Source organism: Melopsittacus undulatus, chromosome 2, assembly GCF_012275295.1.
Source record: "Melopsittacus undulatus isolate bMelUnd1 chromosome 2, bMelUnd1.mat.Z, whole genome shotgun sequence".
Lineage (NCBI taxonomy): Eukaryota > Metazoa > Chordata > Aves > Psittaciformes > Psittaculidae > Melopsittacus > Melopsittacus undulatus.
In genome coordinates this window covers 89,670,083-89,741,923 of record NC_047528.1, presented here as the reverse complement: position 1 = coordinate 89,741,923, position 71,841 = coordinate 89,670,083, and the positions used below count along the sequence as shown (strand labels likewise).

The window sequence follows — 71,841 nt, the reverse complement described above, 5'->3', positions numbered from 1 at the left end:
CTTGCAGAAATGGTTACTAGGAGGAAGTAGTGTATTCAAATGGACTTTACAAGTATAAATGGAAAACATGGGACTGTATATTTGGAGTCATCCCTACGAATGGGTGCGTGTGCCGAGGTACTCCTTCGTAGGGGTTTAAGGTGTAGCCTTAGCTTTCTCCTTACAACTTGTCTTCATTTTAATAGGAAACCAGAAAGGAACGTAGGTACAAACAAAGTCTTATGGACTCTGCAGGAGTCTAATGGAAAGAAGTAGTGGGCATGAGGGTAAACATGTCCCTAAAGAAGGTCACTGATATGAATATGGGCACCCTTCATACCTGTGAAGTAATCACCATACCAGCATAGGGAAGATTCACATTCAAGTTACGGCCACAAGTCAGACAGGAGGTAGACTGAAATCTTTCTTCCTGTCCATGTGGCAGCTAGTGTTTCCCAACCTGCTGCCCATCTCACTGACTGGTGGTACCTGCTTTCTGGATCTGACTACCTGGCCCAGGGAGCACATGCTGGGGATGCATGAGCCTGGCAGCAGACAGCCCCTTGGCACTTCTGCAGTTCAGTGTGACTGAAGGCTCCAGGTGACACAGCTAAGAGGTACAGAGAGATAGATGGCAGCTGATGGGGGCCTGGAGTGGCTTCAGTGTCATTAAAAGTCTGGATTTGAGTACTTTGGCTCTATAAGACTTGACCTCACTTTTTTTTGTCTTCTTTCTTTCAGCTAATTAAATGAGAGCAGACAGCCTTGTTTTGTGAGGATAAATACAATAAATACAGCATCCAGACCAAGATGGTAAATGTAGATTATCTTTTATAAAAATAAGGAACGGCTAGGTTTTCTAGCAAAAAAAAGGGAGAGTGAAGAAATTTGGCCTCACTTGGGCTAACAATGTGTATGTCACACACACGTGTAACTCCTCTGTGCTGGGGTGTTTGCATTGCATCAGCATGTTTGTAATCTACCAACAAGCACTAACTGCTCAACAAAATGTAAGCCATCAGCTGTCATCTAGAAATATGGTACAAACAGTGTTCTCTCTCAAGCAGACAGGATATTCATCAAGCATTGCTTCCCCCCATATTTTAATCTAAGTCAATGTATGTAAGAATGGGTAAAAATGTGTAGAGATAACCTGCTATAATTTGTCACATGCGTTTACACTGTTGGCGTTGTTCTTTTTGGGTCTACTCCATTTTTCTGCCTTTCCTTCTGTGTTGCTCACTTTCCAGGTCACAGCTAGGAGAACAAATAGCATAGTTAATAATCTCTGAAGCGTAAGAATCAGTAAAACATGCTATCTTAAACTGCAGGTTAGCTATAAAAATAGATGCAAAAATTAATTATAAATATATAATAATATAGAAATATCGCGGGCAGGGAGGCGGAGGGGCAGCTCTGCCCAGCTGGTGTGAAGCCATATCCATGCACTTTGGAGACATAACTATGTTGGGGCACATGTTTTCCTTCTTTCTGTGACTCTGGAGAGCTCCTATAGCCCCTTAGCTAATGATCGATGGAATTAAAAATAGGTGATAAATCCTGCTTCCTGCTTCAACCTGCACAGCCTCTTTCCTCCCCTTTCTTCCCCTTCCTAGTAACACTAATCAGACAAAAAGAGTTCACTGGGGATTTACATTTCTCCACCTTTTCCCTTGCCTTCACACTGCATCCCTTTGCATCTGCATTGGAGATTGCTCCAGAGCTGAACAAAAGGAAGGGTCTTCAGTGGGAAGAATGGGGGTGGTATGTGTATAAATAAAAACACATCAACTGTTTTTCTGTTTTTCCTGGCTTGGTGCTACCTTAGTCTGCCTGACATTCTTAGGGAATTAGCATTAGATTTTAGGAAAGAAAATCCCACCTTTCAACTCAGCAAGTCTCAGATCTTCTGCATGACAAGTCAGTCTCATTTCCCCCTTCTGTGTCTGTGGAACAGGATTTGTGGAAAGAAATCAGACAGATACAGATAGACAGAATATCAGGGATAGGACATGATTGCAGATACACATGCCTACATTTAAGTTACTGGAGTGTAGATGACTTCATGTGAGCTAAACTTCTACATTAGGATAAGATGAATTGCCTCCACAATGCTGTTCATTGTATAGCAGAATCTTAGTCAATAATGTGAACTTAAGACACCTGCATTTGGGGCTAATTCCCTTCTTTTGGCTTTCTGTCCTAATCTGAGTAAAGCTTTCAAAATCCATTTAAAATGACACAGTTTTCATATTTTCTTCTTTTTAAAGGGTAATATCCTGCTTTAGGGTAGCAGGCAGAGATACAGCATTGACTTATTTTGACAATTTCATTTGATATTTGCATTACTGTTAACTATTTCTTTGATTACATTTCTGTAGGTAAGTCAGTAAAATATATTAATCTCAATAAATCTACTGCAGCAGAGTGGGAGTAAAAACAGCAGTTTTTAGCGGTCTATTGCCAAAATGGTGGAGAATTCTGTAGAAAAGACTTCTAGGTCTACAGGGGGTCAAAAGCTGAGCATTATTCAGCAATGCCATTCTTTTGTGAAAAATATTAACACACTCTAGAAGTATAAATGAGAGCATTGCCTGGAAATGGGAAAAGGAATCCTTCCTCCCTGCTTTATAGCTGATAAGGCTGAAAGTTTGCATTTGACATGGCAGGGGGGTTGGAACTAGATGATCTTAAGGTCCTTTCCAATCCTAACTATTCCATGATTCTATGACATCTCATGAACTAATCAAGCACATTTAAAGAAAGCTCAGAGGAAAGTTGTAGGAAAGATCAGTAGCAAAACCTCCCTCCTGGGACTTCCAAAGAAATACCATAGTATTGGCTTAAAGCAGATGAAGTTGAGGACGTGTGTAAAATCTCACATGTCTAGAAGCTGGAAAGTGTAGGAGTTTCAACATCACTTCAGGACTTTGCATGCAGACCAGGTTCATTTTTATTTCTTTGATATGTATACCCTGAAGGCACTCTGAAGACCAAACAGTATTCAATCAATAATTGTTGGTCTGAAAGGACAAAATCTGCATAAATGTTTACAAACCCCAAATGATGTCACCATGCAGGTGAATGGCAGCAGAACAATTATGAGGGCTGCTCACTTCTGAGCTACGCAGTTGTTCCTTAGCAACTGCAGAGACGCTGGACAGCCTTTGAAGCCAGTGCAAATGGCACCATTTGACAAATAACTGAGAAATTATCTCAATACAATATTTCACAGAGGAGATACTGTTAAGTAATTGTCTATTTGTAATTTAAAGATACTACTTTCTGCCTGTGGGTAAATTATTAAGTAAAAATTCCTCAAATTAACAATTATGTTATTTCATTTTGTATTTGTGCTAGTATTAATCACATACCTTTTATATGCTAAGGTATTTGAATTACAGGGAGATAATTTAGTGGCTGCTATTATGTAAGAAAAGGCACACTGAGATGAAGTTTGACATTAAGATAAACTGATCAAGCAACTGCTAAAAACTCAAACACCGGTTGCTTCCCTGGCTTGGCACTGGATCTAAAAGCATAGGCACAGAGGCAAAACAGAGAAAGAAGAAATGTACAGGCTTCATCTAAGAGGCCCAGCTATTTATTAAATCATCTAATCATGACATACCAGCCCAGCTACTGGTGCAAGGAATACCATGGACTAAGCCACAGCGATGCTCAGGGGTCCCAACAGATGACAGAAAGCTGCTCTTTGCCTTTTGCGTGTGTCTGACTTCAACAGAGAGCAGATCACCACAGCTTCTGCAGCACTGCTTCCTGCTCTGCAGAGAGGAATAAACCCCAAGAAACCCAAGTGATGCAAAATGCAATTGCTCATCACCCACTAACTGATACCCAGACCAACCCGAGTAGCAATCAGTCTCTTCAGGGTAACTTCCCTCTAGTTTATGCACTGGGCATGACATGCTGTGGTATAGAATATCCCTTTGGCTACTCGGTCAGGGGTCCTGTCTATGCTCCCTCCCAGCTTCCTGTGCCCTTGCTCACCGGCAGAGCATGAGAGACTGAAAAGTCTTTGACCAGGGTAAGTGCTACACAGATATAACTGAAGCATCGGTGTATTATCAACATCCATCGTTTTCACACCAAGTCTAAAACACAGCACTGTAGCAGCTACTAGGAAGAGAATTAACTCTATCCCAGCCAAACCAGGACACATATCATAGAATCATAGAATCATAGAATAGTTAGGGTTGGAAAGGACCTCAAGATCATCTAGTTCCAACCCCCCTGCCACCAGCAGGGACACCTCACACTAAACCATATCACTCAAGGCTTCATCCAACCTGGTCTTGAACACCGCCAGGGATGGAGCATTCACTACCTCCCTGGGCAACCCATTCCAACACCTTACCATCCTAACAGTAAAGAATTTCTTCCTTATATCCAATCTAAACTTCCCCTGTTTAAGTTTCAACCCGTTACCCCTTGTCCTATCACTACAGTCCCTAATGAAGAGTCCCTCCCCAGCATCCCTGTAGGCCCCCTTCAGATACTGGAAGGCTGCTAGGAGGTCTCCACGCAGCCTTCTCTTCTCCAGGCTGAACAGCTCCAACTTTCTCAGCCTGTCTTCATACAGGAGGTGCTCCAGTCCCCTGATCATCCTCGTGGCCCTCCTCTGGACTTGTTCTAACAGTTCCATGTCCTTCTTATGTCGAGGACACCAGAACTGCACACAGTAGTCCAAGCGAGGTCTCACGAGAGCAGAGTAGAGGGGCAGGATCACCTCCTTCGACCTGCTGGTCATGCTCCTCTTGATGCAGCCCAGAATACGGTTGGCTTTCTGGGCTGTGAGTGCACACTGCTGGCTCATGTTCATTTTCTCATTGACCAACATCCCCAAGTCCTTCTCTGCAGGACTACCATGCATTTCCTTTTTGCTCAACCTTTAGCTGTGCCTAGGATTGCTCCGACCCAGGTGTAGGACCTTGTCATGGTTAAACTTCATGAGGTTGGCATCAGCCCACCTCACAAGCGTGTCAAGGTCCCTCTGAATGGCATTCCTTCCCTCTAGCGTATCAACGGAACCACAGAGTGTCATCAGCAAACTTGCTGAGGGTGCACTCAATTCCATTGTCCATGTCAGCGACAAAGATATTAAACAAGACCGGTCCAAACACTGATCCCTGAGGGACACCACTCGTTACTGGTCTCCAGCTGGACATTGAACCGTTGACCACAACTCTTTGAGTGCAACCATCCAGCCAGTTCTTTATCCACCGAGTGGTCCACCTATCAAACTGATGACACTGTAATTTAGAGACAAGGATGTCATGTGGGACAGTGTCAAATGCTTTGCACAAGTCCAGGTAGATGACGTCAACTGCTCCACCCCTGTCCATTAGTTCTGTAGCCCCGTCATAGAAGGCCACTAAATTGGTCAGGCAGAATTTCCCCCTAGTAAAGCCATGTTGGCTGTCACCAAGCACCTTGTTGTTTTTCATGTGCCCTAGCATTCCTTCCAGGGGAATCTGCTCCCAGATTTTGCCAGGCACAGAGGGCAGACTGACTGATCTGTAATTCCCTGGGTCATCCATTTTCCCCTTCTTGAAAATGAGGGTTATATTTCCCTCTTTCCAGTCATCTGGAACATCACCTGTCTGCCATGATTTTTCAAATATGATGGCCAGTGGCTTTGCAACTTCATTCGCCAGCTCCTTCAGGACCCGTGGATGGATTTAATCAGGGCCCATGGACTTGTGTACATTCAGGTTCTTAAGATGGTCTCGAACCAGATCCTCTCCTACAGTGGGCCCAAGGTCTAAGTTTTCACAGTCCCTGCGTCCACCCTCCAAGTCTTGGGTGCTGCTCTCAGAGCCTTTGCCAGTGAAGACCGAGGCAAAGAAGCCATTCAGAACCTCAGCCTTTTCCAAGTCCTGTGTAGCCAGTTCTCCTGAAAGCTTCTGGAGGGGGCCTACATTGTCCTTAGCCTGTTTTTTACCCGCTACATACCTATAAAATCCCTTCCTATTATCTTTAACATCCCTTGCCAACTTTAGTTCCAATTGGGCCTTAGCTTTCCTAACTAGGTCCCTAACTACCCTGACAACATCCCTGTATTCATCCCAGGCCACCTGTCCTTGCTTCCACCTTTTATAAGCCTCTCTTTTCCTGTGAATTTTTCTCAGCAGCTCCTTATCCATCCAAGGAGGTCTCCTGGCCCTCCTGCTGCACTTCCTTCTAGTCGGGATGCAACACTCCTGAGCTTGTAGTAGGTGATCCTTGAATATTAACCAAGAGTCTTGGGCCCCCTTACACTCAAGGGCTATATCCCATGCAACCTTGCTAAGCAGGTTCCTGAAGAGCCCAAAGTCTGCTCTCTTGAAGTCCAGGGCAGTGAGCTTACTGCACGCTCTTCTCACTGTCCTGAGGACCTCGAATTCAACCATCTCGTGATCACTGCATCCAAGACTTCCTTGGAGAGTCACATTTCCAACGAGCCCTTCCCTGTTGGTGAGCACGAGGTCAAGCAGGGCACCACAAAGTAACTCTAATGTGTATTAGAGGACAAATCAATTCAATTACAAATTTCAGGATTAAAAAGAAGTGCGCAAATCCTGGACTGCAGGAACATGTTGCCTTTGGCAGAGAAATTCTCCTTGAAGAACTCCTCCTGTCCTTTGCTGCTCATTCCCTGGCCACAACATTTGCTGGAAATATCTGTGGCTTTGCTTGAAACAGTGTCTCTGAGATAATTTGGCATAAATCTCTTATGTTCTCTTTTATTTTTTTTTTCCTGAGCTTATTTTTTGCAGCCTAGATAATTCCAGAATGCAAACCTGACACATAAGTAGTTGTACTGGGAGGACCAGCAGTGAAGTGTGGCACTGAGAACCAACATGTTTTGTAACACTGCCCTCGTCTGACTAAAATCTAGTTAACCGACGTCTTAAACTGGAGTGTCCACCTCAGAATTAAATAACTCATGCCCCATGTATTTTAATTCCACAAGCATTGCAGAGAGAGTAGGAGTAGAGGGGAATTGAAGACAGAGGGGCTTGAAACAACTGAGATGGAAGAGGCAGATAGAAGGGCAAGTAACAAGTTTTGTGTGAAAGAAAGGACAACTTTTCAAGGGGAGCAAGGCAAAGGTGGTGGTGTGGAGGAGCAGCAGCTGAATTGAAAGGGAGATGCTTTGAAGGAGACAAAAACTGGAAAAGGATGTGTATACGTAAGAGGGTGGCTGTGAAGCAATGCAAGGGTAGGAAGGGTAAAACAAGAGACTGAAATGTCTCCATCTGTAACAGAGGAATTAAGCTATTGCCCACATCTGGGCTATAACTTCTCAAACAAAGGGGCTACTTACCTATCAATACTGAAAGGTTACAGACAAAATACTTTATCAAGCATTATTGACCCCAGTCTTTAGCTAGAATAAAAAAACCCAACCCAAACTTCTATAACTGACATTTTAAGGACCATTATGTTGCCTGGTTAGTTGCAGTCTGCTATTCTGGGATTATTACTTCTCATTGTCTCTCTAGCTTTGGACAATGCTTCAGTTCATCTGGAAGAAACTGTAGCCCTCCTACTTCAAAAGATTTGCCTGGAAGCAGCAGGGCAGGTTGTGGTGCACCTTAGATCAGTTGCTTGCCGCTGAAAATTCCCACTTGCTCTGATCTTTTTGTGCCAGATAAGTTCCGTTAGCTGGTGTACCAAGAAAGACCTTACACAGGAGCAGTGGGTGTGGAGGGAGCACACACAGGATCTCCACTTGCAAATTTGAACCACCCTAAAAGATATTTTTACTTGCTCCCTACAGCAGAACAAAATTGCCACAAAACAATAACGACTATTCAAGCTTGTGACTTGCCCCAAGCACAGCTAGAAACACTTTCTTCTGCAAAGCCAGACCTTTACAGCTCAATCATGTGAGAAAGTTCCCTGCAGCTGTGATTTTTAAAGGCTTCCCAGGTGGTTTGCATCTCCCTTTCTACACTGGCAGAATCCGTATAAGGTGGAGAGTGAGGAAAGCTTAGGATGTTTATTTTTTTTTTGCAGCTTTTGATTATGTCTGTAGCTGTTTTATGAAAGGCATTGGGCCTTTTGGGTTAATATCTGCAATTACTACATCTTTCCTCTGTCAAGAGAGACCTCTCCTCAGAGAACTAGTTCTTAAGAAAGCAGGTAAAAATGAAGCAGCTTAGGGTTATTGTCTTTTGTGTTTGCTTGATCTTGCTTTCTGCATTTTCAACATGAGTCTGCCTGTGGACACCTTCCTTTTTAAACAGACTGGTAGATGAAAAGGTTAAGTTTTGCTTTAGTAAAAGGAAGTTACTTGTTTTCAGTGATCTGCCTGATGGTGCCTGTTGATAGCTGCAGGAAATGGGGAACTGCAGGTGAAGGAAAGCAGGTGGATTTAGAGCACTCTGGTTTCTTCCTTCAGCATGGAGAGTTAGTTAACACAATGTGAAATATGTGGGCGTGAGGTTGGTGAACTCACCAACTAGGGTAAATCAGAGTTTAAAACAGAAATATTTCATGCAGGTATACTTGAAGTTCAAACTCTGACCAGCTACTTTAATCTCTCTTATGAAGACAGACTGAGAGAATAGGGGATGTTCAGACTGTATGAGAGAAAGCTCTGGGGAGATCTTAAAGCAGCTTCCAGTGCCTAAATGGATCTAAAAGGTATCTGGAGAGGGACTTTTTACAGGCATGCAGTGGTAGGACAAGGGGGGGGGGGGGTAGCTTTAAACTGAAAAAGAGAAGACTTAGGGGATATATAATGAGGAAATTATTCACCATGAGCATGGTAAGACACTCCATTTCCAAGAAATAACTTTCATTTGAATCGTTAGCGCAGGGTGGAAGACAGGAGACTCCTCCCTACCTAATGGCAGCTCGCTAATGCTGTCCGCCTAAGTCTAGTTTTAAGAGGGGTGAGGTGGGGACACCCCTACCGCCGGGCGCCGCCCTGTGAGCTATCGGTTCCTCCCGGCCATCCCCGCCAGCCTTCCCGGGGAGCCGCAGGCTGCCGATCGGCCCTGGCTCACCCCGGCGGGCGATGCAGTCGGCAGAGGGCGCCGCCGGTCCGGGGATGGGTCTGCGGCGGGATGGGAGAGGGAGCAGTGCCTGAGGCGGGACCTGGAGTCTTTGCTGTCTCGCGGGCATGGAGCTGCTGGAACAAGTCCAGAGGAGGGCCATGAGGATGATCAAGGACTGGAGCACCTCCCATATGAGGACAGGATGAGAAAGTTGGGGCTGTTCAGCCTGGAGAAGAGAAGGCTGCATGGAGACCTCATAGCAGCCTTCCAGTATCTGAAGGGGGCCTACAGGGATGCTGGAGAGGGGCTATTCACTAGGGACTGTAGTGACAGGACAAGGGGTAACAGGTTCAAACTTAAACAGGGGAAGTTTAGATTAGATTTAAGGAAGGAGCTCTTTATTCTGGTGAGGCACTGGAATCAACTAAGGAAGTTGTGAATGTTTCATCCCTGGCAGTGTTCAAGGCCAGGTTGGACAAAGCCTTGGGTGACATGGTCTAGTGTGAGGTGTCCCTGCCCATGGCAGGCAGGTTGGAACTTGATGATCTTAAGGTCCTTTCTAACCCAAACCATTCTATGATTCTGTGAAGCAGCTCCTCTATGAGGGTGACCAGGTGAGCAGGGGAGGATGGGTGAGCTTTGCCTTCTCCATAGGGGCTGTTGTGTGTGGCCTGTTCATGGGACAGGTTGGTTTGGGGGTTTCCAGAGCTCATCCCCTGCAGAGTGTGAGGGAGATGTAAAAACGCTGGCCTCCATCCCAGGGGCCCCAGTGCTGCTAGGGTGGTATAGCCATATTCGGGCCACTGGAGCAAATAGTGGTCCAGGCTCTGTATGCAAAGCATCTTTCTTTCACTTTTTCATTTTAAATTGCACAGATTGGAGAAGGTTTAAAAAAAAAAGTTGCATCAAGGATATTGGGAATGTAGATGTTGCATGCTTATTGTGTACCTTTGTCATTACGTGTCTGGCATTCACATATTAGTACCTGACTGGCTAACAGGGAAATTTAATATTGAAACCACACCAGCCTGAATAAAAACAACACCAGTGTTGTAATTGTGCCTTATTCAGGAAGCTCCTGGATGAGAGTTCCTTGGCTGAGCCTCATTTTGAGAGCCTAATTCTGATCTGAACAGTTTAGTGTTTGATCCTTTGGATATTATGCACTGAAACAGTGAACAGCATTGCTGCAGGGGTTCAGGCCTTATGATAGTTTGCAAATATGCCTCTTCAGTAGATCTCATTAAAAAAACACATAAATACAATTCAGAACTCCTTACTGGCCACAATGTCTAGACCAGTGTGTGAATTTACTCTCTCCACCTAGTCCTGTTTGTCCACTTTCTCACATGGGATATCATTCCTGAATTTGAGGCTGTGAACTTCAGGTCCTGTGTGGAAGGGCATGTTTTTATGCTGCTTGTTTAGGTGGTGCCTTATATAATGGTGTCCTTACCTGAAGGTTCCTAGTGCTTTTGGGTCGCAATAAATAAACTCTTTCAAAGAGTCTATCAAGTGAGGTAATCTGAGAGATGCATTTGTGTGAGAGCTTGTGTGGCTGTAACAGAGCAAAGACACATGCAAGGAACTGATGATGTTTAAGCACTTTGCAAGTGAAGACAACTAGCTGTCCAGGAGGAACAGAAAAGCTATTGTGGACCTGAATCTGCCTGTCCTTCTCTGATGCTAGTGCTTCACAAAGCATCCATTTTGTATTTTAAAATGTTATCCAGCTTAACAAAAAGTACATCCTGGGACCAGTCTGAAAACATAATTAAAGAATGTTCAGCTTCCATCTCTCATATAAAGGTCATGTATTTGAATTTCAGTTAAAATCAGCCTCCAGCATTCATGAAGTGTCTGATGTTCTCTTAGTGCTGTGTAAATAATAGCAAAAACAAAACAGAATTAATCTGCAATTAACCCAAGACATTCATAACAGAGATTAGAACAATAAACAAGTTTTATAGTTATCTTTCCTCTGTGTGTATGAGATTATTTAAACTCTTCAGACTAATCAGAATTTGTCAAGTTAATTGGAAATTCAATATTGGTAATCTCACATTCAGAATTGACTTGAGCTTCATCCCCTCCTATTCCCTTGTTATTATTTTTAATTTTCAAGCTTTTTCTTAGCATTTCTGAGGTCTGGATTTTTTTTTAAAGAAACCTGAGATTCCTGCTTAATTGCTTCCCTTTGGGAGTTCAGATTTTAATTAAAAAAAAAAACAAAACAAAACCAAAAAACAACATGGGACAGTTATGATAAAATCATAAGAACTGGCAACACATTTAAAATTTGAAGCCAGGTAAGGAAGCATCGCGAAGGTGAAGAAAACAGCCTGTCAGGAAACTTTTCTGATGATGAAACCCTGTGGGATTACAGATGGCTTGCTGTGGTGCCTGGAGGGTGTAGAGGGGAAATTATAGGTCACCTATACCCACACAGGGAGATGTGAATCTTCAACCATCAGGATTGCCTTGTATTCATGATCTTTACTAGGTTAAGTCTTCCTGCCCCACCCCCCATCAGTTCATAATCTTTCCTTATGATATGTGTTTGAAGTGCATGCACTTCTGGGGCAAGGGTAGTGCCGGCACAGACTTTGCCAAGCAGATGCTTGGGGAGAATCCACAAAGCTCAGGGCAAAAGTTGAGACCCTGACTGTTTCTTATCAGGCTGTATTGTTTAAATGATGATTCATTACTAGCTCAGACAAGGAACTGGGCCAAGGCTTGCTCCCTTTCCCCAGAAGACCCTCATGATGGAGATAGTAAAAGGTCCTCTGTCAGAGATGCTTTAGATAACACTGAACCAAGCTATTGACTACGTGAATCTGAAAAGGAGATAACCCAGAAGATCTCTGGTTTTGCATTGTGGTTTAATTATAGGTGAGCTTTACTGTCACACAGCTGACCGTGTTTCTGGGTGCTGTGAAGAAAACTGGCAATACCTTATTGCTGTGACTCTTGTTTCAGCACAGCAGCACACACCTCCTGAACAGACATGTCTAGTCAAAGAAATAGAATGATGAGAGGTATTAATTCATGCTCTAATGCACTTGTCATACCTCTGCTTTTTGTATTTTGGTTCTGAAATTCATAGCTTTTTATTGTGAATGGGTGGCTGAAAAGTGTCATTCTCCTAGCATGAGCTGTGTGCTTAAAGTAACACCACTCTCTCGGTAAGAAATTAAGAATTGCGGTAACAATGGAGCCTGTATCCTGCTGTTAACAGTACCTAATAATGGAAGATCATTCAGTAAGACAGCACCAAGCATAGTATGGGCAGAAGGGAAATCTTGTTCAGAAAGGCTGATCTATCACCCAAGTGAATGGAAAGTGGGTGATCCTTTAACTCCCCAGAGGAGCAGTGTCCTTATCTCCAACTTGAATTGTAGCCAGGGATATGGCTCTGCTTTTTAGCCATAGTGCTCCAGTGTGCAAGCCAAGGTGGTGGCTCATCCCCTTGCCTCATTCTCTTCCTCACACTCCTTGTATTCAGTATGTGTGTATGTTCTTGTACCTTCCTTATACTCAGCATTTTAAAATGAAGGCAATTTGATTTTGCACATTAAAAAACCTAACAGTACTGTCTTGTACCAGTGGATTATCCTGCATGTTTTTGTGAATTCACCCAGAGAGAGACTAAATAGTGGTCCAGTTACCAGTTTCCCATGGATTTTCATACCAGAAAGAGATCTGGAAATATCCATTGTGAATTCTGTCATTAGAGCTGCTTCTCCATTAATCTTCATGCACTTGTGCATGCACACACGCATGTACACACTGACCTTTTTCAGGCTGGTGCTTGCTTCTTTGGGGAGCTGCTGTGCTTGTCTTGCCATCAGAAAGAGAGGAAGAGAAATGGCCCTCAGCCATAAAATCTCAGTTGTAGGACTAAAGCAGAAGATGGACTGAGATTTCCAAAGTGACACACAGCATTTAACTTTGGCTTTTTAAAAATCTTCTCACACAGCTGCAGTAATGCAAAACAAAAATGCTGAGCTTAGAGAAATCCGAAGGTTAAAAGTGCTTTAGCCTACCAAAAAAAACCCAAAGCACTAGCAACCAAACGGCCAAAGGTCAGATTACATCATAAAATATCTTGTTATTCTTGCTCCAAAGTATAGAAGTCATGAACTGATTTCTAGTGTCCTCTGATTTAAAACTCTGTCAATCTATTTGCAGTCAGTATGTTAGTGATTCAGCAATAAGAGACTTAAGCAAGTATTTATTTGTTTTTCTGTTGACAGGGTAATACTTTAGCCATTAGAAATGGGTAAACATGAAAAGTTCTGCCTGGCTCCAGTTTAAATCATTGATTGTTGTTCTACAGTTTGGAGCTCTACTGGTAGTTTTGAGGCTATGGAGCCCTTCTAACCAATAATGCTGGTGAGCTTACTGTTGCTGATTGCTTCTACTGATGGGTTTAGGTCCGTGAAGCACTTTCAAAATATGGCAGTGAGCCTTTGACCTCAAGCTCCGAGAAATACCAGTCTAAGCAAAGAATGTGGAAAGGTAATGAAACCAAAGCAGTGTGTGGTAGCACAACCAAGCTTAGAAAACATTTGGGGGAAATATATGAGATTTTCTTTTGTGTAGCGTCAGTAACTAAGTTAAAACGCAAATACTTTTTTTTTCTTTTTAAGAAGATTTAATGGTAATAATGGGTTTTAATAAAACGTTCTCTGATAGAAGAAAATTGTTGGGTTTTGGTTTGAGTTTTGTGTGTGGTGTTTGATATTTAAGAAAACACCACTAGGTGTCCTCAGTCAGTAATTTGACCTGAGAAGTTGCAGTTTCTCGTAGGAGAGCTGTAGTCCGAGGCGGGGGAAGCAAGCGTATTGCGGTTTGGAAGCCTGCGAGCATCCTCCTCCACATACCCACAAACAGCCCTGTAAATCGGCTCTGGCCCCGACATCATACATGTCCCAGCTGCAAAGTACTCATCCGTGTCTACGTGCTACAGTGAGATGTCTTTAAATGGAAGAGGGTAAATGTATTCTTCTGAATATGTCTTGACATAGTGTAAATGTGTTGTCTGCTTGCAAGCACATGGATCATGCTTTCCATCTTAGATGCCAGATGAAGGAATAGCTTTGAAGAATCTCATGTTCCTTTGGAGCATAGATAGGCCTGTTATAACCAAGGAACTTGAACAATCAAAGAAGCTCAGTGTTTATAAGCATTAGCTTGAAAATAACAAAGCGTTAAAATCTGAGCAACCAGATTTTACTTGAACTTGCAAGCCTCTTGAGTCAATGGAGGTCATCAGGAAATCAGAGGGCTTTCTTCTGAGTCTTTTGGTACATCTTTTTGCTGTAGAGCTAGGAATACCCCAAGCACTGCTTTCCTGCTACTGTCTCAGATCTCCCTCTTCCCTTTGCTGGAGGACATGGGAGGTCTGGATAACATTCCAAGTGCATCCCTGCTTAAGTGAACCTATTTCATCCTGTTTGTTGCCTTTTGGGTTGTGTTGATAACAGTTCAAAATCTCTGTAGAAAACACAGCTGTTTCAAGTCTTTCAGACAGAAAATTAGCATGTTGACAAGGTTTTAGAATGTCTGAATGCAAGATTTAGCCTTGCTAAATAAAAAATTAAAAGAACAAAGCAAAAAATAAAAACAACCCTCCCCCTCTCCCCCATCCCCAACCCCCAAACATCCCACTGGTGATTTTCTATGTAATTCTAGCAGCCCTTTGCTACTGTTCCTAATGAGTTTCTAAATAATCTTTAAAAGTAACCAAGATCTGGATTAAAGCTCTGTGAGGGGCATGGTGACCTCATGGCAGAACCTGGAATTATGCATCTGTGCTCAGTGTTGTTTCTGGTCTGTTTCACATCAGTGCCAAAGGTTGTTGGATTATATGTTCTAGGAGCGAAGTGTATGGAGGGGGGGGAGGCAATTGAAACACAAACCCAAGCACCTTTAGGTATTTATTCCACTGCTGTGTTTGTTTTTAACATTGAATACTGCTTCTGAAACATTTTAATGTTTTAGTAATATTTTAGTAATCTTTTTAATAAGTCTGAACAGTAATTCTCCATGGGACCTCACATGTTGCTGCTTCAGAATATTGAAACCCTTCTATACTGCTAGAAGAAAATTGCTTCTAATGAGCAGAGACTGTGGTTCAAAATATATATTAGCAAAACCCAGATTATTAAGCCAGTTAAATGCTCATGAGACTTGCAAATTGACAACTTTGGAGGAGAAAGTTCTCCATATAGCCACAGGGCAAATGAAGCAGGGGCAGAAGAAATACAGGCCCTGACAAAGAGCTGTAACATTGGCCCCAGGTTGTCCCATTTCCGGCATGGTTGAATGTTCAGCCTCTCTTCCTGAAGGCTGAGACTGTCGCTCTTTCTCATTGTTTTGAGTCCTTCAGGGCACATCTGTTGCCCTGTAACCTCCTCTGAGTAATTTTTTCCCCTCTTCCTAATGCTGATGTTCTTAATATAACCCTGGAACAATAAACGGCTCTGGCACCTTCATGTGTATCTTGCTTTAAAATGTAAGGTTGGACTTCCCTTGAGTAGTCACATTAATTCACTGAATGAAACCAGCCATTTCATGGGGGCACTGGAGAGGGGAACTTGGCCCTTTCAGCAAGGCAGACCTCCTGTCCTAAAAGGCAGGAGTCAGCATGACTCACTGTAGGTTTTAAGTGGTGTGTTTCATGATCCGATGTTTCTTCCAGTGTATTTCTCATCTCATTCTGATCTTAGTCATAAAGTTTTATGAGTGCTTTTCTTCCTGGCCTTTTTACCCTAGCTCAATGCTGTTAAGCAGCCCTTTGTTCCTTTTAGTCATCCACCCACTGCTTTCCCAGTTTTATTAGTGCCAAAATGAATGTTCCTACTTCTCTAGGCCATTCAGCACATATTGATTCACCCAACTTCTAATCAGCCCTTTCTTATTCCTTGTGTCGGATTGGGAATTATCTGAAATTTAAATAGAATTCTGTAGATTAGGATGTCTGCAGAAGCAGATCCCCTTTTGTATGGTGCAGAAGATAAGCTTTAGGTTTCTAAATGCTCCAACAATCTTTCCGGATTACCACTCCAGGGAGTGTTCCTGTTATCCAGAAAGGCTTTAATTGTGCCCTTAAGGTACTGTGGGGTGGGAGGGGAGCCGACCTGTGTTAGGAAAAGATAAATCATTTATCACATTTCTAGATGTTTGCTGGGGACTTTCAAAATGTCAGGTTGCAGCAGAAAGCTCAGCAGTGTCAGGCAGCCCCGCAGTGTCTCACAGCTAATTGCACTGACAGAGAAGGCTGACACATCACCCACCTCTGAAAGAGATGTGCTTCATTCAAGGCACTCACTCTTTGGGAAGGCAAGGCAGCTTCTTGGGAAGGCAAGGTGTGCTGTGACTGCACTCTCTGCTACTGTGCTGGTGGTTCAGGGTGGGTGTCAGTCCAGAGACTCTTCAAGGGCAGTAGATTTATTTGTAGCTCCTTTATAGGAATAGCTCCACAGCCCTGAGGAGAAGGACTTATGGGTGTTGGTTGATGAGAAAAAGAACATGAGCCGGCTGCAGTGTGTGCTCACAGCCCAGAAAGCCAACCGTATTCTGGGCTGCATCAAAAGGAGTGTGACCAGCAGGTCGAAGGAGGTGATCCTGCCCCTCTGCTCTTGTGAGACCTCACTTGGAGTATTGTGTGCAGTTCTGGTGTCCTCAACATAAAAAGGACATGGAGCTGTTGGAACAAGTCCAGAGGAGGGCCACAAGGGTGATCAGGGGACTGGAGCACCTCCCGTATGAAGACAGGCTGAGAAAGTTGGAGCTGTTCAGCCTGGAGAAGAGAAGGCTGCGTGGAGACCTCCTAGCAGCCTTCCAGTATCTGAAGGGGGCCTACAGGGATGCTGGGGAGGGACTATTCATTAGAGACTGTAGCGACAGGACAAGGGATAATGAGTTCAAACTTAAACAGGGGAGGTTTAGATTGGATATAAGGAAGTAATTCTTTACTGTGAGGGTGGTGAGGCACTGGAATGGGTTGCTCAGGGAGGTTGTGAATGTTCCATCCCTGGCAGTGTTCAAGGCCAGGTTGGACAAAGACTTGGGTGACATGGTTTAGTGTGAGGTGTCCCTGCCCATGGCAGAGGGTTAGAACTTGATGATTTTAAGGTCCTTTCCAACCCTAACTATTATATGATTCTAACTAGTTCTAAGGTTGTATCTTTTTTTCTCTCCCTGTAGAAGAGTCCCTGCTATCAAGAAGCAGCAGTTTACATAGAGGGAGCAAGGGTGTAATTTTTCTCTGGTCTTTAATTAGTGGTGATTTTTAATGGTTTCTTCACAGACTAGCCCTTTAGGTTGTTACTATTTGACTTGTCTGACTCTGCTGTCACCTCTCGCTCCCTCTATGTGCTAACCCTCTCACTTCCATTTTTGTGTTTTGCCTTCCTTTCTATTTCTATTTCCCTCCCTGCAGATTTTTATACCTCTTTATGATCTTAACACCTACCACAGTCTTTGCTTAGCCTACAGAAAAGATCAGCTGTTGAAGAACTAATGTTGCCATTGAACTGTCATCACTGTTAACTCTGCCATGCTGAAGTTGCTGTGAGAAGGCCAAGAGAGGTCTAGTTGCTGAGTCATTGTTTGGAGACCTCTGCAAGCTTGGGTGTGTGTGAATATCTCTGTTCTTTTTTTGGCAGACCTGTGACAAGCAAGGGCTAGAGTCCTGTCTATTAAACAAACAATGAAAACCAAAGCAACCCTCTCACACACACATGGCATCTGGATTTCTATCTAGAGCAAACTGGGCTTATAGACTACATGCTCTGCTGCCTTTCTGCGGAGGCATGTCCTGAGTTTTGTGGAAGTTCTCTTCTGTTGTGAAGAGCAGGTTGGACCTACAGTTAGGAGTAACACTGAGACTGATATTTAGATGGGATTACATCTTAATATAATGTAAATTGATACATCTTACTATCCATGGAAAGACTTTATGTTTCCATAAAGTTTGGAATTGCTTGCATACTGGGTGGATTCTAGAACAACAAAAGTCCAACTGCAGGTTTAGTTATGCAAAGTGGGGAGCATGACCAAGAAGCTGAATGTTTCATTCAAGGATATTTCTAATGTAGCATTAAGACAACTTATTTAAACAAATGGTGCACTTGAGTCAATTCTTGCTAGTCAGCAGCAACATCAGGTTCCATGAAGATGAACATGATGCTTAAATAACACTAGAAGCTGAATGTTGCCATTTTGCTTCTCATACAGAGCGAGCATGGAGTAGACCAGGTGTGTATTAAGCAAGCAGAGGAAGAGGTGACTGCTCACAGACCAAACCCTGGTTGTTCTTCCTTGCCCTCCCCTGAACACCACAATAGTCAGGGTGTCCTCTGCCTGACTACCTGCCATAGGGTGGGTGGAGGGAGGAGGAGGAAGGAAAGAGTTTGGGAGCTTCCACTTCTAGTAGCAACAAGTTACTAAGCCTTGATATGAACTTCTGCCTTGGAGCAGATTGGGCAGAGCACAGGCAGAACAGAGGCAGCAGTTACCCCACTGGTCGTGGTGAGGTTGGTGCTAAGGCAAAAGCTGGGACATGACCCTGGGTGGCACAGCAAGCTTGGGATTCCAATCTTTAGTAGCATCTAATAAATATATAGAACCTAATGCCAGTCTTTAGTCTGGTGGAGCAGGTGACAGTCCTCCAGTCTGTGCTCAGAAAGTCTATGACAAGATTGTTTGCAAGGAGGAGAGAGAGAGAGAAAGACTTGGGGGGCAGCAGTGTGGAGAGCAAAGGGGACAAACAAAGAAGTGAAGGTCAATTAAAAACTACTTTATTATTTAATTTCTCGAATTAACGGGATGATGGAAATTATCTTCACAAACACTGACAATTGGAATTTTTAACTTGAAAGAATCTGAAATGGTCTGTGTCTTCTTCTTGAGGCTTTCTTATTTTGGTTTTAGAGTATGATTTGAAATACCTTCATTAAGTAAATATATTCCCAAATACCAGGTTTCTGGGGGGGGGGGGGGGGAGGGGCCTGGGGGTGGTGGTGGTGGGAAGGAAAGAAGGAAGAAAGGACAATTATTTCAAAACCAGGGTGTTTGGGGGGGGGGGGCTTGGGGGAGGAGGAGAAGACACGCATATAAAAGTCTGTCAGTAACTTGCATGAAATATGTAGATTTTAAAACAGTATCTTTCAACACAGAAATCTAATTAATAAGCACAACTTAATTTTTCTTTGATGAAGTAATCCTCTCTAAGGCTGTTATGCCAGCTGGGAGACTGAGCTGAGAGTTCAGGTGTTTGTATCAAGTCACTAATGGGGTGCTGAAAGAAGTGACCTCTTGTTTCTCACAACCAAGGCTGGCTTCATAATCATTGTCTGTCCCCCTATGCCATAAGGTAGAACCTGGTATAGACTTATTTGCATTGTAATGATGATACATTATTGATACAAGCAGAAGGTTTTTCACCCAGTCACGATGCAGACCTCTCCCATTATATTGTCTTGTGCAAGTGCATTGAAATATCTGTTGACACTGAGTGTGTCATTATGTTTCCAAACAAGCCACTCCTTCTCCCCATTGTTTCCTAAACCTCTCTCCAGAGAAATTATTTACTTCAGGGTTAACTCACAGTGGTGGGGGGGAATATATATATACATATATATATATATATACACATATAAAGGAAGCCCAAGAAATCTGTAGGAGGACACTTTTCAACTAGTAAAGAAAGGAAAGGCTTTTGGGGAGTGTGGTTTTAGGAGATCATTTCATTAAATTATATATTTTTCTTTATGATGGAATTTCTTCAAGAGAGGGAGAATATTCACACTAAGCAGATCCACTGCCTGAGAAGCGTCTCATCTTAATTTCGATAATTAATTGCCCTCAAAAGACTTTTATTGCCACATTGTTTTTCTGCCCGAAGCATTAATACTTTTGGATGGTAACTTGTCTGTTGACACATTGTCTTCCTGCTTCCCAAAGTACTCATCCACATTTAAAATACTTTGGATTTTTCAGGGGAGGGGAGACATTTTTTATCATAGTGTTTAATTATAAGCAGTACTAGATTGCATAAAAACATGAAACAAAGGGAGCCTTTCATATAAGCACATGTTTATTGTCACCACAGGAATGTCTTGAAAAAAATTACAGGGGTCAATGCTTAAGGAAGGTGAATATTCTGTGTATCTACAGATATGAACAGATAAGATTTAGAGGTGAATGAAAATATATATACCATAAAAAAATTAACTGTTCTGAGAAGTTCAGCTCAGCAGAAAACAAGAAGAGCATGGTGTACATTAATTTCTATACTGTGTGGCTGATGTTCGAAAGGTGGTGTGAAGCTGCCCAGAAAAATCTGAAACTGCACAAAATAAAAGATTTTAATTCTGAGGTTAGAGCAGTGTTTCATCCAAACATATTTTGGTTAGGAAACCTAAGCTTGTGTCTTTTATGTATGAAAATCACAGACATTTTTGTGGAATTATGCACGTACACTTGTTGCCTCCTGTACATATTCTGTAAAGCAGTGAAACAATGACAAAATCCAAGTGAGTAATGGCTTTTTTTTCCCCTAAGAGTTTATGCAGGGATTTATATATCCTGTTGCAATGTGGCTGAGTTACCCTGTGCGGTAACTTCAAAAATAGATTCAGCGTGAACTTCCTTGCTGGCTAAGGAAAGTTCTATACATTCACATACCCATTCAGTAAAATGCCAGATTACAGAACAAGTTCTCTAATACTAATGGTAATGCCAAAAAATATATCTGATGAGACTGGAGGAGTGTTGGTCACCCTGCACCTTGAGTGGGACAGGAGGCTTGGCCACTGTACAAAATTAGCAGGAGTTTTAAGTTTAATGCATTAGGTCAATTTTGAAGTCTGAGTTCATCTACATTATGGAAAGGAATTCCTTGGATGTAGTGCACCAGTCAGCTTTTGAGTGCTTACACAGAATCACAGAATGGTTTGGGTTGGAAGAGATCTTAAAGATCATCTAGTTCCAATCCTCCTGCCATAGGTAGGGACACCTTCCACTAGACCAGGTTGCTCAAAGCTTTTTCCAGCCTGGCCTCAATTTATTTTCATTTATTTTAACACTCTAGTCATGCTAGCTAAACAGTAAAATAAGATTAAAACACGCATTCAAAACAGAAATGTCCATAGTGCCTTAAGAGTAAGCTGGCTTTTGGCAGCAGAAGTCTGCCTTTGGTGGCAGAGAGATGGTGTGCATGTGCTTTGGTTGTTTTGGTGCCAAGTGGTTGCCCGTAACAGGGTTTGAATTAACCTGTGAGCTCAGCCCTGGCAAGGTCAAGGTGCTGGCATGTGGTCTGCTTTACAGCATTGCTGGTGGCTGGCCATGCAGTGCAAAGGCCTAGGTTACAAACAGCTTAACAGATGGCATCCTAAATTGCTGCTATTAAACCTGGCATTGCATACTTGACCCATGGCCTTAAAAGCTTTTCTGGAGCAGATCTCCTTCAAGCCAGTAACAAGACCTTTGCAATTTCTGAGCTTGTTTTAGTAAACTGATCTTATCTGAAGATCAAACTAGATTTTAAAGGTGCCAAGTGCTTGCAGAATATCTCCTGCAACAGCACACTTGTTGCAACATTTGGAGGTTTCAGACTGAACAGCACATTGGGCTCAGTGGCATTTTGCACTCCCATCAGCTTCAGTGAGGCTGCAGGAGGGATGCAAGCCCTCCCATTGTACAAAGTAATGTGACTGGTTTGGGGGCTTTTTGGAGTACACATTGCACTGTGGTCTCTGGTTCAGTCTGTGGTTATTACTGTGTTTCATAAGGACAGTATTTAGTTTGACACACATGGTGTTTTTCCTCTTCTGTATCTTAGTATTAAATGCCTGGCTGAAAGCACGTTGTTGCATAGTTAGAAATAAAATATCAGGTGTTTGCAAGGGGAATCCTTTTCTATCTATTCAAAGAAATAAGAGACATCTTGTAAAACTTGCAGTGTTTTCCTTTCAGCCTCTACTGGAATGAAGAATGAATTCTGCAATAACTTGGTGGCAGAGGTCTGTGAGGGTAACAGGGGTTTACTTTTCCATCTTCAGAAGTGATGTTTCAGTGATGCTGAAACACTTTACAGCACTTTGAGGGTGTTATTATATAACTTCAGTGTGTGCTCAGGAGTGGGAGAACTTTGACCAGGAAGTTGGGCTGGGGAGAACAGTCATCACGGGTCAGGCCTGCATTAGGGTGTGTGGCTGCTTGCAGTGAGGAGGAGGTTGGGCAGCATTTGAGTCTTGGAGCAGAGCTGGATCAGACACACCGCTGCTTTAAGGTTTCTTCCCAAACACAGTGGTGGTGGAGAAGCATTAAACCACAAACAGGATGAGGCATCTGTCAATCTGCGGGCAGTGCTGGGGAGAGTTGTCCTGAAAGCTGAACAGAGAGGTGCTTTGTGACCTATGCTCTAGGTCGTAAATGTCTGCTTGCGGGCAGAGCTGAAATCAGTGTGAGCAGGTGGTGTTCAAGTGCTTTCTTCACCTCACAAACCCTAGCTGTCCACACAGCCTTCAGAAAAGACAGCACAGGATCACATCTTTGCACTCTGCATAGTTACAACTCTTTATGGGATGGGAGATGATGGATAAAATCCAGCCACACACAACAGTGCATGCACCTGGTGGAAAAGCTCCTGTCCATAATATCCAAAGGAGAGGTAGGCCTTCCCTGCCACCATCTCCAGAGCATGCCCAGAGTCCACAGTGAGTTTGTACTTGTGCACCTTGTAGCTATGCTCCAGTTGCAGCATGAAGCTACCCCCACCCCTCCAAGGTGTTTTCTATCCTATGAAATACAGGAAGGGCTAGAAAAATATAGGCTTGTCTAGTGCTGTTTTGTCAAAATACAACCAGGACAAGTGCAAACTAAGTAGAAATCTAGACAACTCCCATATAAAACGCAATGGTGTGTCATGTGTGTGCCAACACGCAAAGTCATTACTCAGTTGTTGTTCAGGCAAAATTCCCACTGAGTAAGATCAGAGTAATTGCCTCAAGATCTAGCCCTCCTGTGTGCCCCTCCAGTTGCCATAGTGCTTTCCATGTGATGAGCACAAGGTACTTTCTAATCTTGGCTGGGTGTGTGTCTTGCACTCATGGCTTTGCTGAGTCAAGGGGAGGCTTGGCAAGGCACCTGAGCATCACCCGTCCTCTCCAAGAGGAAACAAAACCTTGTGGACTTCTGCACGTTGTCCTTCTGCAGGCCCCTCCAAACCTGTGCCGTGTTACCAAAATTGCCACAGTGATTAGGTAATGCTGCATGGAGGTTGCTGTCTATCAGAGTGATCACAGTCAAATTGTCCTCATTATCCCTTCATTTCATCTTCTCCTGCCTTTTCATACTAATGGGCAGGCTAACTGGGGGCAACTGGGGCCATGCCTTTCACCTACTCTTCCCCAAAAGCCCTGCCTAGCTATTTGTCTCTGCTATAGCCACATGCTGCCTCAGCCCCTGGCCTTGCATCACAAGTTCCTAGAGGCAGGTGCATGTCTTGCTCTGTTTGTACATGTTTGGGGCTCTCTTTGTACCTAGGGCTTCTCTTGAGCTCCCACAGGAGCAGTAATGGTAGAGCTGTGGTATTTTTGGGTGCTTTCCTTTGTGTGTAGAGGTGCTTCTTCAGTGCCCAAGCCTGCTCTTTCCTTCTCAAAGCCTCTCATCTGCAGCTGATCTGCTGAGATGTATCAGGCCCTTTACATACCTTTTCCCAAGTCAGTGTTATTCCTCAAAGCCTACCTTCATTGCCAGTCCTGAGCCTTGCTGGTCTCTCTGGAGGTCCATGAGTTGGTCTGGCTCCCTTGTTGTGGATCAGCTTTCAGGATATGGACCCAAGTTCTTGATATGCAGATGGGAGGAAAAGGTGGGCATATTTTTAGTTTGAGGGGTAGGACTCTGGTATAACTCCAGTTCTTTTAGAAGCCTGTATCACCCTCAGTGTCAGTACTATGAACACTGTTAGTCAGGAACTGTGTCATGCTGTGTTCCCACCCTTCTATTTCAGGGATTTTCAGTTCCCTGCATCCCTCTACCCCCACTCTGCCATGTCCCTGCAAGGACGGATTGCATGCTTAACTTGAATACCAGGGGCTCTTGTCATCCTTCCATTGCTGCCCATTCACCACACTGGCTGAGGAGCTATGTTCATCTTGCTTTCTCCTGTACTGTGTTATCCCTCCTGGGTCCTTAAGGCCTGCCCCACACCAAGTCCCCTCTGCTCTCTTTTCCTCCCTGAGCTCCACCCAGCTTTATCTTACAGACAGACAGATATGACACACAGCTGTGTTCAGACCTTACTTCACTTGGCTGATGATCTCTCTCCAATTAGCTTAAATGCATGCTAGCATAGCAAGATGGAGAGGAAGTTTAGGAGAGCTTGAGAAAAAGATGTTATGCTCTGTGGCAATAGCAAAAGATTAAAAAAAGGATTTGATTTACAGCAAAAGGAAGCTGCAAGATGGACTTCTAGGTGGGTTAGCAAGAAAGCATGCAAATTTTGGCCTTGATCCTTCAGTTGCTTGTGTATAACAGCTCATGTCTCACCATCCTTGGTCAGATGCTTATGAGAGATGTAGCTATTTCTGTTTGTCCCTTTCTTTGCTTTGCCTCTCTGCTGGAGGTTGGTGTCTGCGCAGCAGGGCAGCACTGAGGGCAGGAGGATGTACAACCCAGCTGCTGCTCTGTGTTGTCCAGCCTAGTTCCTGAAATCAGTAATGGTGCTAGGATTGCATTAAGATGCAGTGAACCTAAAGGGCTGCCTGGTGGGCATAAGGCATTTTCTGGCCCTTTTCTCAGAAAAGATACCCTTTAGAAAAAAAATGTCTGGTGTGTGGGAACATAATGTCTTGCCCATGAGGGCTTATTCGCAGACAGGACGATTCCCATTTTGACTTCGTTTTCATGTGTTTAATACTGACTTTCTCTTTACATGCCCCTGGCTTGATGGAGATATACCTTTTGAAGTTGCATAACAGCAATGCTTTGGAAGGAAATGTCTCTGTTTATGCTTATGTGGGTATTATGTATGGCTGCTGGGAAGGAAAAGGCCAGTCCTTTAGAAGAGCCTCATTAAGGGAAACCAGTTATTATCAAGTATATATGGAAAGGGTGGGGTTCCTCATTACTCCACTCATTTCAGCATCTCCTATCTGCTCAGGAGTGCATCATGGTGATATCAGCCTTTATTAATATAAAACTCAGTATTACGCACCCAAGATTACTCCACAGGTAGCTAATTCAGTGGGTCTCTGACACTGCAGCCTATCTGATTAAAGTGGCAGTGGAGCGATCAATGACTGCAAATTAAGCAGTCAGTGTCTAGGAGCTTTAGGTGTTATGGTATAAACTTTAAAGGATATTCAAGGATTAAAATGTGGGAGACTGATCTAATTAGCTGAAGTTTATCCTATGAGTGGTTGGGACGTAATGACTTTGGAGATGTGGATATGAAAACTCCCAGTGGCCAATTTTCTCTGTGGGAAAGTGAGAAATTAATTGGGTTTGGTATGTGCTAAATGACTTTTATGTGTGCTTTTTCAATGGGTTCTGTCCAGACTAAGGAATATGCCACTGTGTAAAGGTGTATTAACTTTAATTCTTTTCCAAGCAATTATGAGTTACAGAGTTTTCCATCCTCTCCCTGAGGAAAAATCTCTTTATCTGGTTCCTGCCTTTATTATGGGAATGACCATGAAACTTATTCAGGGGAAGCATATTTTGAGTGGTGGATTTTTGATTTTTTTTTAAACTTTTTTCTAGTAGAAAACTTCCCTCAGATATTCTGTTCAGTTCTATTTAGCATACAAACGTCCAGTGTTTCAGATCCTGAGAGGCACAGTGTGGCTTTGGATGTGTTTTAAGGGCCTTAGCACTCCTCAGAAGTGAGGAGTCACACACTGAGTCCCATAATACTTACCCAGCAATGAGACAAGCAGGTGTAATTATATTGGCCTTTATCATTTTCTCATAGCTGTCTTGCTGATAATCTCTCCTTGATGAAAACTGCTCACTCACATTTGATGACAAACTGGCATGTTTGCATGTGTGTACCTGTGTGTGTGTGTGCACATGTGTGCATGCAGACACATGAGGGTTGCCCACCGGTACTATTCCCACCCAGCCTCAGGGCGAGGTGGGACTCAGATCTCTTCCTGTCAAGATTAAGGTTGGGTTTTTTGTGCTGTTCTTAGTATTGTGGATTTTTTATGTGATTCAGTCATGGCTCAGGACTCTTCTTGCTGTTTAATCCTTCTTCTTCCCCCGTACTTGCCTCTGTGAAGTGAGGTCCCTCAAAGCTTACTCTTGCTTCAGAGAGTTTGGCACCCAAGCTGTCACCTTTCTGCAGAACTGAAATAAACCACCTTGTCTGAGTGCCATTATGCTCCTTCCTCATGAGAGCTGCTTTTTTCTTTTTCTTTTTTTTCCTCCCCTTGATCCAAACCCAGGCTGTCTATGTGTAAGCAGAGCCCAGTCATTCTGCTCTGTCAGTGGGCTCACAGCATGCTCTTTGTCTGGCAGCAGGTGATGGGAAGAAGGTTTTTGTTATCTGGCAGTCAGTGGATGCAGGGAACAGAGGATAATACAGAGGGCTGTGTTCAGCTGACACATGAACAGAGAAGAGAAGTCAAGCTGTTTTTTAAAGCAAAAGATGAGCTGAAAAAAGCATGTATATATCAATGACAGTGAGAAAGTGATATAAGGGATGAAAATATTTGGGTGCAGCTTAAGAAATGAAAAATGTTCCAGATCTAGATTCTTTATGTTAGTATTTAACTAAAACTTTATGCAGGTGATATCTTGGGACCCGTATTTATGTTTCAAAGTGTGCCTTTGACCTACTTACGTGACAGGCTTACTGCTTGGTGTCTAAATAAAAGTTCTGATGATAAGTAAATGATGCTGTTCCCAAGTGAACTGTACAAGAAATATGCAGATTATTAGCTAGCTCACTTTTCAGCTTGGGAGGCAGACATTAGAGTGGAAGCTGAGTGTGAACTTGATACCGTAAGTGTCAGGCACTGCAAACGTTCATCATTGCTCACAGATTGTTAAGTCATCCTCCCGTTCCCCAGTACTTTTCTGTTCTTACTTTGTCAAGTTTTCTCTCTTATGGGATGTATGTCCCAGTCTCACCTCTCTCATTCCTCTTTCCTTCAGCACTGTGCTTCCTATTGAGCTTCCTTATACCTTTAAAACACTGCCCACATCTACTGCAGTCAGGAAATTCACCATTCTTCTCCACATAATCACTTGGGAGGAGGAGCAAAAGTATTGAGGAAGATGTGAGGAGTTGGGGTTTACATCTTTTGCAGTGGGTTTGGGGTTGTTATTTTATGGGCAAAACTTGTGATTTGCTCAGAACTTATGTTCATGTCAATATGCATTTTGCAAAAATGAAGTCCTCGTTTCAGTTTTTCACTGGGGCTTTTACCATATCCTACTTTCTGTATTGGCAAGGAGAAACAATTTCTCCTTAATGCTTCCTTCCATTTTTCAAGACTCTTCTTTTCACTCTGTTAATTTCCAACATGTGATAGACCAATTTGTTTACTTAAGGTTTGTCCTGGTTTGAGCAGTAGCAGTCAGTTTTCTCCTTCTTGGTAGCTGGTGCAGTGCTGTGTTTTGACTTTCGGGCTGAGAACGGTTGCTGATAGCAAGTATGTTTTGAGTTACTGCTCAAATGTTTGGTTTGTCCAAGGCCTTTTCTGAGCTCATGCTCTGCCAGGGAGGAGGGAAGGCCGGGAGGAAGGAGAGACAGGACACCTGACCCAGGCTAGCCAAAGAGGTATTCCATACCATAGCACGTCATACCCAGGATGTAACCGGGAGAGACCTGGAAGGGCTGGAGCTCAGGGGGGATGGAGGAGGTATCGGTCGGTGCTCGGTCAGGCAGGGTGGGGTGAGTTATGGGTCCGTGGCTGGTGAGGTGTTGTATTCTCTTCACCTGTTATTGGCTTTATCATTATTATTTGTAGTAGTAATGGCAGTAGTGATTTGTGTTATGCCTTAGCTATTAAACTGTGCTTATCTCAATCCGTGGGGGCTACATTCTTTGGATTCTCATTCCTAACTCTCCAGGAGTTGGGGGAGCAAGGGGAGGGGGTGAGTAACGAACTGTGCAGACTTGGTTTAAACCACGACAAGGTTTTTCAAGATAAAAATGTGATTTGACATGTGTATCAAAACATGCTAGTCAAAAGAATAAAAATAAGGAATACTGAGATTTTTTCAAGTTCTCAAATCTATCTGTATTAATTCTCACAACAAAAGTTTTGTGAATTATTTTAGAGACTTTTCATGTAATGGAAACTTTTCCAGGCTTTCCCTCTTGATTTCTTTTTCTTCCCTTAACCAGAAATTCATGTTGTTTAGGAGTTGTTTGCCCAGTGCCATTTTTTTACTCCTACCATTATCTGCCATGCATACCTTTTACTTTAAGTATTTAATTGATGCTGGAGACTGTGCCGTGTCTAAAAACAATTACATTAATTCCTATATTCTTCACGTAATGTGTCTGCTGCAGTCCACAAAGGCTTAATAACATGGCTAAATACTGTATGTGGGTGCAGTGAAGATTAAGCTGGGCTGAATATGGAAAGTGCAGACACTAAAGTGAAGGGGAAAGGCTTTTGTTCCACTTGAACAGGGTGAGAAACCTTTTCTTTACCTGGTGCCACAGTACCATATCGGTGGCTCCTGGAGTAGCACATGCCATTGCTCAGTAGCAATGAGCTGCCCCAAGCTAGGCATTGGTCTATGTGGAGTTGGGAAGCAGTACCAGAGCATCATTTGGGTGAAAGTGGCAACTGGACAAAGATCAGTAAAAAGGATGTAGAACAGACATGGGACTTCACAGGACACCACACTATGCTGGGGAAGTTATCATGGAGGTGGAGTTTTCACACCTCTGTGGTAGAGAATCAGCTTTTAAAATACAACCTAGCAAGAAAACAGTTCAGCCCTAGCCCTGTGCAATGGGAGCTCTGTATGCACAGGTATATCCTCTGATGTAAAATAGCAGCTGCGGTTGCAGTAGAGAGAGTTGTTCATCAGTCTGGGGAGGGTAATGGCAGGAAAGAAGGAGGGAGGTCCACACTGCATACAGACAATGTGTTGCAAAATGATAGTTGTGTCATCTTGCCCGAGGGGATGTGACCCAGAGAAGATAACACAAAATATGAAGGAATATTTTTATCTTGGAGGAGCCTCTGTTCCCTGGCAGGAGGGCAGCTGGCCAAGCCATGCAGGTGTACTAGGGAGAACTTGTTGCCTTTAGCCTCATTCTGGGGGTATAGATTGTGTAAAATGCAGATTTCTTTACCCAGGATTTGATTTCTAATTTCTCTTGGAGGATAAAATTCAGAGCTATCTTGTTCTTCTCTCTTCCCTTCTCCCCTCTCCCCTCCCCTCACCACTTTGTGACACCCTAGAAAGGAAAAGTAACCAGCTGATGTTTAAAGTGTCTGACACCAGTCCTGATGCAATGGCAATACAGGCTAAAATAACAAGTTGCAAACCCTGCCTGGGAGCATGGAAGATTTCTGGTGCCATGCTGAAGGACACAAGCTGCTGTCAGTGCCCGAGCCGTGGCTTCCCAGGCAGCAGTCGCACCCTTTTAGCCTGTGGTGTGGGCATTACCTCAGCGAGAAGCGCTGAGCCAGTTGCTGTCTATTTAGGTAGGGTTCCCAGCCTGTCTCCTAAGGAAATTTGAGTTGCGTAAGGATACAAGTTGGAAATTTTGCTGGGATGCAGGGGAAAGGGAAGATGATCATCCACCTCCTGATTTTTTTTTAAACTTTTGATCTGCTCATGGTTATGCTCTTCAGCCTGATGTAAATTCCTGTTCTCTCTCCTATTCGTATCTACTTTCTTTTCCATCCATCCCTCTGTGCCATCACTAATAGCTGCTGGAAATGTCAGCCACAGTCTTCAAAAACTGAATGCCTCCCACTGGGTTTGATTTGTTCTGGAGACTTGTGTACAAACATGTCTTGTGCCCACATCTGGATAGGCTGGTGGGTGGCTGTGAAGAAATTGTCTCACTAAGTTCCTTACAAGCACTCATGCAGTCATGCACACAAACCCTCCAATTATAAAAGGGAAAAACACAGATACTATGAAAGGAAGGTCTGTAACAGACCTCTGTGGTATGGGAAGAGATGTGGGCTCTGTCTGAGGGATGGAGCCTTGCACTAAACAGACATCTTGCTCTCCCAAAAGTCTGTTGGAGAAGCAGCCAGGTTCCTCCAACATGACAAAACCAACTCATCTCAGAAATGGGAGTCAGCTAATAATGGACTGGCTATTTCAGTGTCTGTCCTGGTAGTAGAAACTGATTAAATAATCCAAAGGTGGGAGTTAATTGAGCGATGGTGAAATTAGCCAGGTCACTACAGTAAGAATTATGGATTTCGGAAAACTTACGGAGCTGCTCAGTTGTTATCTGGAGCAACAGTCTAAAGGGTAAAGGATGACTAGCAATAAGATACTGTATCCAAAACATGCCAGTAGACTCCTGAGGTAGCAGCCAGCTGGAAAGCTTTGTTTGAAATGCCCTGAAGAACCTGGAGAGGAGCTTAGCATAGACAGAAGTGCTTCTGCTTCAGGATGCAGCACAAACTCAGGTGTCGGGAATAGCTCCTTGGCAGCAGTGGATACCAGAAGGATCTGGTTGTGAACAGACTACAAAGGATGTCCAGTTGCAAGTTTGACCTTCAGCAAGAATGGCCAAAGTCTAAACAGGCTTACGATCCTCTATGGGCTCTCTGAGTTTGTTTGTGTTTTGAGATTCCAGCACGTTGTATCTTGAGTGTTTCATGTCCACAGGAATGTGAAAAGCATTAAAATCAAGATTAGGATGATTGATACAGTGTGGTTTGTTTGCCAACCTGGTTACAAAAGGTGTTCTGCTTTGTAGTGTGCACTGAATTATAAATGAAAGTAGCCTGATGTCTGAGTCTGCTCTGAAACATGTATAGTGTAACCAGATGTTCACAGTGCCCCTGAACAATGCTGAGATGTTGGCCGTTCTGCAGTCTGGGGATGTGAAGATGTACTCACTTTTGCTATAATAATAGTAATAGCAATAATAAAAAATAAGATATTTGAAAGAAATCTCATGTAATTGGCAAAGTCCTCCAATTTGGTCACACTTGTTATTTTGTAGTTCTCTTACACCTAAAGTATGTTCTGTTAGCCAATGTTAGTGGTTCCTTTTACTGTTACAAAGCTAGATCATGAAGAGAAATATGTGCCGTGTCCAGCTTTTCCTGTTAAGGGAGTATTTTTTTTTCCATGATGTCTAACCTCTCTTTTGCTGAACTGTCAGTAAAGCCAGACCACTTTGGCTTGGCATTTTGCCCACATCCACCTACATATTTTTCTTAACAGCAAACAAACTAATTAAATGCCTTTATCTTATGAGGCATTCCTTTCTCTGGGGTAGTTACTGATTAAAAAAATAAATAGAACTCCTCACTATTTTGAGAAAACAAGAGATGAGTCAGTGTGTTCATAGCCTGGTTTATTATTAAATAAGAACCAGGATCAAAAAAAATGAGCAGGGTGGAAAAAAATGTTAGTGCCATCATATTGTGTTTGTGGCCAGTGAAAAGACTCTGTTCTCACTCCAGTGAGCATTTCCAATATCTATTAAAATTCATGAGCTTTACATTTGCACATGAAGGTGGACAGGGGTACATAAACGAGGTAGAGGAACCGCTCATGTGAGAGATTACTACAATAAAATGTTAATTTATAAACCATAGTTTGTATTGCTTCATGTTAGGCATGTGCTTCAATGGCCTTTCCAATAATGCTAACCTGAAGTAGAAAGGCAATTATTCGGAGTCAACAGAGTTCTTCTAAGTGAGTAGAAAATGAGAACCTTACTAACTGAAGCTTTGTTTTCCTTGTAACTTAAAAAAAAAAAAAGAAAAAGTGCACTTATAAAAAGAATTAATTGAAAATGGAAACGTCTGGGGAGATCATCAAGGCCAACATCTGCTATTGGAAAAGCGGGGGGAAATAACAGTGTATGTGCTCTGGAAATTATCCTCCTAAGCAATTTGTCTGTGTTCTCTGTATATGATTTATCTTGTCTAAGGGTTGTCAGGACATGTCTGGACTGCAGAATAGCATAGGGTAAAAAGGGAGCAGGAAGCAAAATAGCCTGGCTGGGTGATGCCATGGCAGTGGGGGGGCTTACACCTATGCAGCTCCACATGCTGAGGTGCAAAGTTGCTCCTAGATAGCCTGGTGAAGGCAGGTGGCTCTGGTGTTACCAAACTAACCCACATGGACCTCCTGGGCCTGAGCCAAAATGCGTGTTTGGTGCCACTGACTGCAGCACCCTGATTAACCCAAGGCACCAGCCAGGTAATGACTGCTGAATATACCAGCAAGCTTCCTGCCAGGGCAGCATCCATTGTAACACTCTAAGCTTAAGAGAGAACAACAGTAAAGAGCTCTTCAGACCCTGTTGTCTCTTTCCCTGATATTAAGCCCAGATCTAGACTCGGCTGTGTTTGTCTGGAGAACAATTTGTGCCCCGAGACAAACCAGGAGACTCTTGCTGCTATTACCAGTAGCCTTCATTCTACCTCAGGAGGTGTTGCAAAACATGCAAATCCGCTTAGCTCTTCATCTTTTGGTTTCCTTAATCAGGTCTTCAGCTCCAGCCTTTGAAGCAGGCTTTACTTACAACAGACCTATTAAGTTATTTGCTCCTGCTATTGTATATCCAGGAGATCCACACATGCCCCACAGTTACACAGAAGCCATCTAGACTGACACCAGTATTTATGCAAGTCTGCAGGATTTATCATTTGATGTAGAATTTGGGCCAGAGTGCCAACCCTATACTTAAAAACTACTGTGCCATGGAGAGTATCCCAGCAAACTCTCCCTGCCCCAGAAAAAAAAAAAGGCAGGAGCTATTGGCTTCTAGTGGCACCATCTTTAATCCCAGCCTCCAACCCCTGAATGATTCAGAAGCAGACTGAGATCTTCCATGCATTTTTTTTTTGGTCCCTAATCCTGCCCAATCCTTCTCCTTTGATATGTAGCAGATGACAGCTATGGTGACTGGCTGCTGTTCGCCAAAGGGTAATTGAGGAGACACCAGCTGCTAAGATGTGTAAGCATTGGGCAGGGTAAAGTCAGTGTGGCCTGGAAAAGGAGATTTGCTGCTGGAGCTGGGAAGATGCCATGGGTGGAGCTGATGGTGAGTTTGGCCCGATAATGCTTACTGAGATGGGCTAAATAACCCCAACAGCGTGACACTAGCTTCCATCCTGCCTTCCCACTGTGCCAATTACAGCAGGAAAACAGGCTCTTCCAACCCAAGCATTAAGTGTGTGCCCATAGACATATGTAGGAGTTGCTACCTCATCCCAAAATAGTCCAAAAGTCATTTGCTCCTTTTAATGCTAGCTCACCTCCTTCTTACAAGCTTTGCAAATCACTTGTGTTCCTCTTGTTCCTAATCCTGGCTCTCATCTTAGCACAGGACCTCAGGGAGCTCATCCTTATGGAAAACAATTAAACCCTTGAGGACACTGCGCAGGCTCTCATCTCAGCCCTCAGATTTATCTCATGGTAAAACAGTGAACTCCTTGGCCCCTGCTGAATGAGGCCCTGCCCTAAGCTTTCTGGGGTGTTTTCATTGCCTTTGGGCTTTGATTAGCACTGGTGCCATGTGGGTGGGGGTTTGTGGCTCCTGTATTGAGACTACATGGAAAGGAAAGGGTCTAAAGAGCTGCATGGGTCAATATGTGCATGTGCCTGTGAGGCTAAACAAGCAAAAGTGAGGGTGGCATCCTGAGGGAAAACATGGATCTTTGATTTGTTCAGGTGTGTTTTGAAAAAACACGGCAGAAGGCATGATGGTTAGGGTTTGGCTTAACATGGGCTGAAGATCTCCTGGGCTTTGTGTCCTGTTCTGCTGGGTTTTGTTATACATTTAAAAGCGGGATGGGCACTATGAGGGTGAAAGTATCCTAATTCATTTTGTACTAATTCAGGGTCTGCAAGCAAGGATATCAAGTCTATTGTTAGGGCTCAAGCTGGCTCACAAAGAGGTGTAATTTGTTTGAGGTTTGTAGTCCTGTAAAACCTAAAAGTTAAAATCACCTGGTGCAAAAGGGTTGTAATTCATTTAGATTCAACACAGCATCACTGGTCTATAATGTTAAGAGCAGAATCTGACAAGTTTGATATAATACCTGCAGCACCAGTCTGGCTAAGATAAGGGTTGCATCATGTGGAGGAAAATCGCTTTTGATTTGTTGACGAGTGGGATAAGATTTTTCTGTAAGGCTGAAATGAGCCAGTACCTCTCTGTGTGAATCCAGTGTTGATTATTCTGGGCCAGGTTCAACTCATTGAGAAGGCATCATAGTTTGCACCTAGCATACAGGAAACTGCAGTGTAAAAGCAGATGGGGTTGTGGCCTAGGCTTAAGACAAAGGGTAAGATGGATAATAGGTCTCAAAAAAGCAGCAGTTATCCTCATTGTCAAGTGAGTGGCAAGTCTGGTTGATCACTGAGTGAGACGTTAGTGCCAGCAGTCCTGAATGGAAAATATTTGTTTAGGACAAATAGAATTGTTTGGATGTATTACTGGGAAGGCTGAGAGTATCCCTTTCTTACTACTAACTTCCGACTGCATTCTCTTTCTAGACAATGTTGTTTGGGTTATTTATTCTGATCCTGTGGTCCTTAACCCTGACTCTGGCCTTAGCAAAGCAGCTTAATCAAAGCACACACTGATAATCCCTGCTGGCATGCTGCCTCATCCTCCATCTTTAGGCTGCATTTGATTCAGTTCTGGACTTCCTCAGACCTACCTGTACCAGTGTGGTGGGTTGACCCTGGCTGGATACCAGGTGCCCACCAAAAACTGTGCTGTCACTCCCCTTCCTCAGCTGGGCAGGGAGAGAAAATATAAAGAAAGGCTTGTGTGTCAAGATAAGGACAGTGGAAGATCATTCACCAATTACTGTCACAGGCAAAGCAGGCTCAGTTTGGGGAAATCAGTTTAATTTATTACCAATCAAATCAGAGTAGGATAATGAGAAATAAAACTCAAAACACCTTCCTCCACACCTGCCTTCTTCCCATGCTTAACTTTACTACCAAATTCTCCATCTCCTTCCTTGTAATGCAAACCAGATGATCATTCAGCATCTCCCTCCAGTCGAAACCTTCCCTATATCCAGGAATCCTCAGCCAGTTTCAGAATTACATACAGCTTTTCAGAAACTTGTCTCCATGCCCATGTACCCAAAGTCATCTTTTGTTAGGGCAGCCCTAAGCCTCAGCCCTAACACAGGAGACCACTTCAGTGAAGCACTGCTAGCTCAAAAGCTGATGACACAATTACCCCTAGAGACAGCAGCACTTACTGTAGGTCTTTAGGTCCTTGCTTTTAACATGGTGGTAGATCCAGCTCTTTAGTTCCTTCTGGACTTGCCCATAACCCTAACCCCAGAGTTAGCCCAATAGCTGTGTCAACTCAGCCCAAACTATTAGATAATTAGCTTTGACAGTGATCTCACAAATAGCGATCACCATAGGAGGACCCATTGAATGATATACTTGACTCTGCTGCTGCCACAGTCCTTTTCCTCCCTCAAGAGACTGCAATGCACAGTTCCTACACCAAACCTCTCTCATAACTCCAATGATAGCCTGAGATATGTCACAGGAGCTCTTTATTGTTGGCCTTTCCTGAGGCTGTCTGAGCAACCAAGAGTAGGCAGCCTTGGTGGGATTTGGGTCTCCTTACTTTGGCCAGCCCGGCTTCCCAGGGTTCATCTGGACAGTCTGCTCTTTCTCTCTGGCCAGTGCAGGGCACTGAGCTCACATAGTGAGCAGCTCTGTGTCTGAAGAAGGTGGGATAAATAAATATACTGGGCTTTCCTCTTTTTCTCTCCCCTGACAGCCAAGGGAGCTTCTGCACACTTGCAGACTATTGAAGGCCTAAAGTTGAGTGTGCTGCCTTCCACATGGCTATGAAAATTTATATTTAATGAATAATGTAAGCAACTGTGATCAAGTGTTGCTGACTAGCCCTATTCCCCCCGTTTTATTAGCCTCTGACTTGGTCATATATTTCTAGCACTTGCAGATGTGTTCTTCTGGTTGTTCATTGGTGCTCTCAGTATATAATTAGTAAGCACATTACCTGCTACGGTCTATGTACAGCTCCCTGCACTGTGATCGAGGATGTGCAGGAGGGGAGCCCATGCTGCAGGGGCTTCCTGGTCCTGCTGCAGGAGGGCTGTAAGCACAGGGTCTCAGTGATGCTTGGACATTTGGTGGCATGGATTTCAGCTTCAAGGAGCTGAGATGCTGTGCTTAAGGTTGGCAGCTAAGACCTTCCTTGGGGCACCAGCCACTTCAGAAAATGCTTCTGAGACCATGCCTCCATACTCCTTTAGCGCACACTGAGCAGGAAGGGCTGATAAGGGGAGGCCACCGAGAGGTGCAGCATTCAGAGGAAAACAGAATATACCCACAACCTCCTTTTTGTTAGGAGCTGTTGGAGAAACACCTGGTGGAAAGCTGATTTCAGCTGATTTCAACTGTTACCTGATAGCAGCTTGATATTATGGTGCCATCCTAGGTGGGGTCTTTGCAGAGAGCAGCTTTGTTACAAGAACATTAAAGCTTTAACAGCTGGCTCAAACCATGTAAGGAAAGGGAAATAAAAGGGGAGGATAGGAAAGTAATTGTCATAATTAGGCAGGAGGAGAAAACTGAATAGGCTGTGGTGGGGGAGCAGAGGCAGCAAAGCACTGCTGGGCTGCCTGCTGCAGATGTTGAGCTGTAATGGCAAAGTCTCAAAAAAAAAAAAAAGAGTTGTGTAATTAATACTCCATGAATAATGCAAATGGGTGCCCTCACACGTAGCTGAATAACTGATTTTGTTACAATGGTGCTGCATAATTCCACAATGTCTTTTTCTTCCTCAGCTGCCTTCTTGATTTTCTTCCTCCTCTACATTTCTGCTTCAGGACTTTGCTTTCTTTTCATTAAATCAGTAGGTTTCCTGTGTCTCATCTCGTTTCATTGTTACTTAGAGAGAGATCCTTAATAACTTGGCCCAGCCAAAGTGGGAGGAAGTGAGAGAAGGATCTCTGGGGACCGCCATCATAGAATCAAGGCTGGAAGAGACCTTTAAGATCATCAAGTCCAGCCTTTACCCCAGGACTGCCGAGACAACCTCTAAACCATGTAACTAAGGGCCACCATCCAGGGATGGTGATCCCACCACTTCCCTGGGCAGCCTGTTCTAATGCTTGAACACCCTCTTTGTGAAAAAATTTTTCCTAACATCCAGTCTAAACCTCCCCTAGCACAGCTTGAGCTTGTTACATCTTGTCCTATCACTTGTTACTTGGGAAAAGAGACCAGACCGTATCTCACTACAATCTTCCGTCAGATAGTTGTAGAGAGGAATCAGGTAGCTCCTGAGCCTTCTTTTCTCCAGACATGATAGGTGGCAGAGGAGAAAAGACTCTGCAGAGGAGGAAAGAGGGGAAAAAAACTGTAGTGACTGTGCCAGGTTACAGGTAGGCTGAACTACAGAGGATGCTGGCAGCTGTATTCCAACAACACTGGAACAGCTTCTCCAGAGAAGGAGGCACGCAGTACCTCCACCATCCAGAGCACACATACAGCCCTGCAGGATGCAGGGTAGGAGAAAAATCTGCTCTGGCAGCTGAAACACATGGCCTGTCCCTTGTGTTCGTTTCTGTCCCTCACCCTTGAGAGTCGCTGAGGCTTCACCTTTCAACTCTGGATGCATTCAATTACTGAGGACCCAAAGGGAAGAACCCAGCAGAGGAGCAGAAGGTGAAGACAGCAGGCTTAAGCACCCTTCCATTGGCTGCTGGCACATCTGAGGAAGAGAAGGGTAGGCTGGGACATTGGTGTGTGTGGTGACTGTAGGCACAGCTATGTGCCCAGGGGGTACAGCCAGATCACACTGTTGGTGATTGTACCCCTGACACCTGCTGCTTTCAGGTACCAGCAAACACAAGCATCTAGGAAGCTGTCTTTAAGGTCTGCTGGGTTAAGTTTGCAGGCAAGAATGAGGTCAAAGTAAGACAGGACAGATATTTTTGCAGCTTAATGGCCTTTTTAAGACAAATAGCATTTAATGTAACGTAGGCATAAAGTAGACACTAGCTTGGAGCAGGCATTACATTTGCATATATGTTAGAAAAATATCCTAGCAGGATGTGATCATTTCCAGTGAGGAACAAGTATAGCTTCCTGGCCCAGGTTCTTTTAATGGCTTGAATAAAGACTGGGATGTCAAACAGGACTAAATTTAATCCATAGTTAAAGGATTATTTCTTGGCTCTTCATCAGTTATATATTCAGTAGAAACTGGGTGATCTGGGGTATGTCACAATAACAATAACTTCATTACATATTAACCGTGTCACAACTTGGATCTGCAGCCAAACTCTGCTGGCAGCAGAAGCCTTTGTACTGACACCTTAACTTCACTCCTGTCAGCCAAATGCCTTTGAGGCAAAATAGGAGGATTGAATTGGTTGTTCAAGAAGGTCATTTAGTTGTCCCCCAGCACATGGCAGGGGACAACCCCCAAAACTGAAGCTGCCCCTGGGCTTCTGGCAAGTTTCTCCAGCAGCAACTATGACTTTCCTCCTCTGGCTCACCCACCTCCTATCCTCTCGTGGGGAGTAGCAGAGCTGCCCCTAAAACCCCAGCATCGCTCATGAGCTGGCCTGCACCTCTCCCCAGAACAGGCCCCTCCAGAAATGAAGCTTGCCAGAGAGCCGAGCTACTGGGGCTCACTCTCCATACAGGCAACCCTGCCTTGCCCAGGCTGGGTTTACTCCATCCCTTGCTGTTGACGGGAGCTTTGATACCTGGTTAAAGAAGGTAATTAAAGACATCCAAGAGACCTTTGAGGAAGCCATAAGATTCTGGAATGTTGATGGGGCACAGCTGTCACTTGCTGCACAGCTGGTGAGGAGTGGCTGGGGCTCAGCATGGAGCCCCTGGCAGCCACCAGGCAGTGGAAGGGGGCAAGAGGACACTTTTAGTTGAGAGAAATAAGCCCAATTGTGCTGGGGGATGAGGTCCACTTGGCTGGAAATTTTTGCCCCTTGCATCATGCTCTCTGTTAAATTTTGTTAATCTGGAATGTATTTAGGGCTTAGAGCAAACCTGGGAAAACAAATGGAGCTTGGGAAAACAGCAGAAAGGCAGGTGTCTGTCCCTGCCCATGGCAGGGGGGTTGGAGCTAGGTCCTTAAGGTCCCTTCTGAATCAAAGTGTTCTATGATTCTACGATACATTGCTGCTTGTAAAGGCAGTCTAGGACTGCAACTGACTGCTTCCTCTGGGTGTGCACGCATGCATCTGTAATGGGTGAAAGAAATACTCAGTAAATACCTTCTCTTTGGGCCAAAGACTGTCTTTTATTGTAAACTCAAGGCTGTTGTTGCATAAGTAGAGACAGTTATTTAAAGGTGTGTTGAAGAAGGCAGCTAGAGTACAGGTGGAGGAATAAACCACTGTAAAGATGTAAGGTCAAGTTACTTCCAGCTCTTTCAGTCCCCTGTGATGCAGGAGCAGCAGCCATACATAACATTTTGAACCCAAGCCCTTGCTGCTGGGTTTGGATTGGGAGCCATTGTCAGCAAGTAGCCTCATAGAGGAAGCTTAAGTGTTTGTATCTTGTATGTCATGTGACTGCTAGAAAGAGAGGTAAAGACAGCTCACTCTGGCACAGCAGCAGGAGGTGGAAGCAGAAGCCAAAGGAAGCATGTCTTTAGAGCAAGTAAGTGCTTTCAAGGGCTTTCACATATATATACACACACATATGTATGTATATGTGTGTATATAAACATAAGATCAGTCTTGTTCAACATCTTTGTCGGTGACATGGACAGTGGGGTTGAGTGCGCCCTCAGCAAGTTTGCCAATGACACCAAGCTGTGTGGTTCAGTTGATATGCTGGAGGGAAGGAATGCCATCCAGAGGGACCTTGACACGCTTGTGAGGTGAGCTGATGCCAACCTCATGAAGTTTAACCATGACAAGTGCAAGGTCCTACGCATGGGTCGGCGCAATCCCAGGCACAGCTACAGGTTGGGCAGAGAAGAGATTCAGAGTAGCCCTGCAGAGAGGGACTTTGGGGTGTTGGTCGATGAGAAAATGAACATGAGCTGGCTTCAGTGTGCGCTCACAGCCCAGAAAGCCAACTGTATCCTGGGATGCATCAAAAGGAGCTTGACCAGCAGGTGAAAGGAGGTGATCCTGCCCCTCTACTCTGCTCTCGTGAGACCTCACCTGGAGTCTTGTGTGCAGTTCTGGTGTCCTCAACATAAAAAGGACATGGAACTGTTGGAACAAGTCCAGAGGAGGGCCACGAGGATGATCAGGGGACTGGAGCACCTCCTGTATGAAGACAGGCTGAAGAAGTTGGGGCTGTTTAGCCTGGAGAAGAGAAGGCTACGTGGAGACCTCCTAGCAGCCTTCCAATATCTGAAGGGGGCCTACAAGGAGGCTGGGGAGGGACACTTCGTTAGGGACTGTAGTGATAGGACAAGGGGTAATGGGTTGAAACTTAAACAGGGGAAGTTTAGATTGGATATAAGGAAGAAATTCTTTAATGTGAGGGTGGTGAGGCACTGGAATGGGTTGTCCGAGAAAGTTGTGAATGCTCCATCCCTGGTGGTGTCCAAGGCCAGGTTGGACAAAGCCTTGGGTGACATGGTCTAGTGTGAGGTGTCCCTGCCCATGGCAGAGGAGTTGGAACTTGATGATCTTAAGGTCCTTTTGAACCCTAACTATTCTATGATTCTATAAGAAATGTGTGTATATTTATTTGTATATAAGTATTCAAGAAAGGTAACTGTTGAGAACAGTATAGGATTCTGGAAATATTTAAGTGTTTATTATAGGTAATGTGAGAACTGGGATGAGTGACTGGATGTGGAAGGCAATTTTCCTTATGAGCATTATATATACATATATATATATATAATTTTATTGCTTAGAGCAGGATTATGTTCTGTGTCTTTCTTAGGTTTTTAACACAGGAAACTGAGGAAAACCACTAAATTTTGGGAATGCTGCTGGTTTGATCCAGACTGTGTTTATTGTGTTGGGAATACCTGAATGGGCACAGCTATACCAGTGCTTGTAGCTATGCAAGTGCACGTTTCTTCCTCAGCCAGGATTTGATTTATTTCTGACAGCATCAATATCTCATGAGAGTGGCTTACAGGGTTGTGGCAGTGTTGTGATGTCTTTAACTCAAACCTTTGGCAGCCTCAGGGGACACACCCAGAGGCAGCTTTTAGCCATTTGGATGCTCTGATAGACCTCAGAGAGCTGGGACAGAGTAGTGTAAAAGGAGATCTGCAAACTGCTGTGGTACCAAGTGGTTGGTGGGATTGGGTTAGCAAAGAATTACAAGAGCAGTGGTTTGTTACTGCCATCTCCTTTCTTGGTTTTATAGCCCATTTCTGAAGGCAAAGGAGCACTGCCCTGTCTGTAGGTGGTGTCTTGGGCTGGGGTGAGTTTGGTGGATATAGTGGTCTGAGAGCTCCCTGCCTTGAAAAGTGGCTAATTTTCACCATTAAAATGAGAAATAAATATTGCATTTGTGAACATGTGCACGAAGCTGCGTGTACGTGTGTACGCAGCTGCATGTCTGTGTGTGCGCAGCTGCCATGCCCGTGTGTGCAGGCAGAGAGCAGGCACGTGTACACCTGTAAACCTGCGTGTGCCTGTGTGGGTAGTTACACATGCACGGGCACCCGACCGTCCCTGTGATCACAGTGAAGAAAGAGCCACATTAAAAAGCTGAAACAGCTTGACATCCCATCCTTATTGCCTCTGGTCTCCTACCTCGCCCAGCCTCACCCTGTCCCACGTCCCTGTTAATTGCCTGCAAACAGCAGCAGGGACTCAGCGGCAGCTGGGGTTGGTGCACACTCGCCATAGGGCTAATTGGTGGAGATCCTTTTCTGCAAGCCATACCGCCTTGTTGGAGATGCTTGTGCCAACCTGTGGCACCAGCTGCTTTGGAGCAGTCAAACAAAGGGCAGAGGGAAGAGGAGCCAAGGCAAAGCCTTGCTCATGAGCTCACAGAGGGCACAAACTGGTGGCACACACAAGCACCCTATACAGCATGCCTCAGAGCACAGCCTGGGGAATGTTACATGGAAAAAACCTGACTTTAAGCCCTGTGGAGCCTTATTTCTGGGTACCTTACAACATGCAAGGTGCTGTTGGCTAGAGGGAGGCAGCAGGTGCTGTGGTGCATTCCCCCCATCCCAGCCTTTCCCTGGGACAGGAGGCAGCAGAGGATGTAGCATCTGAAGGAGCAGTCCCAGCTGCCTGTGGGCATCAAGCATGATGCTGGCCAAGTCCCTTAAGTCAGCGTCCCTCTGGTTTTAATGGGAGTCAGATGCATAAAATCCCTTGGAAACAGGTTGCTGTCATTAAGAAAATGACAGCCTGCCCTGGAGCAACTCTTCCTAACCCACTCCAGCTAGGAAGTCTGGGGGCTGGCACAGCCACATCACCCCCAAAACATCATGGAGCAAAATAGTCCCTTGCTGAGGGTGATCTTGGCTAGCTGTGCCACTGCTGGGGAGATGCACCCTCTGCCCAACCCTAAGCCAGCCCTGCTTCGCCCCTGCCTTTCCACTGGCAGCTTGCACCCCAGTGGGGACAAACAGGAACTCCTCTTCAGGCATACGTCTCTGCCAGTGGGGAGAAGCTGGTGTGTTCCTTTGCATTTGTTGGCCTTTTAGTTTATTTTTTCTTTCAACTCCTCCAGGAAGGAGGCAACTAATTGAGAGGTGAGGGAATTTCAGAGGGAGGAAGGAGAGAATCAGGGAGGACTCAGCTTCCCACTGGCACAGGCTGGTTATGAGCCATGATGACTACCCAGACATTTTGCTTTACTGGGTGTGCTGCCAGCACAGCTAATTACCACTGCCTTCACCACTGGGCTTTACCTTGGCTTAAGGCTGAAGCGGCCGTTCTGGTTGCTAATGGGGAGAAGCAAATGGAGAAAGTCAAGCGGCATCTGCAACGCTGCCTCCCTGCCAAGAACCCGTCTGGAAAACCTCATCCAGCCTCGTCTGTGCGGGAGTCTCCCTTGATGGAAAGGCAGGCGCTGTGAGCCGGAGCCACTTGTAGCATGGTGCGTGCCGGCACACGCCACGTGAGCTGCCAGGGTTCACCATCCACCCAGGGCAAAGGGCTGCCACAGAGCTGCCTAGTCCTGGCAGGCCTGCGAGGAGGAAGGAGAAAGGGTGCTCCACCGAAAGCGTGTCTGGGGCTGTGTCCTTGGCACTGCTGCGGTCCCAGGAAGGGGATGCCGGGAGCAGTACTGAACCTCTCCCTTTCCCCAAAGCTGGCAGAGCCAAGGATGGGAAGCAAGCCCTTCAGTTTCCTATTCTGCAAAGAGTTTTACTTTGGAAACGTCCCAGACCTGGGACCTTTTCAGTAAACACTGGTGGGAAAAACCCAAAACACTTTCATCCTACCCAGTGAAAGGGAGGGCAAAGCAGGCTGAGAGCTGTAGCTGTGGGAAGGGAGCTTGTCTGTGTCTGTGCCGGCTGGCTTCATTTGATGCACTAAAGCAAACTTCTTTCCTGGGAACTGGTGTGCTGAGAAATGTGTCAGAAGCCCAAAGGGTGAGGGAAGAACAGGGATGGTCCTGAAAGCGGTTTGACTTGGAGAGCAATAGAGCAGTACTGCCTTTCCTTAATTAACCACCATCCAAACCTGGATTTAGGTGAAGGGGAAACATAAAGCCCTGGCTGCTCGTCAGTGGTTGGTGGCTCTTTGTTGCTCTGCCCCCCAGGCCATGGTTACCACTATAGCAGCAGCTGTACAGTGCAGCTTCCTCCTCTGTCTCTTCTTCTCTGCTGCACCCAATGGTGGAGCTCAGTTGAGGCATAGGCTTGCACATCCACGTGTGGAAAAACAAGAAGCTTTAATGTGGGCAGAAAGCCTGGTACCTCCCACCTGTGCTAAAGGCACTATACAAGTTGTTCCCTGGGTGCACTGGGTAAAGGGATGCTACTGTGCTCAGGAATTGGAACCAAGTGAGAAAATACTGGAGAATGAAGGCTTTTCTGCTCTGGAAAGCCCGTGAGCAGGCTGAATTAATCTCAAGTCACCCAGTATCTTCAAGAAGGGGAGGACTAGTCTGCTCTTTAGATTTAAAAATACCTACTCTTTTTTATAAGGAAGGTGTAGGAGATTTTCATGAGTCCCTGAGACTGGCAAAGGGGCTTCAGGTTAGGCTGAAGTCAGCCTTTATATTCACCACATACAAGCTACTGGATTTTGCAAATGTCTAAACCCCATTGCATATGTGCCTTTGGATATAGCTACTGTGCTAAATGTTCCAAATGTCACTTATAATTGTGGCCTGCGTAACCTCCTACAATGCCATTAGCTAAGCACCTCTGATACTTAAAGCCAACCTTACTGCAGGGTTTAAAACACATGGCAGGTGTCTGTAGTGGCAGCACAGGACTTGGCATGTTTTGCTTGTTAGTGGACTAAGAAAAGCAATCCTATGTAAATAGATAAAAAGAAAATTTGTTGGACCTGGTTCCTGTTGAGGCAGGGTCAGGGCATGAACTCGTGAAAACTGGCTCTGTCAGGATTTATTTCCTCCTTTCTGATTAAGTAATGAAGACTGGGGGGGGAGTTCATCAGGCAAATTTCTCTGTCACGTATGTTGTGAGTGCAGTGTGTGGGCCTTTATTCCGGCTGCTGTCAAGGGTTTCTCTCTGCCTGTGGGGCAGAGCCTGCAAATCACTCTTGCCTGCTCTTCCAGGGAAGAGGGCAAAGCATCTTTCCGCTTGTCATTGCCACATCTGTAGTATCCATCTTTTCCTTCTGCATGTTTCTACTTGAGCCTCTCAGGGCCTGGTGTTTCTGTGCAGACCATGAGCTGCCGTTTCTTAGTGTTTAAACAGCCTTTGGTCTATGTAACTGCAGAAAGACTGAAAGGCTCTTCCACAGCTCTTAAAGAACACATGGTAAATAAGGCAGTGTGAGCAGTGATTTTTAAACCCTAGTTTTGCTCGTTTCCTACACTCTCAGGACTTCTCTGGTGCTGCAGCGAGGGCTTTGCTGCCCATGCAGGCATCATGCCAGCCTCCCCAAGGGCACAGCCTCCCCATGGGCACAGCCTCCCCATGGGCACAGCCTCCCCATGGGCACATCCTCCCCACGGGCACAGCCTCCCCGCGCCGCTCCCAGCTGCAACACGCTGTCCCCCTGCTCCGCGTCTCCGAGCAATCGCAGCAGCCCAACATGTTGGGATCTGCCCTGTGCCACCTCCCCTGTTGAAAAGTCTTCCTGTGCTGTTACACTGCCCTGTTTAATCAGCACTCCCTTTGGGTTGTGAATCTCTCCCTGGCTCAGGGTGGCGATAGGAGTGATGGTGTTTGGCATTTTGCCGCAGCTGCTGGGTTAAAGCATGGAGAAGGGAGGGAGCAGAGCAGTGTCGTGCATGATCCATGCCTCTGCAATTCCAAACTGGTGTTGCAAAGGCAGTTGAAGGCTTCATGTAGGCACCCGGGTGCACGTGCAGGGAGTTTTGGCTGAAGAATAGGACAGGCTAAGTGTCGCTGAAATCTTAGCTCAAAGCAAGGACTGGCCCTAGGACTTGTGTATAAAGAAGCCCAGCTCTCTCTTCTTCCTTACTTGTGTGGGTATCCTGCAAAGAGACAGGTCAAAATTAGTGCTGCCTGAAGGAAGTCCTCCCCGTGTTAGAAAGGAAGGGAAGGGGAAAGGCTTGCCAAGGCACTGGGATGATGGGATCTGATCAGCAGCAGGGCCCAGTGGCAGCCGGGGAGATGAGACAGGTTTGCACCCCAGCAACAGAGCACTGCAGCACCTCAAGGCTTTGCCTGTGTCTTTGGGGACACCTGTGAATCAGTCTACATCTTATGCCAGCCAGCAGGGCTTAAAGAAGCATGGGGGAGAGCAGATATCCTGCTCCTTACACCTCTCTGCTAAAGGAGACCGTGTAGAGCAGCTCCCACATGCCTTGTTTTTCTGGCAATACTGTTGTGCAGAGCCAAGGTGGTGCAAGAGAGGAGGCAGGAATGAAAGGGCTGAGGTTTGCCTGCGGGCCTCTTTGCAATCACCCAGCAATTCTCTCCCCTCGCCGCCACCACCTTTCGAGCGTGTTTGAACCGCAGGCTTGTCGGGTCCTCCCGAGGCCTGTAGAAACACGGCACTGCAGCACCTCGCGCTAAGTAGCAGGTAAATAAAGCTACCGGGTGCTGGGAACAAACTGTTGCACAGACAGGTAATGCATCAGAGCCTGCGCTATTCCCCGGCGGCGGAGGCTGGGATGGAGGAACGAGGAATGGGGATGGTGTGAGGCACCTTCTCTGTTGCTGGGGCTCCTGCACAGGGAGCTGGCACCAGTGGGTGCTGGCTGAAACCCAGACTGTGGTACCGCAGGCATGCAGGCCGAGGCCAGGCTGAAGAATCATGTCTAGAGATGAAAAGGTGAAGCTTATGGTCACTAACACCATTTCATTGTATCACTTTTCTTAAGTTACTTCTTGGGCTGAAATAGCCACTGGGGCCACGGTCAGAAACCCTAAGGAAGCAGGTTAGCATGGTGTACACAGAAACCCTGCAAGCAACCTCTACCTGACTTGTTAGCGGGCAAGAGGTGCTGAAGTTCGTCTTGTAGCCCTTTCTGCCACAAGGGGGTACTTGGGCAGTACTGGGGGACCCGGAGGAAGGCTCAGCTCCATAGAGCCCCTGGTGCCTTCATACCATCTCTCAAACCCACTTCCCATGCGTGTGGGGTTTTGTGCACATTGTAGGGGTTTGCATGAGGGCTGGAGCTGGTGGTGAGTAGGTAGAGCCCAGGGCTTAGGAGCTGGTTCACGCTGTTGTCTTGGCTTCCTTTAGGGTGGGAGCTGAAGCATAGGGAGGGAAGCTGGCAGAAAGTGGGGTGGGAAACAGGTTTCCTTTCAGACTTGGGGCAGCTGAGTTCAACCTGCCAACTCAACTAGAGAGAAGAAGTCAATATTGAGTGTGCAGTAAGGCACAACCTGGAGATTTCTCTTTTCTTTTGGTAGAGTGTGGTTTGGTTCTTTTGGTGTTTTTTTGGTGATGGTGGTTTGGTTATTTTTTGTAGGTGAGCAGTGACAGCCTGATACTGCCATTAGGTTCATCTGTATTTTTTGAGCGCTGTTTTAAAGAGGCAAAGAAATGCCTGTCAGCTTTAGGTCAGCTGCCCAGTTAGGGCTTGAGCTCAGTCAGGGGAGTGAACATAGGACCAGGAAAGTCACTCGCAGGAGGCCTTTACAAAACAGCAATTTGTAACTGCCACATTAGTCCTAATTTAGCACCCCCATTCACCCCTCCTGCCCCAAGGAAGGCTGGTTCATGGGGATGAATACCCCCTCCAACACTGCCATCATGGCATTGCAACCCCTTCGTCGTTTTTCTTTCCCCGGTGCCAGCTGTGTTGCCTTCTATGCAACTCAGCTGCTGCCTGTTATTGTGAAAGAGGGCATGGAAAATAAAGACTCATGAGTGTGGCCTCATGTTTAATTAGAAGCTAATGTGCTATTATTATTAGGCACTGAAGGAATGTACTGGCAAAGCAGTGCTTGAGCTGTTTTAAAAGCATTTTAAAAGTGTACTTTCCCCTCGCATAGCTGGCAATGCACCACCTTTATTAGGAGGCACAAGACTGTTGCTACCTCATCTTACAGCTCTTTTGCAGCTCAGGCAAATACCACTGGAATTAAAGCATCTCAAATCTCACTGGTGGGAGGACTTTGAAATAGAAGGGTATGGTGTGTACAAGGCTAGGCCAAGTGTTTAATCATAGTGGCACAGGGCTTGAGAGGCTAAGTGGTCTGTGGTTGAATTTGCTATAAAGAGTGACTGATTAAGTACAGCTTAATGAAATATGACAACCTTATTGGTCTCAAAAGAAGTTGAAAGGAAGCAGTAAGAAAATTACAGCTTTATTTGTTTAATGAGAAGTTTCACTGTCAGCACCTTTTAGAAGCTTGCTGTGACTGCCATGCTCCAGTAAGAGGCACATTGCTTTGCAAGCTCCATATATTGGCATGAGCATGGCTTCACCGTCTGTTCTTTAATAGTTTCATTAGACAGACAGTGAACTCTCCAAGCTCAAGAAATTGAACTAGGGAAACTGCGCACAGAGGGGGCCTACTTGGAACAAAAAACAGCATCAAAAAGCAGCAAGCACCCAGCCTCCCTTGGTTATTGCCTTCAGCCACTACCATCTCCAGTGACAGGAGGCTGGGTTTGGTTTTTTAAGAAAGTACTGAATTTTATGGGGACTATATTCCCAGAGGAGCCCTTTGACTCCTAAAATCATTCCTATCACTGTCGCCAGGTATGTGCAATAAAGCTCTGGAGCAGGAGCATCTTTCCTGTCAGGAAGGTAGGAGCAAAGCACCACACTCGCTGCTTGTTCTGTGGCACACATGGTGGGAACACACCACCAAGGAGAGGTGGCGCAGCAGCCTACCAGTCACCAGGAAAGATGCAAAAGCAGCTGACTTGGCTTCAAGGTGGAGAAGAAAACCAGACTTCCTGAACAGCTACAGCACAGATTAAATGGGGCTTCAGTCTGTAGACTTATTCTGTAAAAACACCTCAAAGTCATGTAAGCTCCTTACCTCCCATATAAAAGCTATGGAGAATGTGAAACTGAAGACAGCCTTCCATGTTAACAGTTTGAGATTCAGTATCATTGAACACATTAGTTATGTGCTGCTGCTGGTCAATGGCTTTTCAGCTGCTTTAACAACTACAAAATACAGAAAGCTATGGAACAATCTTTTATTAATAACAGATCACATCTGAACTTTGAAAAGAGTGAAATTAAAAGGTGTATTAAAACATACCCACTCTATGCAATCTATTTTCTTCAGTAGAAAAAAAGCATACAACAGCTAGAAATACTATATACACAGTATATCAGTCTAGTCATCAGCCCTCCAAGCATGCGAATTGGTATCACGGTGTTAGAATACACCATCCAGTTACAGTCCAGTATGAATTTTAGCTTTTGACTTTTTAATTTAATACAAACCACTAAGCACCTAATTCAGCTTACTGATCTTAAAATACATACAGGGTGGTACTGTGTATGAAGATACCAGTGTTTTTACTTTTGCTTCTGTATTTTAGGAATCCTGCCATGTTAGTATGTCTATCTGATCAGTTTTGAGTACATGGAAATCAATGTCTCCACTGAACAGAGTACCTTCTGACACAAACAAACATGGTTAGCTGTATCTTAAGTAGCCTTTTCCTCATCCCTAGCATTTATTTCAAGCGGATTTGTGTTGTGTTTATTTTATGCTGGAGGCTTTCAGCCCAAAATATAGATCACTGCAATAAACCAGTAATCTACATCATCCTGGTTCTGGGTTGGTTTGTTTTTTTTTTTTCCTCAGAAAAATAAAAAAGCAGAATGTTAGCTCTTAAATTAGTTTGGCACATTAAAAAAAAAAAGCATAGGGAAACCCACAAGTTGCATCCTTTGCTCACAACATCCTTGGGAGAGGAATGTCAATATACAGACAGGCAGGCACACGCAGAATGACTGATACAGACCACAGTATGGCAGACCCCAGCTCTTAGCTTTACATCCAGTCTTAGTCCATGTGTGCTCTTACTTGCACATTCAAACACAAGTAAGTTCTGCTGGCTCCACCTCAAGTCCATCAGCTGACATGCTCATGAGTGGGTCAGTGCACAACTGGAGAAGTCCCTTGCATCAGGCTCCAGCAGCCTTCTTGCACCAGGCAGAAAGGTAGCAAGTTCTGTCCCTTTTATGTCTCACTTAACAACACAGTAACTGAACTACTACTGCCCTGCTGAGCAAGCTGTAGCAGGGTCTGACATGTGGGTCTTTGCACGTCTGCATATGCCCCATGCTTCAGAAGAACCTCAACTGTTTTTGTGTGCCCTCCTCGTGCAGCCAGGTAAAGAGCTGTCAACCCTTCACTGTCAGAAACATTGATATTTTCTGAACTGACAAGTTCCTCTACTACTTCGGAGTGCCCGTTTTCTGCAGCAAAATGTAATGCTGTCCTATTTAAAGGGCCCCTGGCTAGAACACTGGCCCTTTCATCTACTAGCAGCTTTGTCGTTGCTAAATGGCCACTGCGAGATGCCAAGTGCAGTGCGGTGTATCCTTCCGCCGTTGCTGCCTCAATGTCTGCACCATGTTTAAGGAGCAGCCTCGATGTGCTTGTGTGGCCGGTTTCAGCAGCAATGTGGAGAGCAGTCTGCAAGAGCCCATTCTGTATGTTGACATCTGACTCCAGGTCTATAAGAAGGCGAGCGACACGGTAGTGTCCTCGTTGAGCAGCTAAGTGTAGTGAGGTCCTTCCATCCACAGTCTGCACATTCACGTTTGCACCCCGCTGTTTGGCCAGAAGCTTTACAATGGGGAGATGACCTTGCCAGGCAGCATAGTGCAGTGGCACCCAGTCATCCTTTCCTTTGATGTTCACATTAACACCTCTTCGCAGCAGGATCCGCACAATATTCTCTTGGCCATACTGACAGGCTATATGGATGGGGGCTCTGCCTTCAAAATCTACCTCATTTAAGGATGCATTCTTATCAAGCAGCATTTTGGTGCTGAAATCATCCCCATTTTGGGCAGCAAAGTGAAGAGCAGTCCACTGATCCTCATCTTTGGCATTAACATTGATTTTCCTAGCCATAATCAGCTCCACAATGCTTTTAAATTTCTTCTCAATGGCTATGTGAAGAGGGGTGGATCCCTTCTTGTTGGTAAGGTTAGGATTAGCATTGTACAGGAGGAGCCATTTGACACATTCTTCTTGACCAGCTTCAACAGCCAAGTGCAAAAGACTGGAGTTCCCATCTAAAACAATATCAACATCTTGAGGCTGGAGGATCTTCATTAGCTTGCTGGTATCTCCAGATAAAATGGCCTCTGTTAGCTTCCTCTTCTGGATGTCAGTAGTACCAATATCTGGATGGATACAAGGAAGACATATTTTACAATGAGGATGATGAGATGCTTGAACAGTTTGCCCAGGGAGGTGGTAGATGCCTTATCCCCAGAAACACTCAAGATCAGGCTGACAAGGCTCTGAGCAACTTGATCTAGCTAAAGATGTGCCTGCTCATTGCAGGTAGGCTGGACTAGATGACCTTTAAAGATGAGCTTTGGGTTGCCTTCCAACCCAAACTACTCCATGAAAAAGACACCATCAATTCTGATAGCCATCAAATCTTATTTCCCTATAGCTAACATATCTGGTGGCTTCAGAAATTACTTGACTGCAAAGAAAGCCCCTTCCCACAGTAGTTCCAAACAATTTCAGGTCAGATTTAGAACCCTGCTTACTCTTACTCTCTTTCTTGTGGAATGAAGACCCAGGGATGCTGTGGTTGATCTCCCTGCACTAATCATTGTTTGCCTAACTGGAAAATAGGTAACTGGTTTTTGCAACACTGGACTGAGAAGGGAGGGGCCTGTGTGCATCAGTGAGGGTCTTTATTACAATATTGATAGGGGCTGCTGAGAACATGGCTTCAGTCTTCTCAAAAAAGTGCTCAGACTTGAACTTATATACATAACTGAAAAAACCCACAAACTCAACTGACCTGACGGGGCATTGGCTTTAGTCCTACTTCCAGCAGGACACTGGAGTAGGTGACCTCCCTTCCAACCAACTTTTATGTGACTGATTCTGTAACTGCTTTGATTGGAACCCAGGTCACCTCTTTTCAAAAGGAAGTGAGATTTATTATTTGTCATTAGATCATGTTTGGGAACCACCTCATTCTTTTTTTCTGTTAAATAACTACCTCCCGTAAACAAATCTGCAGTGCTGACTAGAGAAAGCAAGACTAACAGTGATTGCTAGAATGCTATTCTTTATTATGACTACTCTCCAATCCAAAGACTCCCATGCCCCAGTCCAAACAACTACAAAGAAAACTTGACCATTACCTGAACTCTCCCTTTCAAAGGAAAGGGAAAGGGAGCCTCTGGATGAAAAAGCTGAATCTACAGATGAAACTCCTGAAAGGCGCTTGTCACTAGAGGCAAGTTTGGACTCTGAACAGCTGCGGCTGAGATCCTCAGGGTTCTCCATAGTCTGTGAAATCCCCGAATCCAGCTGGGACAACAACTCTGACAGACTGTAATCCTTAACTAATGGTAGATCAGGCTCCTGTTTTGTCTTGGATAATGCAGAAATCCCCTTCAAGAGAAGCAAACAAGCATTTTAGAAAGGTCAGTAAAGAACACTAAGCATGAGGCCCCATAGGAAGAAACATATATGTTAGTTTGCAGGCAGCCTTTAAGCACTGTCATATTATATGAAACCTCTGAGTAAGGTAACTGAAAATTCTCAGATGCAGGAGGGCAGCTTTCATCAGTACTCACACAGCCATTAGAGCCACATATTTCTTATCTACAGCGTCATACCCACATAGTTCCAGACTTTACTTCCCAACTTTCCTGCTCTCCCTCAGTCCTGTGCTGAGGTTTTCCTGAGCTGGTCCATGCATCTGCTGTCACGTTTGCATTTCAGTCCTTCACCAAGAAGGACAACTTCTATCATGCAGCAAAGTGCTCAAAAGCAGCAAAGAGAAGGTTGCTTGGGAAGTTACAAGTCACAGAGGAACCTGCTTGCAACAAAACCTAGTGTGCTTGAACAAGGGGCAGAAAAATACCTCAGGCTGCTGCTCTGGGGAATTCTTGGTGTCCAGGTCCTGAGTTATCTCTTTCGTTTCATCTTCTGGTTTTTCACAAAGGGCCTCTGTTTCTGAAGTTATTTCTTTGAAGAAAGCAAGAGAAGTCTGGTTGGTTTGTTTTTAAATAGGAAACTTTTCTGAGATGTTCTGATGCCTTTCTTTATCATTAAAGCTTAACAGCTCTAATTCCAGTTTTGGCTATTCCATCCAGCAGCTCATCAACAGGTACAAGTATGTACCTAAGCAAGGGGATGATTGAACAACTCATCTTCACATTCAGAACAGACTGATGTTACATGATGGCTACACTGCAGGACTGAAATGGGAGGCAGTCTACTTCCAGCAGATGTAGAAATATGTATTAAAAAAGATGGAATGCATCGTCCCTTCAGTTTCCGTATCTTGTTTGGGCAAGAGAAAAGAGAGGAAGTAAATCTCTCCCATTAATGCTACTTAATAGCACTTGAAGATAGCACTTGCTACATCCTTGTGTGCATCTGAATTCATAGCAGGTGCTCTGGGCAAGTTCAAGCTTTTCACCAGAGTTGCCTTTTGTTGGCAGAAAAATGAAGGCACAAATTGTTCTGTTACAAGAAAACAGCTCAGTTTCTCAAGCACACAATGGTACATTTCAAGAGCCAGGGTCTTTGAACGCTTTGTACAGCGAAGACCACACTAGCTCCAGTTTGTCATATGCTCTGATACACACAGAAATGAACATAATTTCTGGTTCAGTACAGCTCTTATTCTTCCTGAGTTTACATAACCCCATCATGGTCAGACTTGTCCCCACATAATCCCTTCCTCCACAAACGAGTAAGTGGCCTGTATCATTGTTTCTACCATACAATGTGCTCTATTTATTCTGTCACAGAGGTTCACAGCATTTACCCCAAGGATTAAGAGTCCTGAGTAATAACATGACTCATAGAAGAATAAATGGGCAGCCAAGTTACAAGGAAATCTTACCTTTAAAAGTTGGCCGTTCACCAGGATCATCTTGCCAACATTTTTGCATCAGTTTGATCAAGTTATTACATGAATGAGGTCTGGATTTGGAAACAGCAGGTAGCTCTGGGCGGTGGCCTTTAACTACTTTTACCATAATATGTAAAATGTTGTTTTCCTCTGTAAAGCAAGAGTGCACCAAGTAAGATCTCCCAGCAAAAGGTGTGATTTCTCTTTTGCCTAACAGCACTAACAGTGTATTAGGCTGAGACTTTGTCTTCATATTTTTTTCTAGATTTAGACTGCTTTCTTTTATCAAGAGGGAACAAGAAATTGGTCTTTATTCTCCCACAACACATTCATCAATGTGTTCACATCTACTTCCCATGTATCAGTTAAATACAACTGTCAGTGAATGATCCTTCTTTTTCCACCATAAAAAAAACCCCACTGAACCAAAAAAAAAAAAAAAAAAACCAAATCCAGCAGTTCTCTGCTGCCTCTTTGGATTTCCCTTTCTGCTGTAAGAAAACTGAACCACAGCTTTTGTTTAGACCAGGTACCTGAACTTTTCATAAAGGTGAAGAATAACACAAATCAAGCAGTGCAGTACTGTGGCTCCTGACTGAAGTCAACCACTGGGCTAAATGGGATGTCTCACTTGGGTAAAAAATTAATAGTAGACTGGGACATGTTCAAACATGTTTGCTATACATAGGCTAGTCATGCACACAGGAAAAGTCATGAAGAATAAATAGCTGCCTGTTGATCAGTGCATTTACTGTGGGGTGGAATCAGGCACATTCTCACAGACAGCTTTTTGTTTTTTTTTAAAGAACAAATCTGTACCCGCAATCTACAAATAAACTACAGAACCTCCATGCAGAGAGGCTGTTTCTGAAAACAGCACAATGCCTGCCAGCTGGCTTTGCTCTGTGCTGTTCCTCTTTGGCCACAAACATGCCAGAAGTCTGCAGAAGCCACACACTAATCTGGGTCCATACAGCAAACTCCAGCAGAAGCACAAAGGTGCAGACGAGGGCCTCTGCAGCAATATGGGTTCTGCTTTCACAGTGCAGGACAAAGGAGGACTTACATTTGTGATCAGAATTTGAGAGCTTAGAAGTGGCTACCACACAAGACTGTAGGAATTTGGAGGACATGCATATAATCTGGGGCTGGTGGGACAGGAAGAGTACTGATCAGTGGAGAAAAGAAAAAAATTCCAACACAACCCACAATATATCAAACTTACCTGCAAAAGGCTTCTTCTGAGTAAGAACTCCCCAAACCACAATGGAAAAGCTACAAAACCAAATACATTTTTTAAAAAATTATTTCTAGAAAAGCTTAAGAAAAAATCCTCCAACAAAAAAGCCAAAAAGCTAAAAAGCTCACAGAAGTATCATTTACTTTCCTAAATTCTCTTTTCATTGTCCTTCACTTCTTCATCTAATTCACCTGATGACACATACTGCAAGATGCAGGCAAGAATATGATTTGAAAGTCTACTTTTTTGCAGGGAGAAACCTAAGGCAGCAAACACAATAGAATTGCTGGAGGCTGCCAGGCTGCTCTTGGTAACATTTACCACCTACTCCACATCAAACCTGACAAAATCAGAGAGCAGCAAAGCATTGCTGTGGATTTTACTTAATACTTCCACCCTGCAAAGCTACTTTAAAGAAATGCATTCCATTTAGAATATGACATATGTCTTAATTTACAGCTATGATTTCTTTTCCTAGTAACATTACCATGAAAGAAGAATCAAAGACCGAGTGATGAAATCCACTGAAGATAACTAAGAATTTTGTCACAGACTCAAATAATAGGTCAGGATGTACCTTTTGATGGGGAAATTAAAGGTGGGCAGAGTGCCTCCCATGCCAGCTACTAATAAATTACTAATAAATGTTACTTGGAATAATGATGCTCAAGACCCAGGATCAGCTGCAGTTTGTTAAAAGGCATCTACCCTATTAAGACTTTCCAAAAAGCAGAACAAATGTAACCCTCTGCAAGGTAAGGCTCAAACTACATTTAGGGTTTTATGCTTAATTAGATTTTATAACCAGAAAAAGAGGTCTCATTTTACAGTATTACTTTAAGTGGGTTTAAGTGTTTTCATGGTTAACTGACCTGTACACATCATGTTTGGTGTCAAAACACCTGTTTTTCTCCTTGATGCGCTCTGGGGGAAGGTATGCGATTGTGCCACACAAGCCATCCATGCTTATGTCATGGGAATGGGATAAGCCATTGCACTTTGCAAGTCCAAAGTCAGAAATCTGCAAAAAAATGGAGGAAGAAGGGATGAGAGGTGCATGCCACCATTAGACTTCAGAGGCATTAACAAACAATTTTCTATAAGGAGGGACAGATGTAACAGGATCACCTAACAAAATATTGCGAGCTGCCATTCAGAAGTACTAAGCCAAGAGAACACAGAATGGTTTGGTTTGGAAGGGACCTTAAAGATCATCCAGTTCCAAGCCCTTGCCATGGGCAGGGACACCTTCCACTACACCAGGTTGCTCAAAGCGCTGTCCAACCTGGCCTTGAGCACTCTGGAACATCTCTGGAAGCATTATGCTATGGTAGTCTTTTCTTTATGGTTAAACAGCAAGCAGGTTTTTGCAAGCAGCAGCATGTTACGCGGCAAACACAACAGTCAAGACAATTTATAGTAATTTAAAACTAGTCAAATTTAGCTAGTGCAAAGTACTTTAATGTAATTTTTGGTGCTGCCACCCCCTTTCCCTATGTAATCTCACATTGCACACTGTGTTAAGTGTCCTGAGCACCTGTTTTCAAACCATGAGCTCTCCAATGGCTACCAGAGAATTGCTCTTTCAGATTCCACTGTTGCACTGACCATGCCAACAAGGACTAGCCCAACACCAGAGGCACCAAATGTTAAAAATCCCAAAACACACACACCAAAAACCCACACAGGGCATTTTTCTTTTTGGCAACCAGGAGATATGGCAAGTTGATGCAGTGACGCAGTGAACACAGCTGGAATGAGCAAAACAAGTGACAGCAAGTTTATAAAAAGGACACACCTCTACTTTAATTTTAAGTGTCAAAGAAATATGCATTCATTTGCTCTCAAAAGCATACCAATCATCAAGCAAACAGACAGGCAAAGAATTTCCTTTGTCTTCCTTATTTCCCACTGGACAAAAATGTCTATTATGCTAAGTGGAAATTTCAAGAAAAGTCAAGTCTTCTTGAACCACTCATCCCACTGATTTTTGCGCACATGTTAGATTAGATTTCTCCCCTCCCCCCGCCTTACATGCTATTTTATCTAAAAAATACCCAGGTTTTTCATTTATTCGTTCCCCTTTTGATCTTCACAGCTTCTCCTTTGAGAAAGTTCACCCTCAAAACAGCAAGCATAATTAAAAAAGTTGGTGTTTTTTTTTTACTAGGCTCCAACTTTACCCTCTCAGAAGTTTCAGTCTAAAGATACCACAAAGCCAGTCATAACACGCATCCATTACTGGAAAGGGAGAAAATTGCTGCCAGGTTTGGCCTCCTGGAGAACAGGCAGGCCACACAGCCATTGGTCTTCAAACGCTAGGAATCTCTCTTTGCCATAAAACAAACAAAGCAACCCACACGGCTTCAGGAGGAACTTCTCCCAGGGGCAGAGAGCTCAACAGAGGCATTCTAGAGGCTGTAGGAGTCCTGTACCCTTGCACACAGGTATACCCAACCTGTTGTCCGGTCCATAAAGTGGGGATTACTTGAGAAGAAAAATGCTGGGGAAAAAAAAAACCAAAAAAACAAAAAAACAAAACCAAAACAAGAAAAGCCCTCTGTAGGAATAGTTTCTTATATGCTTGTAGGTTTACACTCTCAGAGCAGGGCTGCTGGCCTCCTCCACAAGCCAAGCACTGGAGTCCAGGAAAGCAGTAAGTAGTCAAGAAACCCAGGTTCGCAAGCCAGATCACCCTGGGAAGAGCTGAACTCATTGCCCCAGGAAGTGCTGCATGAGTTTGGGGCACTTAGTGCTCCAGTAGAGAACAAAAGCACAACCCCAATCACACAAGAGCATGGTGTCAGGTTAATAAACGCACAGGCTGCTGTGAGTCTGAACAGATCCAACTTGGGGGAGCACTGCTATCCTTTGATTAACACGAAGCAGAGACTTCCATACACCTCAAGAAATCCATATGGCATAATTAAAGTAATACACCCTCTTTGTCTAAACAACACTGGGTTTCCTACTGTGTAAGTTAAGAACTAAAGAAGAAATACAGATGGCACAGACACTCCTGCATTAAGAGCTATCAGCTATGTTGTGTGAATCTAAGGCTAGGGACTAAGACAGGCAGCTAAGCACACTGGATGGAACAGTCTCAGCCTACAGACCAAGAAACAGCTAAGGTATATAGTATACCTTCCCCTTCCCCTATGCTAGCAAGAACATTACCTTATGAACCTGCCCCTACCTACTGTGAAGGACTAGGTTTTATACCAACTACTAGGAAATACATCTTTAGAACAGAGTTTCCACATAAAATTCTGCAGAAAGCACTGGAAATTGAAGAACTGTTCTCTTCCATCCTGCCACAAAATAGTGAGATTCTGCAGGCTGTTTTTGTGGCTTTTGTTAGATCCTTTAGGGTGAATTTTCCACACTGCATGGTATATTTAGTCATGCAATTTCTTTAAACATCAGTGGGAACTGTGCAGTGGGTGGAAGACACAGCCCTTTAACTTACCTATTTTGCCTTTAAATTGCTTTCCAGGTACCTAGTTCTACAACACAAGGCACACTTGCTGGTGAAGACAGTGAGAGTGAAGCACCCATCCCCACTTCTTCCTCCACATCCCCGCTAGCCTTTGCAGCCCACCCTGGGATCTGCCCTGCTCCACAATCCAACAGGACCTGTAATCTCACTCCTCACATCAGTTATTTCAGGTGGATCCCATCATGCTTCAAAAGCATACCTAGTATCAGTAGGGTTAAGAGGAGACATGGAGGCGACAGACTGCTTCATGCAAAATACGCGGTGAAGAGGTAGGAAGAAGAGAAAAAGCATTGGCCAATGCCCACACAGACAGTGGGATTGTTCATGTTCAGACAGCTCTCTTGGTCTCAGCTCTTTACAGGTCTGCATGAGAACAAACACGTGAGCAGCGACTGGGGAGGGGAGCTGTATGTGCTTCCCTGCCCACTTCCCAGCAACTCTTACTTTACTGAGAGATTCCAAGATCTCAAGATTATTTTTTTTCTTTCCTTTTTTAGTTGTGTTCGTTTCAGTTGAGCACACTGTGAACACAGGCTGTTCTCTGCTTCTGACATTTGTGGACCTTTGCATTCCAGTTTGTAAAAACCACAAAATTTTAGGTGCTTTGAGTTTGTCAAGTTATTTTTTGAAACTTTTGTCTTTTTTTTAAACTAATATATATGCTCATGTAGCTATAATGGTTACTAAAGTCAGCTATTCTCAAACACTGTAGGGATCTAGGAACAAAATCAGTGCTTGAAAGTGCTTTCTCTGCTGACTCCTGACAGGCCACCCTGAAGCATGCACTTAGCATCTGATGCTGCAAATAAGACTAAAGAACCCACTGCAATGGACTTGGGGACAGAGTTCACCAAAAGGTCTTCTCCACCAAATAGGTAACAAAGCCACCAGATTAATTTTTAATTACTGCTGGCATATCCAGTATTTGTGCAAAGTCTCTGCACACTTGGATACTGAGAATGCTGCCACATTTGTATACAGGGTTTGGGTGTTAGCAGTGGGTTGACCTGGGTTGTATGTTTTCCTGGGGGTAGGTGAGGCAGACTGGTTGTTTCAATTTTGTTCTTTAAGAAATGCCAGACATTTTAAGAAACTTACATGGGTCACAGACCTGGACTACTAAAAATGAGGAAAAAATATTAATTCTGAGTGTAGACAAAACAAGCATCTGTACTTCAAACAGATGTCTTTACTTCAGTGTTTAAGAACACACTCCAGTTAGCTACTAAAAGTTCTCCTGAAGCAGACTGTATTTCCACCCTTTCCCAACCTGCCCTGAGACCTTGACTCCTCAAAACCTGTTTTGGGTGTGACATTGGTACTGCTCTCTTCAAAAGCAGTAGGAGCCAAAGCCATGGTCAAGCATCCATTTTAACCTATCATAAGCCTGCATTGCCATAACAGGAACGGTCTTGTTCCCTCCCCTGTGCCACCACAATTAGATCAATTAAGGAACTGATCAAGGTGAAAACCAGCTTTGTTGGTTGGGATTAAAGAGCCAGTTAACAACAGCCCTACCTTGATCAGGAGGGGTGGGACAGAGGCAGAAGGGACACACAAAACGAAACAGCCTCTTCTCATTTCTAGTAACAGGAGCATTACAGCTGACAAAGTGGCTGTGTTAACTACCTTAGCTAGTCTAACAAGGAGAGACAACCTGTCCCCACCAGCCTCGCCTCTGGGTATTACTCTGAACTACAGTTTACAACCTACATTAAGCAGCTTTCTGAAAAACAAATCTGCCATTTGATAAGGCTGTTTCTAACTCCACACTCAGAAACTTTGCAGCCCCTTCTTCAGCTGAAGCAAATAAAGGCAAAGACCATAGAGGCAACCTATCCAAGTTAAGCAACACCATCAGCACAGCACAGCACAACTTTACACTGGTTTAAAATGGAGTGCTGGCATTATGGGAAATAAAAGGAACTACAGGGAGCTTAAAGCAGTGCACAGCTAAGATCAGCTCATCCCACTCTCAGTTCTTAAAATCTGGGATATTAAAAATAACTGGTGGGATTTGCCTCTGTGTGTGCATGCACCCACACATGTAGACATGGGCATGTGTGTGTGTATATATACATATATATGTATATACACACACACATATATATATGACAAGATGAGGGGATGCAGACAACAGGCTATATAGTAAGAGAAACAAGAACTTACAAATAACACTTCTGCCCAAATATCTTAAGTTGTAAGTTGATTTTAAATACCTGAACAAAAAGTAACACCATAAGACACTGAAGATCAGAACCTGGGAAGCAGCAACAGAAAGAGCATGTGGGCATGACAGCTGGCAACAAGTTAGAGTATGAGACTGCTGCATGGTGGGTAGTGGTGGTGTATTTTCCTACTGAGGGCCCCAAAGAGAGATCACGCTGAAGCAGGGAATGAGCAAACTAACAGCCCACGAGGGTAGTGCTGGAATGTGACACTGCTTCCCCAGCTCCAGCTCCCTGCAAGCAATTGCCACATCACAGGGAACTCAGGGGAGACATCCAGAACGTGTACAGAGGGCAGGAGAGCTGAAGAACAAGCTCTTAAAACATAGTCCAGTTAAGCAAAAACTAGGTGTTAGCCCATAAATACTGAAACACTGGAGAAAGGGGCAAGGAGGACCTTGCTGGTACAAACAGAAGTAACAGGTTGACATTAAGTTAAAAAAAAAAAAAAGCAGCAGACTGATGCCTGCTAGCAAAGCCTGTCAGGGTATGGAATAACCCTCCCAAAGAAAATACACTGCTTAAGGCAACCAAAATGGAGCAGGACATGGCAAGGAAGGGAGCTCCCAGCTGAGGCTGGAGCTGTCAGGAGTGAGTTCTGCCAGTACTCACAGGGGAGGAGGCATGCATGGATCCATCCTCCAAAAAACCAGCAAACCCTGCCCTTGTGTTGTATATATAATATACGTATATTTAAAATCACCAAAGAATCCTCCAACATGCCTCTGAAAAAGTTAGCATCTGTCCTGATCAGTGCTCAGGCTAATCCCATCCTCTTAATTATCCTCCCAAGAACAAAATTCAGCACACACTTATGTAATGCACACAGGAGACAGCTTTATGATATGGAAGCACCCACTTGATGATAAGTTCTGTACAGCACTACTGCGTTAGTCATCATCCTCACTTGGGGATTTTACAGTAAGCATTGTGCTTGTTAAAAGAAGAAGGGTGTGTTTCCATTTAACTAGCAATATAGCACAGAAGCATTTCTAATGTGCTCCACCGAAGACTGTTTCCTGGCTCAAGGGCAAACGATTTATAAAGGCCTCCCCATCTCCAAACTCTTCTTTTGGAGTGTACAAGATCTCTTCACTCACCTTAGGATTCTACTAGGGACAGTCACCTACTAAATTAACACTAACATTTAAAAAGTAAAAACACTTCTATCATCAGCTCCATTAGCCTTCCAGCAAGAAAATGCATATTATATCAAGCTGCAGGGTCTGAAATTTAATTACAAGCTTCACATCACACAAAAAGAAGGTTTGGGGCAACATTTTTAAAGCAAAGACACCTCACAGAATATGTGCATCTCTTATTTTGCATGCAGGTTCCTATGTCTGCTTTGCTGCTTGGAGGGGTTTCCAAGGTACCTGCAAATATAAAATACTGCTGGCTGGACAAAGATCTGCATTAGAGTATTTTTCTCTGAACTTAATGGAGAGAAGGTCCAAAGACCTTCATGTATTCGATATACAGCACAAGTAGCAACGGTTCAGGGATGTCAGCAGTGACCTCACTAGAAACATATTTTTTTGTACCTGCACTTGCCTCCTTCTATTATATCACCACCCAGATATAGGCTATACAGCAGGAGGAATATCAGACAGCATTTCAACCTCCTGAAACAGTAAGAAAAATACAGCCTTTGTATCTTGGCTCATGGATGAGTCAAGAATTAGGAATTTAAGAAGTTATGCAAGCAAGCACAAGTTTAAGTAAATAAATACTTAGCAAAGATGCTTCAGCACTAATGTGTGAGAATATACTTCCAACAGTTCAGATCCTGATGTTCTGGTCATAATACCATGGACCACCTGTAGATGCCTCCTACCTCAAAGAAAATCCTTCTAAGTACACCACTAAGGCATAGTAAAAAAGCTGAGACTTGTCACAGGTGCAGTTTCATTGGAGGCACACACCTCTTATGGCTGCAACCTTCTCATGACATTAGGAAAGATGTTTTCATTTAAGAAAACTTTGTTTTTCAGTATGGTGCAGCAAGACAAAAGCCATTTTGCTAGTTTGAGGGGAACAAGAAAACAGGGAACATGATGGATGATGGCACTGTCAATCTGTGATTACTCCTACTATGACTACGGAGTTTGTATCAGCCAGCCAGCATGATTAATGATGCAGTTCTAAGGCTAGGAGTTAAGCCACTAATCTGGGGTGGGGGGAGGTGAAGAGGGAGAAGGGGGAGGAAATCAGGAAAAAGATATGTTTCAGTCTCTTATCTCTCCAAAAGGAAAGATCAGAAAGCAACCTTCTCAGACCAGCTGTCTAAGGAAACAGGTAACAAAATGCTGGAAACAGGTAATGAAAATTATTTCATGCTGATACAGCCACACAAATTTCTTTAAGTGACCTCTGGCATGCACAAACAGTCAGGAGAGAGATACTTCTTTACTGTAGATGCTCTGAGCAAATGAAAGAGATGAGTTGCCTCTGGGAAGGCTTCTCCAGACTCCAGCTTAAATGAGATTTGTGTATTTAGTGGAGTGTACAAGGCCAGAAGGACCTACACTGAACAAGGTTACCCCACAGGCAGCTGTGAAGTGGCACAGATAATATAGATTTTCTCTCCCTGTTCTCATCTGTCTCATGACCTTAGCACAAGGAAATTTATAGCAGGACCCATTAGGCCTCAGAAACAGAGTTCACTATGCTAGCACACTCCTAAAATTTCAGGAGAGTTCTCACAAGCTCAACTCTACCTCTGTTTACGTATGCAAATGGTGCATACATCAGGCAGACAGGTTTGGGGATTGGAGGGGTTGGGGTGGTGGGCTCTAACTCAAAACGAACACTGCTGGTTTCTCTCAGGCCTTTCAGTTTGGCAGAAGCCATGCAAGTATATCCACAGGTGGGTCCCTGGCACAGAGTGACCAGCGCGTACCTTGACATGGTAGTGGGCATCAAGCAGGATGTTTGCAGGCTTGAGGTCCAGATGAAGCAGCGGAGGGGACATGCAGTGCAAGAAGTTCATCCCCACCGCTGTCTCATGGATGATGCGAAAGCGCAATTCCCAGGGCAGAGGTTCGGAAGCCAGGAGCTTTTCCAGGGATCCTGTTTCCATGTATTCCATGACCAAGCCAACTGGCTCTTTACAGATACCATAAACAGGAAGGATGTAGCGAAACTTTGCCATTTCCATCTTCCTTGCTTCTTCCAATAACTCCATGCGCTCCCTGGGTAGAAGAGAACAGATGGTGAAGGATGGAGTAACTGGTTCTTCCCCCACATCAAATGTGCACAAAACATGAAGAACTGAACACCACATTCATGACCATCACTTGGCTGAACCACGCTACATCTCACTAGCCTGTACTCCAGGCATATTTGCACATTTACTAACTTTGGTTTATGCCTCTAATGATAGGCAGCTCACAGCTGCTGAACTACAAGCAAGTTGTACATTTCCAACAGTGCAAACATCCCTAGCGTAAAGCCCATCTCCCCACTTTGAGGTTTATGCTGTGCTGTTAAGAATGAGGACGATACACACAGTGCCCAGATTTACCACTGCTATAACTCCTTGGGCTAAAGTCATTAAGTTTTTGTGAGTCATAAAACTGCGTTAATCAGGAGAGAGCACAGACAGCATTGCCTCAGCTGCAGTCTGCCAGCATGCAGACCCAGGCCTTGGGAAGGGAATCCCTGGAACCCACTATTTAGAGGAGCAAACTGACTGCTCTAGCTAGGGGGACACAGCAAAAGCCTCCTTCTCCTCAAACCCTTGATTTGGCAGCTCCAGTATTATGCTCACTCAGCTCCAGTGGATGCCGAAAACTCCTGACATGCAATTTTTTGTGATATAACAGGCCCAGCACCAGCACATGTCACGAGCACCCTGGACTGCTTATGTGTCATTTTATCCTGACCTTACAGAGTGCTAAGCGTTACTCGGTCCAAGCTGCAGCCTCCCAGCTCAAGCCCTTTAATTTCCATGCACTCCTTCTGCACCTCACACATGGCTTTCAGGTTGCAACAGCCTGCAAGGACCAACTGAGCAGTGAGTTGGAAAGAGGAAAGAAGGATCCTCTCCCCAGGCTGACTGTCCTCACAAAGGGGAGCCACACATGATGTGTGAAAGAACCTTCAGTCTGTCTACTACACTAGCACCAATGACGGGTAGATAAAGAGTAGCTCTGCGTCACTGGTACTGCTGCATCACTGTTGCTGCCACCCACTGATTCACAAAAGAGGACACAGGGAGGTCAGATAGGTAATGTTTCCTGAACCGACCCTCTCTTATTACACGACAGCTCTTGTAATGTACCCAAGGTGTGTATACTATTTAATGGAGAACAGTACCCGAAGTAATAGGACAAAGTTGCTAAGCAGATGTGTGTCGTTGCCCCCTGCTCCATGATGCCTGGATGACCCAGAGGGCCTGTGCTGAAACACAGCCTGCAAGAGACTCTCAGTGCTCCCACATGGAAGCAATTTTGGGAGCTTCATTTAGCCCTTACACTCCACATTAGGAGACTCCCGTAACTCCATCCCCTTCCCCTCTGCTTCGCCTGCTTGGGAAGCAGAGTTGATGTTTGCTCAGACAAGGTTGGCAACATGGTTCCCAACCTGATGGCTGCAGCTGTAGCAGCCTGCAATAACCCAGCTCAGTTAACATCTCACACTAGGGGTGAGTCTAGCCTAACATGAAGCAGCAGACCTATTTCAGAGGCAAGACCTGGATGAAAAATGGTTTAAGAGGGACGTACACACAGGGAGTTAAAAAAAAAAAAGATAAGGGAAATCTCCATCTGCTCACCATGTTGGCTCCTGCTGCTCCCTACAGCAACTTTCTTGTGAAATAATTGCCTTTGTAGACAAGTACCCAGTTTGCTCTTTGGCACGCTGGAAGGGAGCGCCTGTGAATAACACAACCAACTCCTTGCCCCCAAGCCACATGCATAGCCAGCATAATTCACCAGGCTTCAGCGGGCTGAGCTCTGGAGTCAGGGATGTAAAATACCTGTCTGAGCCCTCCAAGGCAAGGCAAGAACCCAGCAACAGCTAAAGCGTCACAAGAACCATTAGACTCGCATGGATGGGGTTCCAGGGCTAACAACAGCCACAGAGAGCATCACCAAAATCACAGATCTCAGCTGCTTAAAATGGGGCATTTTGCCCATGAAGAGAATTTCCACTTTAAACAAAACAAAACAAGCTCCCTTTCTGCTTGGATCAGACGCAGGTAGATGAGTGAATTAACTGACTGATTAACGGCCAAATACCATTTACCTAATTTGCCTGTTTAAATAAACCCCCATACAACAATCTTTCCCAAACCCAGAGTCTTTAAAACTGAATAAGCTGGTATAGCCAGGGAGACACGCAGCTCTCTAATACAGGCTCCTGTCACCTTTAGTAAAGAGAAAAGGAAAAAAGACAAAGAGAAAAGGAAAAAAGACAAAAAGAAACGGCCAAAATACAACTCAGTCATTAGCCAAGTGCTGGAGTGCACTTGCATTAATCCTATTAACACAAGCAGCTCGTTAAACCAAGATTTCCTCCATTGGGCAAAGATGAAAGGTCTTTCCCTTCCCTTTTCCCTTAGCAAGGTGCTTCTGGCACTCAGCACAGTCTTAGGCGTTCTCAATGCAATACACAAGTGCTAATGCTGCAACAAAGGATGCTGTAGGTATTCTTCAACTTCACATTTAACAGATCAAAGTATGGGATGGGCAGCGTTATGCTGCTCAGCTACTCCTAGTGCTTAGACGTTATTCTGCATTATCACCAAGAAACACTTCCCTCCAAAGTGGAGGAAAATAAAAGCTCCTTATGAGGTTTCTCAGTCAAGAGGCATGGGACTAGCCTCTGTTATAACAGTGTTTCTTATTTAATACCTACACAATTAAAGAGACAGAATTATCTTCTCTAACCACCTTGGCTCCATTCTCCTCCCCCTCCAGTACTATATCCTAACATTATGGTAATAAGAATTAAAAAAACTTGCACACAGGACAGATGTAAATCATGGGGTGCATACACTTTCCCCTATAATAGTATTAGAAGACAGAGGCTCACACATCAAGCGATCTAGTACAAGCATCAGTGCCAAACAGCATCTGTCAGTGAAGTTCTCAATTGACAGATCAGCCGTTCTCAAAGCAATCAGAACTATTTACATGAATGAGGGACCTCTGACATCCCCAAAACATCTGTCTGCTTCCACTCAAAGTCAGACCCCAAATGGATAGGGCTGCATTCTTTGGATTCTCTTGGAGAGACAAGGGACTTATTCCTGCCCACTGCCTCACTCCCCAGGGCCCAACCCTTTTACCACAAACCCTGCCACAAGAACAGCAGGAATTATGACTGTATCTGCATTTGTGTGTATCCAATCTTTATGCCCTAAAGATAACACTGCTATAAAAATACAACTTTAAACTCACAAGGCAGTCCTTGCAGTTTTATATTCCCCCCACCCCGACACATTTTCTTAATGAAGTCTGAGACAGAGCAATTCAAGTTGCACCAAAGAAATTCAGAAAGCCCTGGAAACCTGTAATGTGGCCATTTGCATGTACCACCTCCAGGTGCAGAGCAGCCAGCCCACCCAAACTGCTCTTCAGTGGGGAATGCAGGTTACCTCTTTACAAACTATGCTGGTGGTGAAGATGGGACCCACAAAATTACAATGTCTGAATTTTTACACGGCTCTTTTTCTCTGCATCATGGCAGATGTTTAAGTGCATACAGTGACCTCTGCTCTGCAGGGTATGCCTTTAATGCCCTTCACTGCTGATCCTCAGAGAAGAAAGTAAGAGAAGAAAAAACACTGCATGGTCAGTACAGAACGTGTTGGGGAGGGGAGAAGTGTAGAAGTGAAAACATTCCTTCTTTCAGGTTAACACAGATCTCTGCTGCATAATCCTGGTACAAGAGTATTACAGGTTAACACAGACAGCTAGGCTCATCCCTGCACTCTGAGGAGCATGAGGTGGGTATTAAGTTCTACCTACACATCCAGAGACCACCAGAACAGGCATTCATTCACCTTCACCACCTAAATAAATGCAGCAGCTGCTAACAGCAAGACATTCCAAAACTTCATAAATTTCTTGGTTCTGCTACACCCCTAAATGCAGGTCCTGCAGAGGGAGGTGCATGTAGGGCTTTACTCATTTTATTTTCCCAATCAAGAGGACAGACCTTTCCAGCTCCACACCCTGTCAACACCCCCACTGGCTAATGCCTCCAGTGAGGAGTCCTCTCTGGGAACTGTTACATGGTTCATACTCATTATAGCCTGCACGTTTACATTCAGCTGTAAGAAACCCACAAAGGCTTCCAGGTTGTTCTTTCTGGGCTTGCCACCCGTTTCCTCCAGACTATGCTTCCATTCTAGCCAACAGGACTAAAGAGAAGGGACTCCATGCTCCCCACTGCAAATCCTGGAGAAGAGGCTCCTCGCTCCTCCACCTTTCTGGGTGACACACTCTTTTCTCCAGGCTTACACTGAAGCACTCAATCTTGAGAGCATCTTGAGTTGTGTGCGGGAAGTGATCTCGGGAAATGGGAAGTGGGAGCAAATAAGGTGTTAGGAATGGAATTTGGCTCAATTCCCTAAGAGGGCTCAGGCTTAAAGATAAAACCACTTCTGACTGCATATTTGGTTTTTCTTCTGCTTGAGGCCACTTGGCTCTATGGTGTGATAATTGCCAAGTGAATTACTCCAAATCTCTGACTGTCTGCAGAAACACAGCAAGAGAGACTACAGAGTATTACCCCCATCGAGCCACTACAAACATGGTTTTAATGTGGTACCAAATAAATAAGAAAAAGCCTCCATGTTTTTCAGTTAATGTTTCTGATACCACTTTCTTCTAACCCTGCTGCTTCACAGGACCCGAAGAAATGGCTAGACAAATTAATCTCCTGGATTAATGTCTAATTACACAGGCTTGTTTCAACCTGTGAACTAAAGAGGTTGTGTTTTATGTTGTCTGTGCCCCCCACCCCATCACCTGAGTGACACAAGTTTCTTAGAAAGGTTTCAGGTGAGAAGTCTCTTTGGGGGCCAGTGTTAACTGACTGCTGAAAGGGGTCGAACACTCTAAGAACAGAAGGAAAAGCAGATACAAATTCTGCTTTGTTGTGCAGAAGCAGCTGTTTCAAAGGCAAGGGACTCTCTGATTTCTAATTAATACTCCCCTCAAGCATACAAAGCACAAATTCTGCAGTAAAACAAATAAATTACTGTTTCAAAGATTGGTTTGTTAAAATTAACAAGAAGCTGCAGGAACCCCATGGCCTTGAAGTTCCCAGGTTCTGAAGGCATTTTTATTTACTCCATTGCATGTTTGTATGGTCTCTCCAATACCTGCAAGCCTCATAGCCACTTGTTCTTTATCACACATCAAATATATTAATATAGAGATTTGGTAGCAACTCTCAAGATTCACTGTTCATATTAAAATAGGTGACAACGTCCTTTGGCTCAGACTGAAAATCAACATTTGAGTAAATATCTAGATGTATTTTGCAAATGAAAAATATAATAAATGTTCTATCTTACTTTTAAGAGGTATTTTTATTTTAACTGCAAAATTAGTCAGCTACAGTACTATTTTGAGTAGGCCTCAAAAAGCATAAAGTCTGAAATGTACTTGGAAGTTTTAACAGTAGGAAGGCTTGCAGAGTAACCAAGTAGAACACCCCTGCAACTCTGAGGCCTTTCTGTTTTATTCACAGACAGCAGTTACCCTGGGCATATATCAAATTCTCCCTTTTCACCTTCCGTCCCTAAAAAAGGACATTTTGCCTCATTTACTGTATTATATAAGCTATTCCTACAGCAAAGCCAGCAGTTCAGATGATGGACAGGATGTCCCACTACCCTACTGATCCTGCAGAAGATAGGCTTATAAACGTTTTCAACCTTAGGCCAACTCATCTCCCTTCTCCTGCAGGAACTGCAGCAAATGAAACCTTTTGTGTCTGAACCAACCCGCATCTCAGAAAATGAACTGCAGGATCAGCTCATGAGTTGGAAAAAATCCAGAAATCAAGGTGGAGCTGGAAAAGCTCCGTGAATACCACCTGGCCATAATTCACCTCCCTCTGCACAGTTGCTGACCAGCTGGTAAGTCACTGCTGTCAGCTGAAACAGAAGGATGCTCCTAAAGGAGCTTCTGACAGCCTTCTTCTCCTAGGAAGGGCAATCTGCACTTGGTATGCCCCCACCACACACAGACTGCACAAGCACAGTATAGCTGACTGTCCTCTGCCATGGGCCACAACTAGTCATGGAAGACAGATGAGCTGGATGGGGTTCCCACTACCTTCATCTGTAATACAATACAGCTCCACACTGGACTACACAGTGAGGGCTCATCCTGGGTAGATCCAAGGAGAAGCACTGGCCCTGAGGCTGGAAAATGAATTTCCCAGCACACCTCCCTTCAGCACCTGCTCCTCAAAGACAGCATGTCCAAGCCCAACTCCCCCCACACAGAGCCGGCTGCTTGCCTCGCTGCTAAGCACCAGCCACCTACCACACAGCAGTCACAGCTAATGCAAATGCGAGGTAAAGGGCTGGCTTTTCCCAAGGTAGGGAGCTCACTGGAGTGAGACACAGGAGGCTTGAGAAACCCCCGGATTCCCATCCAGCAGTTTCACTCCTCCTGCGCTTCCCATTGAGGACTGCCTTTGGTGACCTTTGGCGCTGCAGCAGAAGCAACGCTTTAGCACAAGCCGATACATGCACGACGAGGGCAGGGCAAAATGCTTTCCAAATGGCTCCGAGGGAACAGGCCAGCCCTAGACTGCAGCCGTGCGGCGGCTCTCTCCAAGCTGCTGCAAGTGGCTAAGTAACGTCGCTTACTCTTTGCGCGAGGCCAGCCCCATTATGTACAACAGAACCAAAGGTGTTGGTCCGGCCTTTGCTTAAGTGTGGCAAAGGCCACGTTTGCCTGGGGAATACTTAATTGCGCAGCTCTTCCCTGAGTTTAGTCAGACCTTCATTCCCACTGCTGCTGTTGGTAAACAGCGCTGCAAGACGTACTGCAGCTCCCAGGGCTGGGTCAGTTTGTCCCTTTTCCAAGCCTGCTCCCAGGATCTATAACTCTGGGCTACACGGCCCGGCTTGGTGCTCAAAAAGAAGCTGTTGTACAGGCAGCCTGACCATCTTGTTTGGCCTGGGAAGCATGATTACCTGGGAAGCATGATCTGTGTGCCTTGTGTGATAAAAACACAAGGGAGGGTTGTGGAAGAAGGAGCCCTTAGTCGCCCCTTGGCTGAATTTGCACATCCAGGGAGGCACAGGGCGACCAAGGGCTCCTCAATACCTGGAGATCTTCTTCCCCCCACTTCCCCGTTGTCCCCATCGCCCCTTACTTCTCATCCACATGAAGGCTGGGTGAACACTTGATGGCGAGCCATGTCTTCCAATGGAGGTGCCGCACCTTGTACACCTGCCCGAACCCCCCCGAGCCGATCTTCTCCCAGCTGCCAAACTCGCTCTCCTCGAAGGTTTTCAGCAGTCCCATGGCCCACGGGGAGACGTTCTCCCTCGCCATGCTGCTGCTCCTCGGCCGCCGACAGACCGACCGACGGACCGACACCGCCGCCGCCCGCCCAGGTGAGTCAGGTGTGCCCGGGGGGGGTGCAGGGCGGCGTCACTTCCTGGGCCGGGCCCGCCCCCCCCCCCTCCGCTGCTGGCGGAGCGGAGTGGGGAGCGGCTGTGGCGCTGTCTGGCCCCGCTGCCGGTGCTCGGGTGCTGCTGCCGTAGCGCCCTCCCTTGGCTCCCCAGCGCCCGGGCAGCGCTTCTGCCTTCCCCCGACACCTATAAGGGGCGGTTCCTTGGCTCCTCTTTTGCCTCCGGTATTGTGTGAGCTCCCAGTCCAGTGTGGCACTGGCGGCAGCCGCGAGGTCTGGCAGTGAGGTGCAGTGGTCGTGGGCAAAGCTCCTGGGGCAGGAGGGGAGTGCTGCGCACAGTTGTTGAGGAATGACAATTTAATAAAATAAAGGGGAGGGAAGCACCAGCAACTGCATTCCTTCCTCCTCTTCTCTAGGAGCCCCAGCGGGTCTGTGTCCCTTTGCAAAGGAGGATGATGCATCACGCTCGGGGGGC

At 44.8% G+C, this 71,841-nt stretch overlaps 1 protein-coding gene across 1 annotated transcript; it reads right to left on the bottom strand.

Annotated features, from left to right (window-relative positions):
- Window positions 1-48,881: 48,881 nt before the first annotated feature.
- Window positions 48,882-71,345, bottom strand: RIPK4 (receptor interacting serine/threonine kinase 4). Its single transcript, XM_034074436.1, has 8 exons — window positions 71,106-71,345; window positions 63,655-63,946; window positions 55,898-56,046; window positions 55,011-55,060; window positions 53,777-53,935; window positions 52,787-52,890; window positions 52,059-52,311; window positions 48,882-51,071 (listed from the first exon to the last, which is right to left on the bottom strand). The coding sequence occupies exons 1-8, from the start codon at window positions 71,285-71,287 to the stop codon at window positions 49,894-49,896; spliced, it is 2,367 nt and encodes a 788-aa protein (XP_033930327.1). The 5' UTR covers window positions 71,288-71,345; the 3' UTR covers window positions 48,882-49,893.
- Window positions 71,346-71,841: the final 496 nt, after the last annotated feature.

Bases quoted from the DNA above. Each gene is read 5' to 3' on its own strand.
- RIPK4 (XM_034074436.1), bottom strand. From the start codon at position 71,287: ATGGCGAGGGAGAACGTCTCCCCGTGGGCCATGGGACTGCTGAAAACC. The intron at 53,936-55,010 runs GTAAGTTTGATA...CTTGCTTTACAG, and splicing joins TCAGAAGAAGCCTTTTGCAG to AGGAAAACAACATTTTACAT. The intron at 52,312-52,786 runs GTATTTTTCTGC...CTTCTCTTGAAG, and splicing joins CCCCAGAGCAGCAGCCTGAG to GGGATTTCTGCATTATCCAA.